The sequence below is a fragment of the Bidens hawaiensis genome, unplaced genomic scaffold, assembly GCF_021521415.1.
Source record: "Bidens hawaiensis isolate Kalapana, Puna unplaced genomic scaffold, B.hawaiensis_p1.1 tig00000237_1, whole genome shotgun sequence".
NCBI classification, from domain to species: domain Eukaryota; kingdom Viridiplantae; phylum Streptophyta; class Magnoliopsida; order Asterales; family Asteraceae; genus Bidens; species Bidens hawaiensis.
Genome location: NW_027491021.1, coordinates 7757374 through 7829462, shown reverse-complemented (window position 1 = coordinate 7829462; position 72089 = coordinate 7757374). Strand labels below are relative to the sequence as shown.

Here is a 72089-nt window from a genome sequence, read left to right as displayed (position 1 = left end):
TATTTAAAGATGACGGAGAAAACGACGCAAGACTCGTTAGAGAATTTTTTCATCGGTAAAATTTAAATTGTTTAAATTAATTATTTTTTTAACTTACTTGTTTTAATTAATTGTTTTAAATTGTTTAAATTAATTATTTTTTTAGCCTACTTGTTTTTAATTTAAATTGTTTTAATTATCTATTTATATAGGAATAATACAATTGTACGGTGGTCATTGTCTGAGGATTCCAACAACGAACGACCTAACTTGCATATACGATGTACACGAAAGTAAACGTACTTTTCTCGGCATGATCGGAGTAAGAATTGCATGCATTGGAAATGGGGCAACTGGCCAACAGCACACGAAAGTAAATATTCTTTTCCCGACGAGGTCGGGAGTAAGAATTGCATGCATTGGAAATGGGGCAACTGTCCAACAACACACGAAAGTAAACATTCTTTTCCTGGCGAGGTCAATACACTTGTGGTGACCATGGAGTACAAGCCATTTGTTTATAGGACCTTTGGGTTTGGTTGGCCTACTTTGGCTCTTTCGGGTCCAACAACACGACATAAACGTTCTCAACTCATCGCCCGCGCTAGAGTATTACATCAGTCGTAGTATACCGGTCTTACCGTTTTATGCCAACGGTACCTACTACCGTCACAGATACTATCTGGAAGATGGGATATATCTGGGGTACTCGATCATCGTCAAAACATTTCAAGACCCGTTCGAATAAAAAAGAGAATATTTTAATAAGAAATGGTCCGCTCGAAAGGATATTGAGAGGTGTTTCGAGGTTCTAAAAAATATTGGCATTGTGCGAAAAACTCCTATCGTATATGGTCGTTGGCAAAAATGAGTGATGCCATGTATACATGTATCATATTGCATAACATGCTTTTAGAAGACAAAAGCAAAGCAATATGCCAACACCATATACCAGGTAGCGTTCCAGAACAATTTCCTGAACTAACCGAAGAACAAGAAACACGAAACAATCACGAGCTCACATCAAGTGAGAGACATAGGCAACTTAAGGCGGATTTGGTTCAACACATTTGGGGTAGTCGTCCCGTTGAAGAAGAATACGAAGACGGGGACCAAGGCGAACACGATCAACAATACGGCGAAAGCGAAGACGAGTATTAAATTATAATAGAATCTGTATATTTAGGAAGATTATTTGTTTATTTTGAACGATATATTATCTTCAAAATAGGAGATTTGATTGTAACCATTTATAAAAGTTTAATGCAATGGACAACAATTATCACATTCCTTCATGGTATCATATGCCCTAACCTAAACTACCGCCTACCTTCTTCCCTTCAGGCGACGGTTTTTCTATTCGATCCTACAACATATTTCATTCTTTCTTCTTCAAATGGACAGCAAAATACATCCCGCAGTCACCGTATCAAATATCAAAACTTTATACCCATAACCCTCGACAACGAGTCTGCTCAATATGTAACCTGGTCTGAACTCTTTCATATCCACTGCATTGCCTTCTAAGTCAGCCACCACCTACAACCCAAACCTGCTGCCGCCATCGAAAAACCCGCTGCTGCCACCGATATATCTGCTGCCACCACTGATGAAGTATGGAAACGCCTAGATGCCATTGTGTTACAATGGATATACGGCACCACCTCCACGGACCTTCTCCAAACCATAATCAAACCAAAAACCACTCCTTTGAAGCCTGGAACGCGCTTGAATCTTTGTTCCAAGACAACAACCAACCCGTGCCCTAACCCTTCAACAAAAACTCACAAACACATGACTTGAAAACTATAGGAATTATCATTCATTGTCCTCCTTATTCATGTATGAAATATATTTATACAAATACAATAGAATCCCCTATTCTAGGAATTGATTTACATCGATACATGCTAATAATGTGAGAATATAATATAAATATATAAGATATACTATTACACCCCCGTAGCCGAAGCCGGAGGTTCATGGAGGCTCAGACTGGACCGAAAGTCATCAAACAGCGTACGTGGTAAACCTTTAGTAAAGATATCAGCGATTTGGTACCGTGAGGGAACATGTAAAACCCGAATGTGACCCTGATGAACTTGCTCTCGAACAAAGTGGATATCTGACTCAATATGCTTGGTGCGTTGATGTTGAACTGGATTGCCCGAAATGTAAATTGCACTTACATTGTCACAATAGACAAGAGTTGCTCGAGTGAGTGGGCGACGAAGTTCAAGGAGAAGATTTCGAAGCCAACATATTTCAGCGACAACGTTAGCTATGCCACGGTATTCAGCTTCAGCACTTGACCGAGCAATAGTAGTTTGATGTTTCGAGTACCATGAAATGAGGTTATTGCAAAAGTATACACAGTATCCAGATGTCGAGCGACGAGTATCCGGACACCCGGCTCAGTCGGCATCGGTGTAGGCTAGCAAAGACTGAGTGGGCATAGGACCGAGTGTAAGACCAATATTAGAGGTGCCTTGTAGATACCAGATTATGCATTTTAAACTATGCCAACGAGCTATCCGTGGTGAGTGCATGTGCATGCAAACCTATTGCACGACATAGGAGATGTCGGGCTTTGTGAAGGTAAGATATTAAAGTGCACCCGCTAAACTTCGATATAGGGAGGGGTCCTCAAATTCAGGGCCAGAGGAGCTAAGCTTACCTTTGGTGTCAACGGGGGTGGCCACGGGCTTGCATGAGGTCATACCAGCACGGTGAATAATGTCGCAAGCATAAGCTTGCTGCGATTGGAACATAGTATTACCCGTGCGGGTAACTAAGATACCCAAGAAGTAACTGATGGGACCAAGATCTTTCATGTCAAATTCAGAAGCAAGTCGGGCCATGAAGGTAAGACGAAGGTCTTCAGAAGAAGCAGCTAATAAGATGTCATCCACGTAAAGAAGAAGGTACGCGGTGTCGGGCCCTCGGTGATATATAAACAAAGAGTTATCACTACGGCTTTGTGTAAATCCTAAGGAAGTCACAAAATCAATGAAACGTTGGTACCATGCCCTCGGTGCTTGTTTAAGGCCATATAGAGATTTCTTTAAGAGGCAAACATGATCCGGATAATCCCGATTTCAAAATCCCATTGGCTGGTACATGTATACTATTTCGTTTATATTTCCCATGTAAGAAGGCATTTGTCACGTCCAACTGATGAACCGACCATGACTGAGATAATGCAAGAGATAAGACCGTACGGATTGTTGCCGGTTTAACAACTGGACTAAATGTTTCACCACAATCGATACCAACCTGTTGACTTCTCCCATCACATACCAAACGCGCTTTATAGCGCTCCAACATTCCATCCGACCTGAACTTGTGTCGGAAAAGCCACATGCTATGAAGTATATTCATATGAGGTTGGCAAGGGACTAACTCCCAAGTCTTATTTTTAATAAGAGCATTAAACTCAGCTGTCATAGCATTGTGCCATTCCGTAGTAGACAAGGCAATTTTAGGTGTTTTAGGGAGGGGTACGACAGAGGAGGTGTGCAAGTTAAATAGTTGTTTAGGTTGGTGATGTCTTCTATGGCACGAGTGCGAATGGTACGTGCCGGAGGCTGAGGTGTGGGATTTGGTTGGGCAGGAGGAAGAGTGGTGAATGGGAGATATGGTGTTTTGGGGCGATGAGAGTAGGTGTTTAGTAGAGGAGGAGGAGGAATTGTGGTTGTGGAGGATGAATTATTTGGTATTGGAGTATGTGGAGTTTGTAACACATTATTGTTTGGATTGTTTTGATTGATGGTAGTGAAAATGGTGGGTGGGGCTGGATGGGTGGAGGAGGAGAGTGGTGTTTGGGCTTGGTCTATGATAGGGGAAGAAGTAGTTATAAGGGGTGAAGTAGGAATTGGATAGTGGTTTGGGTTGTTTATGTGGGCAGAACTTGGCTGGAGAGGACCCGCAGGTGGGGTTTGGTGAACTGAAGTAGGTTGAAGGTGATCCCAAATATGAGGGTGGGGTGGTTCAGTGAGGAATTTATAGCATGTGGTGTTGGGTGAGGGAGTGGATGAATATGGGAAGACCGATTCGTCAAATGTGACATGACGAGAGATTATTATCTGACGAGTCATTAAGTCAAAACATTTGTACCCACGATGGTTTGCAGGGTATTCGAGAAAAACACATGCATTAGAGCGGTATTGAAGTTTGTGAATGTAGTCGATGGTTTTAGTGGGTAGCAAAGGCATCCAAATACACGAAGATGGTCATAGGAGGGTGACCGGTTATATAGTAGTTTGGTTGGACTATGAAAGTTGTGGTTTTTATTTGGAAGAATGTTGAGGAGGTATGTGGCGGTTTCAAGAGCATAATGCCAATAAGTGTTGGGTAGATTAGCTTGAGCAAGTAAGGTACGAACCATGTTATTAATGGTGCGGATTTTGCGTTCCGCTTTACCATTTTGAGAAGAGGTGTAGGGGCAAGAAAGACGGAGAAATATACCATTTTGGGTGCAAATTTGGTGAAAAGAGTTGTTCACATATTCTTTTCCATTGTCACATTGCAATTGTTTAATTTTTCTTTCAAATTGCGTGTGTATTAAATTATAAAAGTGACAAAAGATGGAATAAACTTGAGATTTCCTACTAAGTGGAAAGGTCCATAAAAATCAGAACAATCATCAAGAAATAATATATAATACCGATGACCCCCAGAACTCAAAACCGGAGAGGTCCAAAGGTCACTGTGAACAATGTCAAAAGGTAAATAAGTACGAGTACTAGAATCAAGAAAAGGAAGTTTAACACTCTTCCCAAAAACACAAGGTTGACAAATGTTTTTGTTTATTTTTGCATAATTAATAAAAGTAGACTTCTTCAGAGATTGTAAAGGACTGGGGCCGGATGACCAAGACGTTGATGCCACAACTTTTGTGAAAGTGCCACATTTGCTGAGTGGGATTGGACTTTGGATAGCATTTGTGGCGTAAGGAGATATAGATCACCGGTACTATTGCATTTGAGGATACGAGTCCGCGTCTTGAGATCCTTCACAGAAAAACCGAATGGATCAAATTTAATAGAAATTAAATTGTCAGTTGTAAGGCAACGAACAAATAAAAGATTTTGAATAAGATTTGGGGCATATAGAACGTTATTTAGTTTTAAGGGTGGAAAAGGTGGGGGTAGGTTTTGATTGCCTTGTCCGTGTACGGGAATGGTCATGCCATTTCCAACAATTATGTTTCATTTGATGCTATTATTAAAAAAAAGGCGAGAAGTTACCCGCGTGATTTGTCTGCTCGATGTCCGTTGGTGCATAACCGGTTGCATAGGCATGGTTGGGTCGTGGGCCGAGGATACCAGAAGCATTATGTGAGGTTTGGCCTGTGGCACGGTTTGATGTTGGGTATGGGCAAGGGGGTTAGTGGGCCACTGTGGATTTGAAGATAGCATTGCATGAGTTTGGCCAGCCCACTATGGTTGGAATATCCATTATCCAGGCACAAAGGAATAGTGAGGGGCAGTTGGGTTTTGACCACGACTGTAAGTACTTGGATGAGCACGGAAAGGATCTAGACCTTATGATTACGACGATACATGATGTTTAGGCATATGATTAAAGTTGATATACGTTATGATCGATATGAATGATATGAGAGAATTAATTGGCAGAGTAACAAGTGAGGATTAATAAACAAAATAGAAACTTACATTAATGAATAATTTACAGACTATATATAGGGGATGACCACATTCGTTAACTTAACAGTTAACGAATGTGTCATTCGTTACATTAAACCACACGAATGAACTCTTCATTCGTTAATACATTTAACATATAACGAATAGCCCTCATTCGTTATCTCATTCGTTAATCTGGGTTAACGATTGAGCTTACAGATTAGATGAATGTGTTACATTCATTACGGGGTAACGAATGTAACATTACATTAGAGCGAATGGCCCATTTAGCCATATTTACATTAAGATCCCTATACTTTAAACTAATTACATTAATGCCCTGATAAAGACTAAGACGTACAAAACGTGTATCAACAAACCCCCCTCATCTCGAGCTCTTTATCATACTTTAACGTTGAAACATTTTTGTCTTCCAATCAACGCAGCTATGAATCTTGTATGCATAGCAGACACGAACAACCCTCTGAAACTGCATTGCAAGATCATAATCCTTTACATTAGCGAACCTGATCTGACTTGTGAATAATGCGTCGTTGTCAGACTCAGATAGATTGACCGGCCACATCGGATCAATTACACGTAACGTCTTCGTGCGTGAACCCTGGCCATAAACAATAACCGCTTCACCTGTACGATTATCATAATTCCAATAATTAAATGAGGTGAAGAGACTCTGAGGGAATATCTTCATCGGAACCCTCTTCATCGTCTTCGGCGGCTTCACTATTAAGATTAACTTCCTCCATCCCGTGCGAGCATCTATCTCGTCAATATATTTGTGTGTCGGCACCTGAGGCTGGAAGAATTTGAACCCAAAGCGGGTTTCATGCAATAACTGCCAGTAGAACCAGCTAGCCCATTTATCATCTCCACGATTAACAAACGGACGATTAGCTAAGGTTCGTACATCCCATCGAGGCATAGATAAAATATCGTGTGGGCGTTTGAAATAATAAATATCGTGCTCCCACTTAACGATATATACCTTAAGATCTGAATCGTACTGCCAGGCCACCATATCACCTTTAACGTCTTTAGCAGGCTTGTACTTCTTCATCTGGTATGCAGATTCCCGAGCTTTCTCAACTTTCACATCTTTTCGGTCATAATATCTGAAAGTCTTGATCATCTTATTCATCTTTTCAACGTTATGCTCAAACATACCATCAAAAGCACGTTTCCGCTTCTTCTCTGTAGTGGACACATGGCTCGATTCTGCAGCTTTTAACTTATCTTTTTCTTCCTGTAATCGATGCTCTGCTGCATTGAAATGCTCAGTTGTAAAGAACGGAATACCCCATCCATTCCTATAAACAGAAGCATGTTAGCCGGAATAACATATATTGGCTTGGCTCTCGTGTAATCTTTATTTGGAACAATCTGTAGATTACTAGCTTTAGACCCACCTCCAACACTCGCATCAGTCTTATTACCCGCCGACGGTGTGGAACTTCCGCCCGGTTGCTGATCTACCCCATCCCCTGCACCATCCTGATCGTCTTCATTATTCTTCAACTTCTTTAATTCATCTTCTTTGCATGTCAGTTGAAGAATAATCTCATCCTGTTTGTCTAACCTCTCCCCCTGAGCATCAACTAGGGCTCGAAGTTCCTTATTATCACGCTGAGCCGATAGAAGATGCCTCAGCAAATTCCGTTGCGCTAGCTCATTTGCAGCTCTGTCTGCTTGCATTTGAGTGTGTTGTAAATGTAACATATTCATCATGTGAAACCATTGAGCATGAGGAGCCATGTGATAGAAATTAGGATGCACAGGTTGCATAGGACCCTGAGGACGACTGAATGACATAAAAGAGTGCTTAGGCCTCGGCAACGGTGTTGGAGTAACAGGAGTAACAGATGTCGTTGGCTGTGGTGTAGGCATCTGTGCCAATACAGTATGTAATATGTCTCCAAAATGAGGATCAGGCCTCACAGTAGTAGCCAAAGTCAGAGTTAGAGGCATTGGAGACGTAGGCATCTGCACAGGTGTTGGAGAACGAGGAAAATCTGTCATTGTAGTAGGAGTAGGAGATCGTGGAATCTGTGAACTGGAACTGGAGAAGCAGTAGAAGAAATAATAGGAGTAGAAACAGCAGTAGAAGGCACAAACGTCTAACTCGGTATCTCAATACCCGAACCCTTTCTAACTCGTTGTTTCTTGAGTTTCTCCCCTTTTTCCGTCATCAGTTCTTTACCTTTACGCTTACGCTTCTGTTCATAACTTAAATCGGCTTGTGGTCCTGGACCACCATCACCACCATCATCACCATCACCACCTTCACGTTTTGAATCGGAATCGTCATGAGCCCAACGATCATTAGGTGGCGCGACATAATCAATATTCGCTAGATGACCAATCAAACGTTTATACCTTGGTCGATCTGCCAAACTCTGACCTCTATACGATCTCAAACGTCGCATTGTCTCTTCATTCATATGATCTAGCTTCATCACGTCTGCTTGATCTTTTTCCAAGTCAGGCACCAGATCATTTATCATCATTTGTAAAAATCTGGGATACATTAAGAACTTATGTCTGCTGGTGATGTTTTCTTTCAGATGATAAAAAACCAATTCGGAGAAATTGAATGGTTTATTCAGCACTAGAGCCACGAATGCAGATTGTAGCATCACCCTGAACTCGTCGAAACCTCCTTTCCGACCACCCAGGCAATGAATAAGAACATGAAGCAGATACTTGTATTATTCACACAAGTTCGCTTTGTTGTACATTGATTTGCCTAAATCTCCATTATACTTTACTCGGCTGAATAATCCTCTGATCAACGCTCGATCGAACTCACACCTATCATCAATAGTATCGTTAAAACCCAGTGAGTCTCGTATAACCCCAACATCTATCACTACCCGCTTGTTCTGAACAACCGCTTCAATCTGAGTTTCTGCTTCATTAATTCTGGCTGTATTCCAGAATTCCCTGATTATTTTCGGATAAACGATTGTTCGGGTAGAGATGGCCTTGTAGATTCTTGAGCGGATCAGAAAACTGATCATACCCCCAAAGATAGGAGTATCTTCAAAGTTCGGCTCTAAAAACGCACATGTGTTGTGGCTCTTATTCCAAGACAGTGCCATTTCTGTTAAGAACAAACATACGTTAGTAAAATATTCCAAAATAATCAAACTATTTAACAAATGAAAATCACATTCGTTAAAAACTGTAAACGAATGGGACATTCGTTATACATTAAAAGGTTCATTCGTTATCTTTAACGAATTATCCTTAATCGTTAACCCATTCGTTATAAGTAACGAATCAATTTTAACGAATCACTCTGATTCATTATACTTTAACGAATCCAATCTGATTCATTATGAATTTAAACAATCCATTCGTTACCTTAACGAATCAGATAGTCATTCGTTAATTGTCTTAACGAATCAAGCTACATTCGTTATAAAGATAACGAATCATGCTTCATTCGTTATAAAAATAACGAATCAGTCTAGAATGTCTGTTCGACTAATCTGAGAGTCAAAATACAAACAATTTTGACTATTTATAGTCAAAATCGTCGTGTTCATATCAGACTCTGTTAAAATTCCAAACAATCTGTACGGTTAACCATTGAGTTTGTGTTCGGAAACCAAGTGCATGTAATAATCCATCAATTATCGATTCAAATGTAATCTCATATACGAATATTATCGATTTCTAATTATTCAATTAAGGTTCACGTCTTTAATGAATCAGTTTGACACTTAAACCACCGATAAATCTTCTTGAAACACATATGACGATTATCGTATTTACCTGCTGATCACAAAGATAACAATCAATTAGGCAAATATGCAAGTAATGGATTCTGATGAAATTTTGGCGGAGTTTCGTTTAGAGAAGGCAATGGAATAGGAATTAGGCGAATGAACCGTCATTCGTCTAACCATGGGATTATATCCAATAATTTCACGCGAATCGAGGTCATTCGTTCAAAATTTGAACTAACTAATGGCCTCATTCGTTAACTGTTGAATCTCATTCGTTAAAATTTTTAACGAATCTTCTCTCATTCGTTAAATTGTTAACGAATAACTAAGTCATTCGTTAATCTTTAACGAATAAATAATTCATTCGTTAATCTTTAACGAATAATACATTAACCATTCTCATTCGTTAAATGTTTAAACGAATGTCTTCCATTCGTTATGCACAACGGAAACGAATGTCTATATAGCGAATGAGATAACTCATTCGTTATATTTAAATAACGAATGGCATTTCATACGTTAAGCACGCTAGCTTGGCAAATCGAAACTAAAGCAGAAAAATAAAAAGAATATAAAATCTTTTTGTATATTTTGAAAATTTTCAAGTAGCAAAGAATTAAACACAGTAAATGAAAAGCAGTACATATTTTTGTGAGTTGAGCAGGAAATCATATTGACTAATAACGTCCTAGACTACACTTCAATTTTGACATTATTATGCACGTAACCCAAAGATGATTGCAGATATAATTGTCCACTTTAAACTTTAGACAGATCCGTTCGTAACTTTACGATACATTTTAAGGTTCAATTAAGCACAAATCTTATGTGGAACCCACCTATCAGACACAATTTTTATATCTCTTATACAGTGAATTTCACATGTACGTGTTTCATTTTTCTTAAAATTGATTAGCTGTGACTCATGCAAAAATAATAAAAAGAAAATAAAGCAGAAAGTTAAAATTTTCCCTTAAGATCGGTATTACTACACACAGATAAGGTTCCATTTTAACAAATAAAAAGATAAAAATAAGCATAAGTTGCATAAAATCTTAACTCTCAATTCGGATAATCCCGTATTATCGCGCGGAGAAAGTCCAAGATTTTATACGAAACACCAAGAAAATAAAGCAGAATATCTAATTCTTAACCCTCAGGTCGGATAATCTTATCGCGCAGGAGAGGATCCAAGATTTGAATAAAAATAAAGAAAAAAAATGAAGTTGAATTTCTTTGCAGAATTAAAGATAAAACAAAGCAGAATTTTCTTCAAAAAATGAACGCATGCACACACAGCAATCTTAGAACTTTTTGATACTTAATACAGATATTAACTATGCATCAAGATGTAACACCACTAGATTTGGCAAGCATTTAGGTTTATATCTTTTCAGCACTTATACGATCTGTTAAGCCTATCATACACATCATGCAATTGATCTTACGGCACTTTTTAGTCTAGTTTATTCATGTGTTAGGTCTGCTAAGTCAATGTACTATCATTTTCCCTTTTTGCTTCAAAACTCATTTTTGAGAAGCATTTTTTTTCAATGTTTTTGGATTTTTCAATATTTGAATGTTTTTGTAGTTTATAGAATTTTTCTATAAAAAGAAAACACAATATTTTTGTATTTTTCAATTTTCTCCCCCTAAAAACAGTAAAAATTGAAATAACATAAAAAAATGATCTAACCAAGCTTTTGAATTTATGTGAAAGATTTTAAATCGTTTATACCAAGCAAGTATTGAAAACACGTTTTGTCAAAAGCTTTGGTATAAAGGTCAGCCTTTTGAAAATCCGTATGAATTTTATCAATTGATATTAATTTATTTTCATAGCAATCACGTATAAAGTGATAACGGATTTCAATATGTTTTGTTTTTGAATGTTGAACCGGATTTTTGGTGATAGAGATTGCAGCAGAATTATCAATAAAAATAGGAGTAGTAAGAAACTTCAAACCATAATCCCGCAAATGTTGCTGGATCCAGAGAACCTGTGAACAGCAACTCGAGGCCGCCACATACTCCGCTTCGGATGTTGAAGTTGAGACCGTTGTCTGCTTCTTACACTGCCAGGAAACAAGCCGGTTTCCTAAGAATTAACATACCGCCGTTGTCGATTTGAAATTGATCTTGCAACCTCCATAGTCCGAGTCAGTAAATGCGGTGAGATCGAACTTATCGTCTTTGGGGTACCATAACCCGATGTCTGGAGTTCCCCTCAGATAATGTAAGATTCTCCTTACTGCCGCCAGGTGAGTCACTCGGAGACTCGATTGATACCTAGCGCACAAACAGACAGCAAACATAATGTCCGGTCGAGAAGCAGTCAAACACATGAGTGATCCAATCATAGCTTGATATAGGGTCGGATCTACGATATCCTCCAATTCATCCGGTGATAAATTGTGACCCACGGGAAGAGGAGTAGAGGGAATTTTGCCATCAGATATCTTGAATCGGCTCAAGACATCGTTCACATATTTTGTCTGATGGATAAAGATCCCGGCGTCAGACTGGTGAACTGGCAAACCCAGAAAGAAACTCATTTCTCCCATCGAACTCATCTCGAATTTTGTCTGCATCGTTTTCTCGAATTCTTTGCATAAACTATCATTTGTCAAACCAAAAATAATATCTTCCACGTAAATTTGGACGAGGAGCAGATCATCACCCATATTCTTGTAAAATAACGTACAATCCACTGTTCCCCTCTTGAAACACTTTCAATCAGATGGTCAGTCAACGTGCTGTACCAGACTCTCGGGGCCTGATGCAAACCATACAGAGCTTTGTTTAAACGGTAAACACGCTCAGAAAAGTCTGGATCCTCGAAGCCAGGAGGCTGTTTCACGTACACTTCTTCATGAATTGCTCCATTCAAGAATGCCGATTTCACATCCATTTGATAAATTTTGAAGTTTTTGTAGGCTGCATAGGCAAGAAAGATTCGTATAGCCTCCAGTCGTGCCACCGGAGCATGCACTTCTGTATAATCTATGCCTTCCTGTTGATTATAACCAAGAACGACCAATCACGCCTTATTTCGCACGATAATCCCACTGTCGTCCTTCTTGCACTTAAAACCCCATTTTGTAGGAATCGCCTTTTAACGCGATCGGGTTTGTCGATTAAGTCCCATACACCCAGTCTAACAAACTGTTGCAACTCCTCTTGCATAGCTTCAACCCATGATGGTTCCTTGAGTGCCATTGCGACACTTGTCGGTTCTATCTGTGATAGAGAGCAGGTGTATTGTGCGATACTAAGGATACCCGAAGAGTGCAAATCCGCATAAGCACAAACAATCGAATCCTCAGTTGGAGATATATTATGATCAGATTGATCTTCACATATGTTAGCCAATTGGTGCCTTGTGCGAACCCCGTCGTTCACATCACCAATTATCTGATCCTGTTGATGTTGCGAATGAATCCGTAAAGTAGGATTCGCAGGAACAGATACATTATCACCCAAATTGGTGATATTCTCCTCCGTAGTGTCTAAAGAGACAGATGATGAATCATCACTGATTAGAATAGGCTCGGTAGTCTCTTGAGCTTCATCTACCATTACAGATAATGAATCAACAAACTCAACATCATCGGAAAATTCAGAAACATCGTTTGACGTTTCAGATACATTAGGAGAGTCACTTACTTCAACTGAGGAAAACCTTGGAACTTGGAAGACATTGGTCCTCCAGATACGATCTAACGAGATCTTAAGGTATGTCATTAACTGTTGATGAAAATGAATTAAATAATCGATCGTAGTCGAACATCCAATCGGGTCCTGTACCAGTTGGTGGAGTCGTATAACTTTGACAATCAACGTGATACCATTCCTCCACACAACCAGAAAAAAGATTAAAAATCCGCTTCTTCGGAGAGTTATAACCCAAGAAATAACCCTCAAAAGCTTTCTCATCGAACTTTCCAACGTCTTTCTTCAACACAGTACATGGACACCCAAATGGTTCCAAATACTTTAAGTTCGGCTTACAATTATGTAGAAGCTCGTAACTAGTCTTCTTGAGCTTCTTTACCGTTAGTACGCGATTCAATGTGTAGCAAGCGGTATTCACAGCTTCGTTCCAGAATTGAACAGGTAGCTTTGAATCAGCCAGCATTGTACGTGCAGCTTCAATCAGCGTACGGTTATTTCGTTCAGACACCCCATTCTGTTGAGGAACATAAGGTGCACTGAATTCCCGATGAATTCCTTTTTGTATACAGAAGAAATCCAATACATTATTCCTGAACTCAGTTCCATTGTCACTACGAATTCGATCTTTGTAATAAGTTTCTGAATTAGCATAGGAGTTTGATCTTTTGATCCCATAAATAACACCCACGAGTAACGAGAGAAATCATCCGTCAGAACCAAACAATAAAAATCTCCAGCAATGCTAGCACGGTTCACTGGACCAAAGAGATCCATATGAAGTCGTTCCAGAGGAGTAACGATATCGTTTAGTGATTTGGTCGGGTGTGATTTCTTCTTTTGTTTCCCCTTCTTGCATGCGACGCAATGATCATTAAATTTGAAGTTCTTGAAGGACACTCCATTCACTAAATCATTTGTCATCAAAAAGTTCATTTTTCTTAAGTGAATGTGTCCCATGCGTCTATGCCAAAGAATAGAATCTTTCTCCGTTGCTTTAGACACGAAGCAAGTAGATGAGGGCGAAACTTTGACATCGTAACTCATGTCAAGTACATAAATATCATTTAATCGAGATGATCGCATGATAACCCTGTCTTCTGGAATTGTGTATCCCGGTTCAAGAATAACACATTCCTTGTCGGTGAATATGGTGGTGAACTTATTATCGCAAATCTGTGAAACACTCAACAGATTGTGATCCACCTTTTCACAATAATTAACCTTTTCAAACGTTATTCTACCGTTTGAAACTTCCCCTTCTTTTGTAATCATTCCTCCTTGTTTACCAGCAAACGCTACATAACCCCCTTGAATATCTTTAATGTTGTTCAGAAGGTCTAGGTTGCCGGTTATATGCCGAGAACATCCACTATCCAATATCCATTTTTGACTTGATACGGACCTAGATGTACCCTGCATAAACAAGTAAAATGATTAATCCAAAAAGGCAAGCCCAAGCCTCAGTCTTGGGCTCTCCCTTTGAAACTTTTGGAGAACTTAATAATTTAACACACGTATTCGGTACTTGAGAATAAGTGGCAGTTTTCTTAGTTTTCTTCTTAAGATAACCATCACGGATTCTTTCCGAATCTGTGTTTGAACAGATGGGTTGAGCACGATCAACACATGTGTTCAATACATTAAGTGCATCAACCCGAATTACTATCCTCTGATTGATGTTTGAATACATTATCATAGAATCATCAACTTGATTTTCCTTTGTTTTTGGAAAAGATTTAGTCTTGCAAGTTGAATAATCTTTGATATTGTCGATCTTTGCTTTGCATCGTCTTGAAACGTGACCCGGTTCACCACACTTGAAACACAGTCGAGAATCTAAACTTTTTTGTGATGATGTACCGGTCGGTTGTGATATCAAAGTTTTAAGATCATCATATTTAGGTGTCTCAAAAGTGGCCTTCTTCGATGACTCATGTTTTAAACCCTTCTTCGTTTTGTAAAATTCAAGATTTATCAAATTTGATGAATTTTTCAAACCTGATGATTTTATGAATTTTATAGGTTTGAAAACATTTGTTTTTTGTTTTTGAACATTACTAGTTTTTGATTGAAAGAATTTCTTCTCAAGTTCAGTCATTTTAGTAGTTTCATCTTGAAATACACTTTCAATCAATTCTGGTTTAAGAAGATTCAATGGAACTTCTTTGTCTGAGAACACTTTTGAGAGACCTTTTAATTTAAATACTTTTCCAGTTGAAGTTTTCAGTGGAGGATTAATGAATCGCATTAATTCCTCATCAGACACTGAAAGCTTGTCTGTGGAACTTACATTAACATGTTCCTTTGGAATTACTTTAGGAATATCCTTAGGAACACGTAAATTGTTTGAAGAAACACTTGAGGATTTTGAACCATAAACAGCTTTTTCAAAATCTTCTGGTTCACACAGAATGTGATTGTCAATTGGAATGTCCTTATTTTTAACAATCACATCTGTTTCAGTCAGCTCCTCGATTGAACCGTCCATTTCATTTTTGGTAAACACCTTTTTGCTTTCAATATTAACTGGTTCACGAGTCGGTTCAAATGAATCAACATTTTCAGGTTTATCAGTAGGCATATTTAAAGAATTTTCTGCCTTAGGAATGCTACTGTAATCCTGATTAAATGGAGGAGGAATTTCGACGTATCCCAAACCTGCTTTTCCGTTCCTTTTATGTGAATGATTAACCTCGATTATTTCATTCAACAGAAAAGAAGAATCTCTGAATTTACTAAGTTTATGATTTAATTCCATTTTTTCTTGTTCGAGATTGGAAATGCAAGTTCGGAGACGAAGAATCTCCTTTAAATGTTGATCCACTTCAATAACTTTACAATGAACCTTTGCTTTAAGATCATGATTACTATCTGATAATTTCTGAATTTTCAGATTAGCTTGCTCAAGCAATTTTGTCTTTTGCTTATAGCATTCCTTGATCGTAAAGTAATCATTAGTTGTAAGTACTTGGATGAGCACGGAAAGGATCTAGACCTTATGATTACGACGATACATGATGTTTTGGTATGTGATTAAAGTTGATATACGTTATGATCGATATGAATGATATGAGAGAATTAATTGGCAGAGTAACAAGAGAGGATTAATAAACAAACTAGAAACTTACATTAATGAATAATTTACAGACTATATATAGGGGATGACCACATTCGTTAACTTAATAGTTAACGAATATGTCATTCGTTACATTAAACCATACGAATGAACTCTTCATTCGTTAATACATTTAACATATAACGAATAGCCCTCATTCGTTATCTCATTCGTTAATCTGGGTTAACGAATGAGCTTACAGATTAGACGAATGTGTTACATTCGTTACGGGGTAACGAATGTAACATTACATTAGAGCGAATGGCCCATTTAGCCATATTTACATTAAGATCCCTATACTTTAAACTAATTACATTAATGCCCTGATAAAGACTGAGACGTACAAAACGTGTATCAACAACGACCAGAGAAGTTTCTGCCCCCTCTGTCTTGCCCACGGCCACGACTACGGCCCCGACCCCGTCCACGATCTGATGGAGTGTCCGCTACCCGATAATCAGTATGGTTTCCTGAGGAGGAATCAGATCTGTTAGTAGTGGCATGAAGAGCAGTACCCGCGGAGTTGGCAGCGTGTAATGTTAAGTTTGCCTTGCGATTGGATTCGTGCATAAGTTTTGAACGAGCCTCATGAAACGAGGGAAGAGGTTTAAGATTGGATAGAAGCATTGAAATACCCTCGTATTGCTCATTCAACCCGTTAATTAAATGTTGCACATTTTTTGATCGGAGAGAGGTGCGTCAACATTGGCTAACTAATCGGAGAGAACTTTCACCGCCTGACAGTAGGCGACCATGCTGTCAAAATTGTCCAGCCTTGTGTTGCTGAGTTTTTGAGTAAGATAGGTGCTTCGGGATACTTTATTGTCTTGGAATAGGGTTGCAAGTGTGGTCCAAGCTACGTGTGCGGTAGTGTTAGGTTTTAGTATGGTTTGGAGAAGATCGCTTGAGATGGTGCCATAAATCCATTGAAGAACTATAGCATCAAGATGATCCCATAGTTCATCAGCAGCCGATGGTTTCGGTGGGTCAGAAGAGGTAGCAGCAGGTGTGGGTTTGGGGAGGAGATGGTCATAGACCTGGTATGCGCGGCAATGAATTTTAAACAATTCAGACCAAGAGGTATACTGGGCGGCATCTGTGTCAAGAGTAATGGGTATAAGGTTAATTGATATTAGAAACGGTGACTGCTGGATGCAACTTGGAATCCATGGAGGAAGCGTAGATATGGTAGGTTGTGGAAGAGAAAAGGATCGGAGGGGTGAGGTAGCCTTCACAAAGATGATGCGGCTGCTAGATTAAAAGGTGTGATGCCATATAGGAATTTTCATTCATTGTTCTCCTCATTCATGTATGAAATATATTTAATACAAATAAAATAGAATCCCTTATTCTAGGAATTGGTTTACATCGATACATGCTAATAATGTGATAATATAATATAAATATATAAGATATACTATTAAAAACTTCAGTACATGTAAGCATACTGCCGCGAGGTTAAAGTTTTGTCTGATCAGTTAACAAATGTCGATGCTCCTTTCTCCAATCAACAGCTAGTCCTTCAATTGCTTGGTGGGTTGACTGAACAATATGAAACCACAGCCACCATACTTCAACAACCCATACCATTCCCTGATTTTAACGCTGCACGATCTCGTCTCTGTCATGCTGAAGCACAAAAGAATACACAAGCTCTCCATGCTGCCCAAACTGCAGGTACAGCCCTGCAAGCCTCGGCCTCAAAAAACGACACTACCACTCTCGAGGCTCACACATATTCAAGATCGGAATATGCTTCTAGCGATCGCGGCCGCTGACGAACTCATGGCAGGGAACGGGGTCGCGGTCGGCAAAGTTTTGGTCGTGGTCGAAGTCGAACCGGCTACCCCTTGCAATCTACTGCTTATGCCCCCTGGGGTTCTTCTTCCCACCATACCCCACTACAACAGTGGTCTCCTTGGCAACAATGGTCAAATAACCCCCCTTGCCCCTACCCTACCACTAACAGACCGCATACACCAGGTTCTAGTATTCTTGGCTCGAGACCAACCCAGTCGTATAATGCGGGATATACCCCGACCGACATTGATCAAGCACTATATACGATGTCGCTCTATCCACCAGAACGCCCGTGGTTCATGGACACCGGGGCTACCAATCACATGACCAAAAATCCAGGTAACTTCTCGTCTTTTTTTAATTCGGGCATTTTACGAAATATCATAGTCGGAAATGGTGACACCATTCCCATCAGTGGACAAGGCAATCAAATATTACCCCACCCTTACCCACCTCTTAAATTAAACAATGTCCTTTTTGCACCGGATATAATTAAAAATCTTTTATCAGTACGTCGATTAACTACTGATAATCAAGTATCTATTAACTTTGACCCTTATGGTTTTCTTGTGAAGGACCTCAAGACCAAGGCCCATATCCTATGCAGCAATAGCTCTGGGGATCTCTACCCTCTCACACCAAACATACTATCCAAGATCAGTTCTCCCTCAACGTTTACAGCCGTTTCTCAAGACACTTGGCATCAAAGATTGGGACACCCGGGCCCCCAATTATTGAATTCTCTTAAAAAGTCTTGTTTAATTAATTATGGTAAATAGCATAATAAACTTTGTCAATCGTGTGTTTTTGGAAAATTTACTAGATTACCATTCGTTTCTTCATCTACATCTACTTGTATGCCTTTTGATATTGTTTACAGTGACTTATGGACCTCCCCTGTCCTTAGTACCAAGGGTCACCGATACTATGTCCTTTTTATAGATGATCATACAATTTTTTTATGGACATATCCCCTCAGTCATAAATCACAAGTATATACCGTATTTATTCACTTCTCAAATTTAATTAATACTCAATTTGATCGAAGAATAAAACAATTCCAATGCGACAACGGGAAAGAATATGCAAATTCCACTTTTCATACATTTTGTCGCAATAACAGTATGATTTTTCGGTTTTCTTGCCAACACACTTCATCTCAAAACGGCAAAGCCGAACGGACTATTCGTTCCATAAACAACGTCATCCGCACCCTACTATCCTAATCTCACCTTCCCAATAACCTTTGGCACCATGCCTTAGAAATGGCCACCTACATTCTCAACATCTTACCTAGCAAAAGCCACAAATTCAAAACCCCTACACACATGCTCTATAACCGTACCCCATCCTATGAACATCTTCACGTGTTCGGGTGTCTCTGCTATCCTCTAATCCCACCTACCACCATACACAAACTTGCTAAAAGCTCCACACCGTGTGTATTTCTTGGATACCCATCACAAGATCGCGGGTATAAATGTCTAGACCTCTCATCACACAATATAATAACATGCCGTCATGTTCAGTCTGATGAAACCAAATTTCCCTTTGCCAACCTTTACAATCCAACCATCCAATCCTATGACTTTCTCACACATAATTTCCACCCTCTCTATTGGCCTACTGTTCAATCCCTAACTAAATCACAAACACCCATCACTCCTTCCAATACACCAAATATTCAATCCAATGCCACTTCCTTTGACACGTTGGAAACCTCCTCTAATCCGAAAATCAACACCCACCAGGCCATTAACCAAACCCAACCATCCTCCCCTCTCCAAATGTATTCCAGTAGGCCTAAACCTCCTACGACCCATACCCCTCACCCTCCACCACCAAACAATACTTTTACCACTACATAGCCCACAGCCCAAGTTGCTAACCCGCTAGACCAGTCCGTCCCACAAACCAACATGCCATCTTTTACCAACTCTACTTCCATGCAACAACAATCTCAACCAACACCTGCACCACGCACTATTCAAACTCGATCTATGGATGGCATCACCAAACCTAAACAAACTTTCAACCTCAGTGTGTCCACTCTCATTCCCATTCCTAACAACCCTATGATTGCATTGTCTACACCAGAATGTCATTTCGCTATGAAAGTTGAGTTTGATGCCCTTATTAAAAATCAGACGTGGGAATTGGTTCCACGCCAACCACTTATGAATGTTATTAGAATCATGTGGTTATTTCGCCACAAGTTTAGGTCTGACGGTACGTTAGAACGGTATAAAACGCGGTTGGTCTGCGATGGTAGAAACCAACAAATCGGCGTGGATTGTGGGGAAACATTTAGTCCGGTAGTTAAACCGGTGACCATTCGGACGGTATTATCATTAGCCTTGGCTCAGTCGTGGCCTATTCACCAACTCGATGTCACAAACGCCTTCTTACATGGCACGTTAAATGAGACAGTCTTCATACACCAACCCATGGGATTTCGACATTGAGATTTTCTGGACCATGTTTGTCGTTTAAAGAAATCTTTATATGGTTTGAAACAGGCCCCGCGCGCATTGTACCAACGTTTCACCGACTTCATTACATCTATGGGCTTTTCCCAAAGTCGGTGTGACAACTCCTTATTCATATACCAAAATGGACGTGATATGGCATACCTACTTATTTATGTAGATGACATTATTCTAACCACATCCACAGATCAATTGCGCGTCCACCTCATGGCCAGTCTTGCAAATGAATTTGCAATAAAAGATTTGGGTCCCTTGAGTTATTTTCTCGGCATCGCGGTTACTCGGTGAGGTAATGAAATGTTCTTGTCGCAACAAACATACGCTAATGACATTATTCATTGGGCCGGCATGGACTCTTGTCGGACCGTCCCTACACTTGTCGAGACCCAACCAAAAATAAGCGCTTAGGATGGGGCTCCGTTTAATGATCCCACACTCTATCGTAGTCTCGCCGGGGCACTACAATATTTGACGTTCACCCGTCCGGACATATCGTATGCCGTTCAACATATATGTATTCATATGCATGCCCCCACTGTCACTCATTGGGATGCTCTTCGCCGTATTATCCGATATATACATGGTACTTAATCATACGGACTCACTCTTGGACCGCTTTGATATTTAACCCTTCGTGCCTACACTGATGCTGATTGGGCGGGTTGTCCGGACACCCGTCGTTCCACCTCGGGTTACTGTGTATACCTTGGAGACAACCTCCTGTCTTGGTCGTCTAAACTTCAGTCTACCGTTTCTCGCTCCGGTGCCGAAGCCGAATACCGAGGTGTAGCCAACGTCGTGGCAGAAATTTGCTGGCTCCGAAATCTTTTGCTCGAACTTCGTCGTCCGCTATCACAAGCCACTCTCATATATTGTGATAATATAAGTGCGATCTGTCTATCTGGTAATCCGGTCCAGCATCAACGCACAAAACACATCGAATTGGACATTCATTTTGTCTGTGAACAGGTACACCGGGGCAACATTCGAATTTTACATGTGCCCTCTCGATACCAGATAGCTGACATATTTACCAAAGGCCTCTCGTGAATATTATTTGATGACTTTCGGTCCAGTCTCAGCATCCGGCCACCTCCCTCTTTGACTGCAGGGGTGTAATAGAATCTGTATATTTAGGAAGGTTATTTGTTTATTTTAAACGATATATTATCTCCAAAATAGGAGATTTAATTGTAACTATATATATAGGAAAAGTTTAATGCAATAGACAGCAATTATCACATTCCTTCAAATTAGTATTTTTATATGTACTTTTTTATTCTTTTGTTATTCTTCTATTTAATCAATTTTTACTTACTTAATTTAATGAGTTTTTATTTGTTTAATTTAATTTTAAAAAGAAAAATAAAAAAAAGATGACATAGTGATGTGATGAGGTTACAAAATCATTATACCCCTACAATAAAAATCTTCTCTTTACTAGCCGAACGCTATATGTCATCTACCTCTCAAATTTGTAGCCCCCATTATACACAAGGTGAACATACTTAACCCGCAAACTCCCATGGTAGGTGAATTTAATTTGTAAATTTTTACGGGTTTTATTATTTTTTTCTTGTTAGTCGGTTCATTGTTCGGTGACATTAAAATTTAAAATTAAAAATTTCCAACCTATTTAATAATACTCCCCCACCCAATAAACGGTGGTGATTTTTTTGTCACGAAATTCAATTTTCACCTCCTGTAATATATAACCCTCATGCCAGACCATTTATTAGTTAATATGTCATTGATGGAAAAAGTAAAAAAAACATAAAGAATCTTGTTCAACAAATCCACATAATAGCCTTATCCTTTTCATAAACTTTGTGCTAATTGCTGATGGAAAATTCTCCACCATGATGAATTTTGATAGAAAATAGCTCTGGATGAAGGCCCGGACCAAAAAATAAAAATAAAAAAAACACGATTTTCAATTCATCTCATTGTCGAGAACAGGGGGTCTAAAGAGCATATCATTACCAAAATTACGTACCGTAAGCCATGTCGAATTTAAAGTTTTGAAACTCTGTCTTGATTGCCCATTTTCCCATTGTTCTTCGTTCGCCCTAATCGTGTCTTGGTGTCTTCTCTGTATTACAAACTGAGTGAAGAAGAAGCAGTTGATACGTTAGTATGGGTTAAAGTTGTAATGACTAGATTACCCTTAGTTTTTTTCACATGACTCCTATTTTGTTAAATTTTTAACGGATGTTAGACTTAGTACCCAACTTTGTTACAAAATTGAAAGTTAAATACCTAAACAAGTGACTTTTAAATGCTAATATCCAATGTTGTTATTTCTATCAAACGTTAGGCACCAGTTGTGTAGTTAAGTCTTAATATTATTATTTGTTTTAACGTTTAGTCATCGGTTACATATTCTAACTTTTTAGTTGGTATTTTAACTAGTGTTTTATCCGGCGCGTTGCGTTGAGACAGATTGGATTTGTTTATTATCTATCAAGTTCATCGGTGCATTAATGTGGGTTTGGTTGGTATGGATTGAATTCATTAAGATGTGAACACCAAATTTTAAAAAATAAGCTATCAATATAGGGAAAAGTAGCAATGCACCTATAACTTATAATTAAAAAATTAACATATTAAAAGGTCAACATTGATTCTCCATCACATGTTCCACGAAGAATTCAGTTGGTAAAACATGGGCGTTGCAGTGACAAACAAACGTGAATTCAATCAGTGGTGAAGCTTGGAATAAGACACCGAGGGAGTCGAACTCAAAATGTATACAAAATTTCACAAACGAAGGGGGCCGTGCTCAAGTTTTCGGCCGAAAACGGCTAAATTTACACTACGTATAAAAAATTTCGGCCGAAAAAGGCTAAATTTTACACTACGTATAAAAAATTTCGACCGAAAAAGACTAAATTTTACACTATGTAAAAAAATTTCTGCCGAAAAAGGCTAAATTTTACGCTACGTATAAAAAAATCGGCCGAAAACGGTTGAATTTACACTACGTATAAAAAGTTTCGGCCGAAAATTGCTAAATTTTACACCACGTATAAAAAACTTCGACCGAAAAAGGCTAAATTTTACACTAAGTAAAAAAATTGCGGCCCAAAAGGCTAAATATTACACCACGTATAAAAAATTTCGGCCGAAAATGGCTAAATTTACACTACGTATAAAAATTTTCAGACGAAAACGGGTAAATTTACACTATTGCGTAAAAAGGGGGGTGCGGTCGGGGCCACCCCGGGCCCTAAGCAACCTTCGCCATTGAATTCAATTGGTATTGACTACATTTGTTATTGTACAAACTAAGCCTAAATTCGTCAAATTAACATATTTAAATTAAGAAACCCAAAAAATTAGCAGCACTTGTATAAAATATTATAGAAAAATCAACATTTTTAAAAGAATGTTTATCCGTTCGGAAAAACCTGGTTGTTGTTAAAACCTGAGAGTCGTTGGTCCTGAGCGTTACGTGGTGAGTCGGTAAAATACAGGGGTTGGTAAAACCCAAGCATTGTCAGTCTTGGGCATTGCGGCGGTGAGTTGAAGCAAAATTTTCTGGTTTTAGTACGTTCATTGTGGTACCGAAAGTAAAACAAAAGGCCGGTAAGGCTTATGCGTTCAGCAATGAGTCAGTAAAACCAAACGATGTCGATCTAGGATGTTGCATCAATGAGTTGGAATGAATTCGGTCAACTTCAATTACGTTTGTTGGAGTACCTTAACCGAAACAAAAAAAGAGAAAAAAATGACATGGCCAAAATTCAGTTTTAGTATATAGTATTAAATAATACTAATAATGTTGATGGCCATTAACTTTTTAAATAATAAACTACTGTTTCACACGTGTAAAAAATCCCATGTTATGTTGTAAGAGCTTGTATACTAAGCTTGATTATTTGTAACTTTTATGAATAGTAGAGTTTGATGAGTATTATCTAGTTTGCCTTTTAGTATATATATAATTAAAAGAAAGAATATGCGAGACACGAAATAAAACGGTAATTTACTTGTAGAACTCTTTTAATTAGTTGAGATCGAAGCTAAAAAATGAATCATCATTTGCTGTTTACTGTTTCTTCAGTTTAAATTCAGTTAAACTAATTTTTTGAAACTCATATGTGTTTTATACACGTAACTTTTTTTTTTAAATTATACTATAAATTTAAGAGTTTTATTATTTTTAATTTTACTATAAAATTAAAAAAACACCTTTTGCTAGAAAAGTCACATTTTTCCGGAAAAATGTGACTTTTCTAGCAAAAGGTGTTTTTCCGGCGATCTGCAACTAACGGCGTCAAGATCTCATTAGTCACGGATCGTTGGGAACAAATACGTTAAAAGATAGGGCCGTGAGCAGTTAATTCGTTAGTTGGGACCTGCATTGACCAAAAGGTGATAGTTGAGATTAATAAAACCAATACACCTTTTTATTATTACTATTATTATTATTACTATATATTATTATTATTATGAAAGTCAGTAATTACAAGATAAAAAAATGATATTGGACAGAGTCTCTGATCTTATGACACACTTATAGCATGGTGTGCTTTAATGCAGTCGGTTGCATATATTTCAAACACACGTACTGGTCACCTAACCAGTATATTAACCCACCCACCGTACTACATCTAGACACTTCTCAAGAACAAGACTCACACTTTGAGGTTGCACTTGCACCCATCATGGATCAAGAAACCTCAACAAGTATTCTTGAAGCTCCTCTTATTCTTAAGAAACCAAGCATTGGCTCATCAGAACCTATACTAGAACTGAAACATCAGTTGAAGTTAGCCGGACCTCTTTGTTTGGTCAGTGTTTTGCAGTATAGTTTGGAGATCATTTCTGTCATGTTTGTGGGTCGTCTTGGGGAACTCTCGTTGTCAGTTGCGTCTATGGCGACATCGTTCGCATCGGTCACTGGCTTTAGCTTCATGGTATATATTACACTTTCTGTTTTTGGATTATGGGTCTCACTTTCATGTGTGAAAAAACCTGTCTTCGATCATTGGTTTATTGTAATTATTTTTTATTTTCTTTCTGTATTATTGAGATTTGAGCTTGTTCATTAAATGCTAAACATGGTCATGGGTTGTTGCAACTTGTGTGTGTGTGTGGGGTGGGGGAGGGGGGGGGGGTGGGGGGACCATGATTTTAGCATATAACTTTTTTTTAAATGCGTCCAACCAATCATCTTCATGTCTCGAGTGCCTAACCATGTGGTGTTAGGCTAAGGGGTGTGGGGGGCTCTAATGGGGGCTCCAGTGGGGGCTCCAACCAATAATATTATGACGTGTGGCAGAGAGAGAAACTGGATAAGGGGGGTGTTGGAGCCCCCGTTGGAGCCCCTGGCCCTGGTGTGGAGGGGCTCCAGCAGGGGCTCCAGCGGATTTTTTTTTAAGGTTTTTTTTTTTATTAATTCTGAGCTCAACGGCTCTTTTGGGCATCCACACCAGCTTTTTCTCTCTCTTCTCCCGCGACCACACTCACGCTTGCCTGGGGGCTCGCGCCCCGCTCGCGCCCCGGTGGTGTGGGGTTAGCGCCTGGGGGCGCGAGCGGAGGGGCTCTCGCGCCCAGGTTAGCGCCCCACACCCCTCAGCCTTAAGCTGACCACAATTTTATCATAATGATTTTCTTCGGTTTAACCAAATTTTAACTTTTTTTACTGCGCCCACCCAATCATCTTTATATCCCGGGTACAGAACCATGTGGGGCTAAGCTGGTGCATCCCCGAAGGGAAGCTTGCACATTACTCCCGATCCATAGTCAATTCTTAGAAGAAAATCCCATGACCCAACCTGAAACACCTATTTTATCACAGGTGGGATTTGAACCACTTGGCCCGGAGATCATTGGCATTTAACCATTTTAATTGACTGCCTTTACTTGTAAATGCATATATATTTTCCCTATAAAAGAGGCATTAATGGATATATCATTTAGAAATTTATTACCTCTACTTTTAAAAAGCATTCTATTTTATCTTTTGTGTTTTCGCTTTGCGTCGTAAAAACAAGTCAGGTAAAAGAAGTAGTAAAATGCAGAAACGATAACAAAATGATTTGGTTATAAATATCTCCAATGCTTAAAAACTTACTAATGGTTTCAAATTATGTTTAATGATTAGCTTGGAATGGGAAGTGCACTGGAAACATTATGTGGACAAGCTTATGGTGCAGAACAACACCGTGTGCTAGGCGTACACACGCAAAGAGCAATGCTTGTACTCATGCTCATGGCTATTCCTGTATCCATTATATGGACCTTCACGGGCACTATCTTTACATGGTTCGGTCAAGATTTGGAAATCTCAACTTTAGCCGAATCATACACTCGTTGGCTCATTCCAAGTATTTTCCCTTACGGGATTCTCCAATGTCAGTTCCGATTCTTACAAACTCAAAGCAAAACAAAAGTGTTGATGATAAGCACCGGATTCACAAGCTTGGTTCACATTCTAGTTTGCTGGATTTTGGTGTTTAAGATCGGGTTAGGGTGTCAAGGGGCTGCACTTGCGTGCGCTGTTTCATATTGGACTAATGTGTTGGCTTTGTCTATTTATATCAAGTTTTCATCTGATTTTGAGAAAACATGGACGGGTTTTTGTAAAGAAGGCGTGACTAATCTTGGCGAGTTTCTTGTGTTGAGCATACCATCTGCACTTATGGTCTGGTTAGTAGGTTACACAGTCGTATTTGATATCACATAATCACTTATAATAATTGTTTTTAGTTATAAAAACTAACATGATTATTTTTGTATGTGATTTAGCTTGGAATATTGGTCCTACGAGTTCCTAGTTTTCATGTCCGGTCTTCTACCAAATCCAAAACTTGAAACCTCAATGATGTCTGTCAGGTACGTTACTAACAGTGACGGATCCAGAATATTTTGTGAGTAGGGGCTAAAAATGGGTCGGGCAAAAACAATCGGTACTAATTTGCTTCACAATATTGTAAAAATATTTTACACTTATTTACTTAACGAAATGATATTTTTCGCAACTTCTTTTGATCGAACTCTAATGTGTATTGATAATAAATAAATATATATATTTTTGTTCTAAAAATGTTTTGTTGTCTAAAAATGTTTTCTTATGCAGTCTTACTACAAGTGCAGTCATCTTCAGAATCCCTTATGGTTTAGGGAGTGCGGTAAGGTACACATAATACAATACTTTTCTCGAAATGTGTCTTTATATCACATAATCTTTTGTTATTTGATTATCTTATATACGCGAAGCTCAAGAGTTTCAAACGAACTAGGAGCAGGGAAACCACGGGCTGCACGGCTTGCAGCACAAGTTGTGTTGTTTCTGGCTGTTACAGAAGGCGTTTTAGTAAGCATGTTTTTAGTATCCATTCGACATATTTGGGGATATTTGTTCACAGATGAAGAAGAAGTTGTGAGTTATATGTCTAAAGTCATGCCGGTTCTTGCGTTATCCAACTTCATGGATGGAATCCAGGGTGTTTTATCAGGTAAAGCTTCGACTTTCTTATACGTTATCGGCTAAAACATGTAAAGTTAATATCAAGGTTATACTTATTGATGCATTGTGATTAATTTAGGTACCGTTAGAGGATGCGGGTGGCAAAAGATCGGTGCAGCCGTAAATCTTGGAGCTTATTACATTATTGGTCTTCCTTGTTCGGCCCTCTTGACTTTCGTGCTGCATTATGGAGGAATGGTAACAAGAAATGTCACATTTTGTTACAAGTTACAATTTTTTTGGTGAAATGTTGTTGTTAGTTAAGTTCTTGTTTTTATGCAGGGACTGTGGATGGGGATCATAGGCGGAAGCGGGCTTCAAGCGATACTTCTTTTGGTTATTACTATGCGCATGAACTGGGAACAACAGGTGAATGTAAACTCTATATAGATTATATATTTATGTAATGATTTGTTGGTTTTTATAACGCCGAATTCTCCTTTCACTTTTGTTTCAGGCTATAAATGCACGACATAGGGTGTTCGGTACGAGTTTATGTATACCCAAGTGATTCATGGGTTTTGTAGATATAATGTTATTGTGCCTATGGATTATGGTTATGCTGATCTTTTTATTCTTGAAATGGAGCAGAACCTAATAATGAAAAAATGTAAAATTAGGAACATTTTGTTTGCGATGTTCTTAAGGATTGGCTTGTTGCCATACCTTGGAGCGGAATTAGAAGGGGGGGGGGGGGGGTCAAGAGGGTATGCTGGCCCTTGGCCACGAGAACTTGCTGATCTTTTTAAGTAAAAAGGTTTAGATTTGTCTTGAAAGAAACATTAATTGGACCCTCTTAACTAATTGTAGGGGGTAGAGAAAAGACTCTTATTATTGATTATCATTTTTTTAAAGTTAATTATGATTGCCCTTTGGTGCAAGACACCCATACCGCCATAAGTTACTAAACAGGATTGCATAATTGCTTGTTTCCAACCATTTCTCCACAATAAATTGAGGTTAGATTATGGGTGGGTATAGCAAGGAAGTAAACTAGTAAAGCTTGTTAAATGAAGCCTCTTATATTATCAAGGAATTATTATACAAAGACAGCTATTTTAAAATAAAAAAAAGGCAATTCATAAATAAATTACTATTTTGTTTAACTGATATAAAGCACTATTTAGTATTTAGTCATTTTTTTTTTGTGAAGCTCAAAAAAAAAAGAAGCTTCCATCTCAAGTATGCAAATAATTTAGGAAGAATTAATGCCTAGAATCTTTCATAAGTGGATGATTCTTTTCTTCCTTTAACTTTAATAATGCAATATATATGGAAAAAGTTATAAAAGCCTAGTCATTTGATCACAAATCAGTAAAAGATTATGGGATCCGTACAGCCTAATGGCAATCAACCAAGTGCTTAACACACATGTCAAAAGCAATTGTTCTTGGACATCTTTCTTAAAATCATTTGCCATTGTTCACAAAAGTTTCACAGCTGGTGTGTACTCTCAGCCGAAACATACACGCGTTATACATAAGCAATCTTTTGTAGCCAATCAAACGACTTGCGTGTGTTTATAAATATCATATTTTCTATTTTAGTTCAAAATCCAGGAGAGAAACCCAAAGTAAATTAATGGATCAAGAACACTACTCCAAACCACTTCTTAAGTCTAGTTCCAAACATATATCGGAGTTTGATGCGCGCGAAATTTTTGTGGAATTGAAGCTCCAGCTGATGCTAGCAGGACCTTTTATTGTGGTTAGTTTTCTTCAATATAGTTTTCTACTAACGTCGATCATGTTCGTAGGCCATCTTGGAGAGCTCGCTCTTTCTAGCGCGTCTTTGGCCACTTCTTTTGCCAATGTCACCGGTTTCTGCTTCATGGTAACTTAAAAAATGTTGTTGTGCAAATTGCATGTGCATTTCTTGGTGCCCATTTAGTGTGCATGGTTCTTTAGTAATCATTCTTTTGAATCTTTTTTACCATCAAAGTTTCGAAATGTCGGTTTAAAGTACCTAACTTCCAAGAACATGTTTTTTAACGGCTTTTATTATTAAAATCTAGCGAGAAAGTGCAGTTTTTTTATCCACTCGTTCCAACTAATAGTCTATTTATTATTCTATGTGAGAATTATACCATGAATTAATTTTCTTTTCTTACCATTGACCAATAGCGTATCGATCCAATAAATTAGCTTTTTAATTTCTCTTGGGTGTGATGAGTTGGCTACCCAAAAGCAGTTTTTCGAGTAAAGTTGGTTGCTTTTTGATCAGATGGGCGTTGGTGGTGCAATAGAAACATTATGCGGCAAGCATACGGTGCAAAACAGTATCAAATGCTTGGTGTACACTTGCAGAGAGCTATGGTTGTACTAATGCTAATATGCATTCTAATTTCCATCATTTGGGCATTCACAGGACAAATCTTGACAATATTAGGACAGGATTCCGAAATCTCAAAAGAAGCTGGAAACTATGCACGCTGGCTGATCCCAAGCATCTTTCCTTACGGTCTACTACAATGCCAGACCAGATTCTTGCAGACCCAAAATAACCTCAAGCCAATGATGTTAAGTACAGGTTTTGCAAGCTTGTTTCATGTTGCGTGTTGTTGGATCTTGGTTTCGAAACTTGGGTTTGGTAGCTCGGGTGCTGCTCTCTCGGTTGCCATCTCTTACACGGTTAATATGGCTGTTCTATGTGTGTATATCAAGATGTCACGTACGTGTGAAAGAACATGGGTCGGGTTTTCTAAAGAGGGTGTTGATGATCTCGGGGGGCTTCTTGGTTTAGGCGTGCCTTCGGCTCTCCTGGTTTGGTCAGTTTAATTAATTCTTTCTTCCATGTGTTTTTAGCTTATTAATTATTTGTAGCTTAAGTATTTTCAATGTTTAATTAAGCTTGGAGTATTGGGCATATGAGGTTATAGTTTTACTGTCTGGACTTCTTCCAAATCCAAAGCTAGAAACATCCATGATGTCTATCAGGTGCTTAATTTAATAGTTTAAGTCTTCATGCTAGTTAGTACATTGTTGTTCTTCCATTGACATACTTATAACTTCAAATCTACTTTCTTCAGCCTAAGTACGATTTCGTTGGCCTACAGAATTCCCTTTGGTTTCGGGAGCACTGTGAGGTACAGTTAAAGTTAACGAATTTATCTCTCTATCACGTACATGATACAATTTTCGCACCTGTTAGCAACCCAAACCAAACCAAAATTTTTTATTAAATAAATATAATTTGTGATGATTTTTTTGGGATTAGCCACTAGCGGAGTAGTCTTGCATCGGTAGCGAACCGTCTAGAAGTACAACAAGTTAAAAATAAAAAAGAAAACTTATAAGTACTAGTCTAGTTCCTAAAGCACCTAGTGATACGAAAAAGTCTTAACACAACTACATCTCATTTTACCACATGTGACATATTCAATAATCAATTCACAGCACGAGAGTTTCAAACGAACTCGGGGCAGGAAAACACGAATCTGCAAAACTAGCGGTATGGGTGGCCTTGTCACTAGTCATCACAGAAGTACTTGTTGTTGGCATGGCTCTAGTGGCAGCGCGTGGGGTTTGGGCCAAGTTGTACACCGATGAAGCTGAAGTCATTAGTTATGTATCGTTAGTTATACCAATTCTCGCTATATCTAACGTCATGGATGGGGTTCAAGGTGTGTTATCAGGTAATTAGAGCTCATCAATCTCATTGAACCATAACATTGTAAATAATATTCGTGTGGCACGTAATTAACTAATAACACGTTAAGGTGTTGCAAGAGGATGCGGTTGGCAGAAGATGGGCACGTTGGTGAATCTTGGAGCTTACTACCTCGTTGGTCTTCCTTGTGCCATCACTTTAACATTCGTGTACAATCTTGGAGGGAAGGTACTAATGCTTGATTGCTCGGTTTTAATTCTTGTTCGTTTTTGTATTTGTGAAGTTGAATTTGTTATATGTCTTGACTGCAGGGTTTGTGGATTGGGATCATTTTTGGGAGTGGGCTTCAGGCATTGCTGCTTTTAATAATCACAACTTGTACAAATTGGGGACTAGAAGTAGGGCATCGAGCTAGTCATTCGTTTTGTTTGCGTGTTTTTAACTCTATCATCCTAAACAAGTCTTATGCTGGCTAATGTCTTTGCGGGCGAAAAAGGCGATGAATAGGGTGCATTTTAGCATTATTCCAACGACTACCACGGTGTCATGAAGCCAGCATTGCCACTCCGAATGTTAGCTGCTCGAGGATCTTGATTAATTGTATATTGCCGGTTATGGCTTGACTCATTTACTAGTATCCTAATTTCGTTTCTTGTGTTTTCCTATATTATATAGAGTGGATATAAAGAGTAATATGATGTAAATCATGTCTTTTAGATGCCGGTGTGTGTGAAGTTTATAGTTCATATCTTTTAATCATATTCTTCTAGATGTTAAGGTGTGTGAACTGTGAACTGTGAACTGTGAAGTACATGTATCTACATCTTATAATCATGTATTTTAGATGTTAGGCTGTGTGAAGTTTGTAGTTCACATCTTATAATCATATTGTTGTTAGGGGATGTGAAATCATGTCTTTTAGAAGTTAGGATGTGTGCATACTAAATAAATTAACTGGTCCAAATAAAAGAAAATCAACAAATTTGGTAATTCAAATTCATATGATACTTAGCTTTTGTTTAGGTTACTGTATTGAGATTGAGTTGGCATCATTCTTTTTCACCTTTTTCCGGAATCGAACTTTAGACCTCATTAAAAATGCTGAATTAAGCAAGGTTGGAGAATTTAAGAGTTGTCGTTAAAAGAAAAATCTAATCTTAATTAACCACAAAATATGAATATTACTAATAATAGTTATATCATTTATTATACGTTGTATTAAATGTGAAGATCGGTTGCTACATTAACCACATGATCTTGCGGTTAGGGCAAAGACACATTAAAGAGGGCACGCCGGTTTGAATTGGGAATAAGTCCGTTGATTTATACAAATTTGCTCATTTGGCAATTTCAAACTTTATGTCTTTTAAGGTAGTGTTTGGTATGAAAGAATGGATGGTGAAAAAGAAGGAATTATTCCAATGGAATGAATTAAAACATGTTTGTTTATCATGTGGTAATCGAATGGGTTGTTCCTTAAAGAATGAAACTCCTTCTAATTATAGGATTTTCGTTCCTTTAAAAAGAGGGTGTTTTTCTTTTCATTCCTTCACCGAATGAAAAATACCTAATAACAATAATAATAACAATAAGACCATCACCAATAGAGGTGATCCTTTATGTGAAGAATATGTCCAATATGGCACATGACCCATCATTTTCTTCTTTTTTCTCTCCTCACGTAGCCCATTGGCCCATCATTCTCCTCACATAATGTTTCTAGTACATTCTTTGTGACAAATCTTAGAGAAAATTCCCAAAATAAGTATTTATGAAAACAAATTTCTAGTTATAGGTATCATTTGCAAAAAATTCCAGAAATAGGTTGTTGGTGCATGTTTTGTAACAGATGATCTTTTGTGTTTGTTAGAATTGAGAGCAACGGTCAAAGGGGAGTCTGTTGGTTCATGTTTTGTGACCGTCGCTATGCAATTCTGTTCAGCGTTGTGGAAGTACGAAGTTAGAGCAACTTCGCCATAGGCGAAGTTAGAGCAACTTCGCCATAGGCGACGTTGTAACAACTTCTGCCATAGGCGAAGTTAGAACAACTTCGCCATAGGCGAAGTTGTAACAACTTCGCCTACAGGCCCAAGCCCACGAAGTTTATATATATATGTGTGTCGTGTTTAGGGTTTGTAATCCAGAAATTGAGAGTGTTTTGTGTTCAGTTTATTTTGTCTAGAGAGAAACCGAGAGGGAGAGCCGTGTGGGACGGCCCAAGGTAGAGCTCACCTCGGGTCGGACGTGTTTCTGTTTATGTTTCGGTTATTATATAAAAGATCTGCAGATTTGTTTATCCCATTCGTGAGTTTGTTCGTGTGTTTATTTATGTGTAATCGTGTTCTTCGTCTTCTACACCATAAACGAGTCTAGGAGGATTCCGCACTCCTAGACCTCGTGCGGATCTCGTATCGATCGGCGACGCCCCGAGGGGACTAACAAGTGGTATCAGAGCCTTAGGCTCTTATGCTATGGTTCGAGATCTGCGTTTTGGTGTTTCTGGCACGTTTCTGATGCGTTTCTGGCCGATCAGCGCCGCAGGCGAAGTTATTGGGTTCAGGTGAAGTTGTCGCTTAAATTTTAGGGTTTAGGCGAAGATATAAGGTTAAGCGAAGTTATCCACAACTTCGCCTACCTCACAAGTTCGCTTATCAGTCAGGCGATGTTATGGACAGGCGAAGTTATAGCCAGGCGAAGTTATGGACTGGCGAAGTTGACTTTAGGCGAAGTTAACGAGAAAAAAAAAAAGTGTTTTGGAGTTTTCATCTGTATGGCCAGGTGTACACGATTATTGTGAGACCGGAGATGTTGTTCCGTCAACGAGTGAAACTTGTTATCTCTGGGTCTTACGTGTGAACAAATACGTGTCAACTCTGGATATGGAGTTGAGTTTGTGAATGGGATATTGATTGAAACTGGATATTGACACATATTTGGGTATTTGTGGGCAATGAAATTGTTGTTGTTCGAGGTTGACCAACTGAAGAAAGTCAAATTGAACTGAAGATTTTCGTCATTACTGGATTGCGGTCAAAGCATATTATTTATGTTATTTTCAAGGCGTTCGAGAATTGGATCCTGAAACGTGATGCTTATTTATTAAAGTGAAAATTCTGGAACAAGTTGGATTTAATCGGAAATTAAAGTGTTTATGTTCTTGATCGTTATCCCTGGTGATTGAAGATGCTTCGGATTAATTAATGGTCATGTGTGTTAGATTCTGTCAAGGTGGTTTTGTGATGAAATTGATCACTTGATGTTGAGTAGTTGAAGATTAAACCTTATCGTATGCCGACGTGTTGGTGAAGTTAGAAGAACTTCACGTGTTGTGAAGTCAGAAGGACTCACGTGATTGGTTGAGATGATCAATTAGGCACGGGGATGCATGCATTTCAAAGACCTCAATCTATTTAGTCGGAGAAGCTTACACTGAAGGGGAGATCGGATATGGAAGACGCTGGGTGATTGGTAGATTTGTGAAGCTACAAGACAGTTTCAGGCACGGCTGGTTGAAGGGCAAACAGAAGATCATCAGTTAAGAGGGAGTCTGTTGGTGCATGTTTTGTAACAGATGATCTTTTGTGTTTGTTAGAATTGAGAGCAACGGTCAAAGGGGAGTCTGTTGGTGCATGTTTTGTGACCGTCGCTATGCAATTCTGTTCAGCGTTGTGGAAGTACGAAGTTAGAGCAATTTCGCCATAAGCGAAGTTGTAACAACTTCGCCATAGGCGAAGTTGTAACAACTTCTGCCATAGGCGAAGTTAGAACAACTTCGCCATAGGCGAAGTTGTAACAACTTCGCCTACAGGCCCAAGCCCACGAAGTTTATATATATATGTGTGTCGTGTTTAGGGTTTGTAATCCAGAAATTAAGAGTTTTGTGTGTTAAGTTCAAGTAGCTAGAGAGAAACCGAGAGAGAGAGTCGTGTGGGACGACCCGAGGTAGAGCTCACCTCGGGTCGGCCGTGTATTTGTTTTCATGTTTGGTATGTAAGTGTTTCGGTTATTATATAAAAGATCTGCAGATGTGTTTATCCTGTTCGTGTGTTTGTTCGTGTGTTTTTGTATGTGTAATCGTGTTCTTCGTCTTCTACACCAATAAACGAGTCTAGGAGGATTCCGCACTCCTAGACATCGTGCGGATCTCGTATCGATCGGCGACGCCCAGGCGCGGGGGGATCTTACATAGGTATTATAAACTAGCAGTGACGAGTAGTTTGTAGAACCAATTAAAAGTTGCCGCGTGTCCGTAAACTAACCGTAACGAGCACGTTCGCTAATCATTTACTCGTCACGACTAAATAAGTTTCATGCCTCGTAATCAACGCCCGTGAGTAATTCATAAGTCCTTTAGTCGCGGCAACTAGTTTAACGGTTTACATTCCCTACGCGAGTAGTTTATTAGTGGTTAACTCGTCGCGACTAGTTTAACCTTATAATCTACTCGTCGTGACTAAAGGACTTATGAATTACTCGTGGTCGTTGATTTCGAAGCATGAAACTTATTTAGTCGTGACGAGTAATTGATTAGTGAACGTGCTCTTTACAGTTAGTTTAAGGAGACGTGGCAAGTTCTAATTGGTATCTACAAACTACTCGTCACGACTAGTTTATAATACCTATTTCTGGAATTTTTTCAAATGATACCTAAAACTATAAATTTGTTTTCATAAATGCTTATTTTAGGAATCTTCCCAAAATCTTTTTAACCATCTCTCCTTCAAATCATCATCTCACTCGTCTTCTCTATCTTCTAAAAATCTCTAAAATCTCTCATTGAAGATAATCTACTACTGCTGCTAATAATAATAATAACAACAATAACAATAATATTAATAAATAATTGTTATTATTATTATATTAAAATTATTGTTATATTGTCAATATTGTTATACTATATTATTATTACTAATATCTTATTGATTTGTATGTTATAATATAACTATTATTATATTACAATTATTATTATATTTAAATTTGATGAATTAACATTTTACAACGCACATATGTGCTCAACAATATGATTATTTTTATTCAATTAAATAATCTCGTTGTAACGTGCAGGTTTTAAAAACTAGTTATTATGAATATTCATATTATTAATTATTAGTATTATTATTTTCTACTAATAATAATAGTTAGTAAATAATAATAATAAATACTGTCAGTTTAATTATTAGTAATTAATAATATTATTATTATTAACAATAATAATATTTACTAGTAATAATAATAAAGTGAAGAATGATTTCATTCCTACATGATAACCAAACTTAACAATTGAATGTTGATCCATTTCATTCCTTTATCCGTTTCATTACCGTATCCATTTTATTCCGTTATTCATTCCATTGTCTCGTACCAAACAGACCCTAAGTCTAATAAAATTAGCTAAATTTCTCACAAAGTTGAATTAAGTAAATAATAAGAATAGTAATTAACTTTCCGGATGTAACCTTCAAACAATTGTTAACTCAATAAACATTGTATAATCACCAATACCAAAAGCATGGGCAAAGTCTATTCTTTACTTTTCTCAAATCCTTAACTCGATTGGTGGTTTTTTTCCCGTCTTTCAATGTAATCATGTCACTCTGTGGCATTAATAAAACCAATCAAATTATTCGTGAATCAATTTTCCCTTGCAAGTTTTAGAAACCATTATAATTATTGAATCATATCCTAACGAGGCAAAAGATCAGAATAACTGAGATCCAGATTTGTTCATGAATTGCATCACATCGGGCTTTCACTAGGCAGTTCAGCAACAAAACATTGGTCTAATTGTGACATGTTGCTTGATTTGTGAAGAAATGTTGTAGGCCGATGCTTCTTTGAGGAAGTAGCAAATGTGAAACCATAATAATCTAAGAATAACATGAAGTATTGGAGATAACTTTTTTTTACGAGCTAAATCTTACATTCTATAGGGAGTCAGAGATTGAACTATTGACATTATATCCTATTTCGTAACCACCTTACCAAAATAGGAATGATAGTAATGGAAATAACTAGTTGCCTATTATAAAATAAGACATATATCGAAGCCTAGCGCTGCAATTGTATTTTTGATAATTTTAATGTTCTTTTTTCTTGCTTTAAATATGTAACTTTTTTGTTTTAGCTCTGTTACAGTAACGTACGTAACAAACACCGTACGACTTCATCTCAACTCGCCGTCGTAGCACTAGGATTTACCACCGGAGTACTATAACAAGCGTGACCGGCATCGAAAGAATTCACATGCACACTTCACCGCAACATTCAAATTAATCCACTTTATGGTTGAACTTGGGCAACAAGAAAGTCAACTAAATAATTAATTCTCATCCAATTATTATATAGAAAAAAAATGAAAAATTGGTTTTCTTAGTGCACTAGTTTTCCTAGCTTTCTTTGGAAGAAAGATAAGCCAAGCCAAGCCAAGCCAAGCCAAGATATTATTATTATTATTATTATTATTAGTACAAAAGAAGACAAATTCTTTATTATTATATAATACCTACCACTAGTCTTCACCTCATTTCATTTCATAACCTCATAACTTGACTCGCTAATCGCTTCGCGGCTTACGGCTACGCGTAACGATTCGTTTTCTAATTGACTCTTGATATTGAATAATCGTTAACGAATTGCTGTTGTTCACTATGGCGTCTTCGTCAATTGTCATCAAGGTTCGTTCGTTTGTTTGTTTTCACGCTTTTTATTGTTTTCATTTTTGTACGATCGTGTTATATTCGGTGTGTTAGGGTTTACTGTTACGTTATATTTTGTAGCGTAATCTGTTGATTAATTATGATTCATTGTTATTACTGAAGCTAGGGTTAGGGCTTTTGTTGATTTACTTTTGATAAGCACCGTTTTTGCTGTAATTAATGTTTTTATACTGCTAAAACCTAATTTCTGCTTTTGATTTTGTATTATTATTATTTTTGTTTGTGTAATAAATAAGTTTTCATTTTATGCGTTAGTGTAACTTTTTTGTTAGGATTATAATCTATTGATACGTGAGTCGAAGAATTGATAAGTGTTTTCTTGCTTCTGCGACTCGAAACGAGTAAAATTGGAATGTAAATTTTGTTTATTAGCTGATTTTAAGTGTATTTTTGTGTAAACGAGCCCATCTGAGCTTGGCTTGCTTATTATTTATTTATTATTTTTGTATATTTATAATTATTTTATTATATATAAGATACAAATTAAATTAACGTACTAATTGTGAGAATCAAGAAGTGTAATTATGCATACAACATAGTGTAATTATAGTGTAATGTAATTACAGCATAGTGTAATTACACTACGATGTAATTACATAATTGCACTATTTGATTCTCATAGTTAGCATGTTAATTTAATTTGTACGTTAACTTTCCCCTATTCTATATATGTAATTTTATATGTAACATATTATGTATTAGTTAATTATTTTAATTGTTAAAATTTTATATATAATAGTTCTTATTAAGTAAATATATATAATAATAAAATTTATACAAATAATAGGCTTGTTAAGTCTTGCGAGCTGGCTTGCTTATTTTTAGGCTGGAGTTCGTTCAAGGTCGGCTTAAGAAGGCTTTTTTTGCGAGCCGGCTCGAGCTCGATGAGTGAAGCTTGGGCTCAGGCTTTTTTTGTTAACAAGCTTATTTTCAGGCTCGAGATTGTTTAAGCTCGGCTTAATTTGATTTTTTTTTAGCTAATTTTGAGTAGCTTGCGACCGAATTGGCTCATTCACACTTCTTATTTTGTGTGATTTTTTGTTTAAATTCAGCCTTCTGTTGAAGGAATCTGATAAACATGTGGTGATTTTGCAGGTTAAGTTTGGGGAAACACTCCGTCGCTTTAATGCTTCTGTCAGTGACAAGAAACTTGCTCTTGACATTGCTCGGCTGAGGGAGAAGATCCGCATGCTCTTCAGCTTTGGCTCTGATGTTGAATTTACTATGACTTATGTTGATGAAGATGGTGATGTGGTTACTCTTGCTGATGATGATGATCTCCATGATGTTGTTAAACAATCTCTTAATCCAGTGAGGATTACTGTGAACTTGAACGGTAGCGGTTCTAATGGATCAAGTGGGAATTCTACTCCCCTGAGATCCCCAAACCAGCTTCCATTTCAAGCCTTGAACTCTGGTGTATCCGAGATTTTGAAATCTGTTCCTGAGCCGTTTCGTGAAGTTCTTGCGAAGCTACCTCAAGATTTGGCGCCTAAAGCCACATCTTCTGCTCCTCCAGCTGTTGCTGAGCTTGTAGACAAGATGAGGGCTTTGTACTTGAGCCAGCTGGCTAGCCAGAGGGTGAACCCTCCTACTGCTGGTTCACCAGTTGTTAATACTGAACCGTCTACTGTGGATGGTAAGGTTCAGGTGAACCCTGAAGCTGAAAGTTCAAACTTAAAGAAGAAAGAAAAGCAGGTTCAAAAGGCGACTGAAGGCGTCAAGTTCAAAGAGGTCCAGCTTCCACTAGGCGTGGATCTTAATGTTCCTTACATTGAGAATGAATCTTTCCAGGCTCCTGTTAACTCAACAAAGAGCGTTGGTGAAGGGTCTACTAGCAAAAACAAGAACACTGCTGATGGTGTTGAGAAAAAGAAAGATTCTGCCTCTGATAAGAAGGATGGCAACACCAGTGGATCTTCGAAAGAACCTTTGAAGCCTGATGTTTTGTATCCTCCATATGTTGAACAAATCAACAAAAATAATGATTCTGGCAGCACTTCGGCCTGGACTCAGGGGATGTGGAATGAAACTAATAAATGGTCATTTATCGGGTCTCCATTAACAAATGAGACTGTTTCACCGGGGCGTCCTCGTCATTCTCGCAGCCCTCATTGGAGGAGACATGGTCTTGTTAATAATGGCATAGGCACTATTTTTCATATGGGTGTTCGTTGTGACGGCTGTGGAGTTCATCCCATAACTGGACCTCGGTTCAAGTCAAAAGTGTAAGTGAAGTTAACTTTCGATCTTGCAAACATGTACACTAGTCACAAGGATGCTTTTTTTAACTTATATATATATTTGCTGCAGGAAAGACAATTATGACCTCTGCAATGTGTGCTTTGCGGGAATGGGAAGTGTAGCCGACTACATTAGAATTGATCGCCCTACAACTAGTTCTAGGCGTCATCATATGCCCTTTAAGGGATTCTATGATCCTGTATGTAGTTTTGAGATGAGTTGTATTTAACATAACTTATAAGTATCTATGATGTGATTTAATTTGATGATATTAATCTTTTAGCTGATGTTTGTTTTATGCCTTTACAGTCTTTCTTCATACCACCTCCAACGCTACCACATGCCATGCGGGCTCCTGGGTCAAAGCTTCCTCGGTCAAAGCTTGATAGCCGATTCATACTCGATGTTAACGTTCTTGATGGAACCATCATGGCTCCATTCACTGCATTCACCAAAATCTGGAGGATGAGGAACAATGGTACTGTCATCTGGCCCCATGGCTCACAGCTTCAGTGGATTGGAGGAGATCGGTTAAGCGATTCACATTATGTAGATGTTGAGGTTTGTAGCTTTGTTACTCCTGGTTTGAAAAATTTTTCAAATATGGTCCGTTAACTTTCATCTTTTGTCAGATCCCGGTGGATGGTTTGCCTGTGGACAAGGAGCTTGACATTGCAGTTGACTTTACTGCCCCGGAACTTCCAGGCCGATATGTTTCTTACTGGCGTATGGCATCGCCATCAGGACAGAAGTTTGGTCAACGTGTTTGGGTCTTAATCCAGGTAATTAATTTTAATTGAATTATTATATTAATGTTTAGATATTATCATATTAGTTACTGATTTTGTTTATTGTTCTTATGTTTTTGCAGGTTGATGCTTCTATGAAGGATTTGGGTGAAACCCCGATCAATCTGAATCTGCCACCTGTCACGGGGGACCACGAAGTAGTTAATCAGGATCCTTTAATGGATAACATCCTTTCTGGAAACAGTGCCATTGATGTCACTGGTTCTGGAAATATGTTTGGTGATCTGCCTTATGATGATGATACAACTTTCCCAATTAATGACTCATTGATTATTGATAATGGTGGTTTGAACACTGTTTCTACTTCATCTGCTCCGCCAGTGACTGATAGCTCATTGGGTTTTATTCCTACAGTGGGACCTATAGGTTTGTATCCTGCTACAGCAGGATTGGACACTAAGGTGGACTTTTCTGTAATGCCGTCTGCTATCACCAGTGGTGCACCATCATCATCATCATCACCGCCCACAGTGGCGGCGGTGAAGCCATCGGGTTCTGGTAAGCGAGAGGTGAGTATTGAACAGGAGCAGGCTCTTATAAAGGAGCTGGAAGAGATGGGATTCAAGCAGCTGGATTTGAACTCGAAGATCCTGAGGATGAATAACTATGATCTGGAGAAATCGGTTGATGAGCTTTGTGGTGTTTCGGAGTGGGATCCAATGCTTGATGAGCTGCAGGAAATGGTGAGTCATATATATCTATTTATCTAAAACCGAAAAACCTGAAAAATCCAAACTGAAATAACTGTGCCGAAACAAATCCCGGCTGTTTGGTTTTATGTTTTTGTAATGTAATAAAACCGAACCAAACCGAATTTTTAGATTTTTTTTACTTTAAATAAAGTAATTTATAAGAATTTAATAAATATATGTAACCCAAATATTTTTGGGGAAATTTCCTAAAATGGCCCCTTAGTGGTGAGAGATTCCAAATATGGCCTCTCAAAATCGGTTTTCCAGATTTGTCACTCTTCTAATGTATCGCCGATGATATGTTAGGTAGTCCCGCCGACAAGTCAGCTAGCACATAGTCAACGATGTGTTAGGCCTCGAAACACATGGTCAACGATGTGTTAGGCCTCGAAACACATGGTCAACAATGTGGTAGGCCTCGAAACACATGGTCAACAATGTGTTAAGTGTTAATTTATGGTTGACGATGTGTTAAGTATTAATACTTATTATTTTTTTTAGTTTTTTTTACTTGACACATCGTCAACCATAAATTAACATCTAACGCATCGTCAACCATAAGTTAACACCTAACGCATTGTCAACCATGTGTATTCCACCGTCCACTCCCAGGCGTCGCTATCTGATTGATTTACTAACTCATCGGCAGTATTCCTAACACATCGTCCGGTGATGAGATATGTAAGGGACAAAACTGGAAACTTTAATTATGAGGGACAAACTTGGAATCTCTTTCTATTAAGGGGCTATTTTAGAAATCTTCCCATATTTTTTTGGCCCAATGTATAATAATTAATTAGTTAATAGTTAACAAAATTATTTATGCGTGAATTCATTATTTTCAACTTTTTTTATAGCCTAAAATTTTTAAGCTCAAATGGCAATAACCGAAACCGAACGGTTTCAAAAATTCAGGAACCGAAGTTTCTGTTTTAGCTCAAAACCGAACTAAAACCAAACCGTGCACATCCCTATCTGGTTGTATGTAAGTTTTGAAGTTGAATTGCTTGTGATGTTTACTGACTAGTGGTTGTGATTAGGGTTTTACAGATGAGGAAGCCAACAGGAGGCTGCTGAAGAAGAACAACGGGAGTATTAAGCGTGTGGTCATGGATCTGATCAACGGGGAGCACGCTTAATCCGAGAACTCATGTGGATCTGAACAATAAAAGCATAATAGCTAAATATCTAGCATCTAAATAAAGTGTGAGTGGTTCGAGCCTGTGGCGCATGGGTGTAGTCACCTGGTTCGAACTCGTGGTGTGTGTGAGTGTGAGTCAGTGTGAGAATAATGATGCATAACTCTGTTGGGTTGATGCTGTGGCTAATATTAACGTGGTGGTGGTGGTTGTTTTTCGAACTATGTTCTGTGTGATGTAATATAATATTATGGCTTTTTATATTCTCTCTATCCATTTCCTATATTTCTTCAATATTATATCTTGAATTATTGTGTTATATGTGTCAGTTATTGCCTTCTAGGGTTCGTATGTGTCAACTGTCAAATAGTAACGTCTAATTACTTGTTCGACCATCAGCATCAGCATAATCATGCTTAAATTCAGTAGTCGTAGATTGTTTTTGAAAGCCTCGAGTTGTTACTTTGGTTTTAGTTCGTGTTTGTTTCGCAAAATTGGCAGGAATTTGGCGGAATAGGATTTTAAATCCTGCTAGATTGTGTGTTCGTTTCGATAGAAAAGGGACTCGGAATGGAAACTAAATCATATCAAATCCTGCCACTTTTAAAAGGAATCTCGTAAAACAACTCAAGACTGTTTAAAACCCTAATGTCACGCTTCATCCTCTCACTTCGCCTGCACCGCTGTCAAGTCCACCGGCGTCCTGCTCCACCGTCGCACTCGTCCACCGCTAGATCTCTGTTTTTTTTCCTTTTTTTCTTTTCCTAAACTCAAATCTGATTAATTGGTAGCTTCAATTGCTTTATATCATAATCTGTATTTATCTTGACTGATATCTTTTAGTTAATTGTGAGACGAGTAGAATAGAGAAATTTCAATTCCATAAAAAGGTTTACCAACCAAACGTATGATAGGATTTTCAAACATTCCATTCCAATTCTAATCTAATTCAAATCCTCTTGTATGGTGAATCGGAGAAAAGTTGAATTGACTCAATATTAAAGGTTTATAGTTAAAACGAAAATGGGTATTATAAACTTCCCCTAATATGAAACAAAACAATGGAATCATAAGTTCAATTAGCATATAGATGAGTTAATAATAGTCAAATAACTGCCTAGACCAAGTGTTATGGAGGTGGTAGTAGCGTCACCCACTTGCAACCTCAACACAACATTAGTGAGCAAACCAAACACCCTGCAGAGCACCGCTCTAACTTCCACTGTCCCGCCATTCCATTCATGCCCCCAGAGGGCACAAGAATGTGGAGTCCCCTCCACTACACTAGTTTTTTTTGAGTTTGTTAGTTAAAGTTTATTGCCAACGTGACGCTTTAACCAACCATACCATAATGCATAGTCTTATCGGTTCGTGCGTTCGGTGTTGTAAACCTGGTACTCGATTACTTTTGAGCACTGGAAAGCTAAATTGATTCAAGCTCAATAATCACGTAATCACAACTTCTTGTATGTTCACACTTGGAGGGGTTATTGGGTATCACAGAAAGAAAAATGTCCCCTGACATATTCAACTATGGAGTTGCAATTTGTTGTGGCTTAATAATAATAATAATAATAATAATAATAATAATAATAATAATAATAATAATAATAATCGTTTCTATATGGTATGATATTGAAACCTATCAATAGTTGACGTGTTGTTTCTTACGATAAAACAAGAGCTTAACTAGTAACGAAAACATTTAAATTTTAAAAGTAAGAGTATAGTATAGAGTATAAAGCAGGCTTTAAATTTTATACCATTCTCTATAGTTTTCTCTAAGTTTTAGAGATAGAATATAGTATAGAGTCTTTGTTGTGGATGCTCTAAAAGTTTTAAAAAGACATGATTCAAATTTTTAACGACTAAACGTGCTCGTAAATTTACAATATGTTCACCTTAAAACTAGAACTCCCAATTATTTGAAAATAAGCACATTAATACATGTATTGATGTTGTCCATGTCACAAGCCCTTTAGTCGGCTACAAGTTTGCGCCCCCCCCCCCCCCCAACCACCACTACTCATTACCATTACCGTCACCATCATCACCAACCAACTTTTTAAATTTATAAAATAAACATTATTACTTTGTAAAAAAAATCAATCAACTTCATTTCTTTTCTTTTTTTTTTTGGGAATATTTTTTAATTCCAAATACATTTACTTTAAATATCAATTATTTTGAATGGTTAGAATCCTATTAATAAAACTTGTGAACCGAATACCTTTGTAGTCCCTTTACATGTGATTGCATGACGTGACCATTTTTAGCATAGGAAGGGAAATATCAAAATCCAAAATCATGTCTATAATAACAAATTTTTACATCCAACTCAACAAGTAGTTGAAGGAAATCTCATGTTTTGTACAATATGTGATTAGTTAACAACTATAAGGACCACATACTTAAAAAACAATTACAACACCTAAACTAATTTTATCATTCCAATCTTACATAGACCAAACAACTCACAACTTGACCAACACCGTTTGATATCAGAACATGAATTCCACAAATCCAACCAATTCAAAACCGTCTGTGCGCATTTCCATGCACTTTTTGTGTTCCCAATGTTTCACAAACAACTCAACAATTACCTTGACATGTTATGTATCCACTATAGTACTAAAATTAAGAAAACAAAAGATAGTTGTTTGTAACAATGGTGCCCAAAAGAAACCTATCTTGGGGGCATGATCTAAAGTCTCCCATCTCCCCCCACATGTTAAAGGGATCAGTTTCCATGTGCCACTTTTTTATTTTATTCATTTATTGCACTATTTACCCAAAAATAAAATTAAAAAATTTGCCTCTCTCATGCCTTGTTTTGTTGTTTTCTTCCCTCATTAAGACAATCACCCAACCTCATTAATGATTTTGTCTCCTCATCAACAATTCATGTAACCCCCCATCATCACTTGTTTCCAATCTTATTCTCTAATTTCCTCAAAAAAAATCTTGTAAAATTACATATTTTAACACCAAACATCTTTAAAGAAACAAAAAATTATTAAAAAAATGAAAATATTTGCATAAAAAAACAAATTTGGTTGTTTTTTATAATTTTAATTATATTATGTATCCCCAAATGTTGGATCTAATCTTGCTTCATTGGTTGATAATGAGTGATCTTGAATCTTGCCATCTTCTGAGTACAATAAAGTACAATAGTGTCCTTTGGCCTTTGGTTACATCATCCCATGTGGCGTTAATTTAACCCTTTAGAGAGAGAAAAAGTGTCTCCTAAGTGAACATAACTCAAGGCTGCATGATGCCTATATTTATAAGATGCTTCTCAAACTATTGTCTTGGTCTTGACTTTATATTTTGTGTATCAAAGTATGGGAAGTAGGGATAGTTTTTCTTCATTTGATGAGTATAGATTTGATCCCAAATGGTTGATTGATCCTCAACATCTTTTTGTTGGGCCAAGAATTGGTGAAGGAGCCCATGCCAAAGTTTATGAAGGAAAGTAAGTAAAAATTCAATCTTTTTTCTTTTTTTATGAATCTTGATTCTTGATCTACATTACATCTTGCTAAGAAACTTATGAGCAATTGGGTATTTTTTTTTCAAGATATAAAAACCAAAATGTCGCGATTAAAATCGTTCATAGAGGTGACACGCCCGAAGAAATTGTTAAAAGGGAAGCGCGGTTCATGAGAGAAGTTGCAACATGGTCTAGAGTTCAACACAAGAATCTTGCAAAGGTTTGATCTTTATGGTTAACTTGAGATTAATATTAATCAAGACTAAAGAGTATAATCTAACAAATTGGTATGTTTGTTATGTTTATGTAAACAGTTTATTGGGGCATGTAAAGAGCCTATGATGGTTATTGTTACCGAGATTTTAACAGGTGGATCGTTGCGTAAATATATGTTAAATAAACGTCCCGGTAACTTAGATTTGCATGTTGCTATTGGTTTTGCACTCGATATTGCTCGTGCAATGGAATGCTTGCACTCTCATGGGATTATTCACCGAGATCTAAAACCCGGTAACTACAATTACATCTTCCCAAAAGTTAAAAAAAAAAAAAAAAAAAAAATCTTACATAAGTTGAAATTAATTACTAATTTCTTACTTTATCCAGAAAACTTGGTCTTGACTAAAGATCAAAGAACACTTAAACTTGTTGACTTTGGATTAGCTAGAGAAAAGACAGTAACAGAGATGATGACAGCTGAAACCGGAACTTATCGTTGGATGGCTCCTGAGGTAATTACATGATTAATTTTTCTTAATTTTTTTTAGATCAAAGATGAGATTTTGAAAGTGATTTTTGAACTTTTGATTTGTTTTTTGAATAGTTATATAGTACTGTCACACTAAGGCAAGGAGAAAAGAAGCATTACAACCAAAAAGTAGATGCCTATAGTTTTGCCATTGTATTATGGGAACTTTTACACAATAAGTTACCATTTGAGGGCATGTCCAATCTACAAGCAGCATATGCTGCAGCCTTCAAGGTAATATAATAATATCCTCTATCTCATAAGGGCATAATATTAAAGTAAAACAAGTTGTTTATGAATTATGATATATGATGCATAACAACAACAACAACAACAACAACAACAATAATAATAATAATAATAATAATAATAATAATAATTTCTACATGGTACAGAATGTGAGACCAAGTTTGGATAATCTACCAGAAGATCTAGCAATGATATTGAGTTCATGTTGGATGGAGGATCCGGATGCTAGACCGAACTTCAGTCAGATTATACAAATGTTGTTAAACTGTTTATCAAATATAACGCCGTCAAAACCCGTGATTCCTTCTCGGCTTTTCACAGCTGAAAATGCTTCAATGTCTCCTGAATCTCCGGGTACAAGCGCGCTAATGGCGGTTTGTAATTATACAGGGGATACACCAAGAAGTGAAATGGAACACAAGCCAAAAGGCTTCTTTTTCTGCTTTAACCAATGCTATTAATGGACATGTCACAAGGTGAAATTAAAACTTGTATTTTTTTTAAAAAGTGTGTGGTGTTTTTCTAAGAAAAATGCTATATTTATCATCTTGTAAATTGAGATATGTTCATCTGATGTAGATGTTATTAATATTATTACTATTATTATTATTCCCTTATGCAATTTACCATCTTATTCTTTAAAATGCAAGAAACATTAACCGGTGTAACCTTAAACCTTGTCACACTTCACATGTATTTCAAACATGCAATGAAACAAATTAACAAATACTTTTTTTTCTTTCTAAAAAACGACTCGTTTCAACTTAAACAACGCTAATACATTTTCATACGAACCAAGTTCATAATTTTCTAACGCAACTTGTTTTGACTCTGACTTGTAATCGGCCCATTAACCAACCAACTCAACTTGTTCGTTTTACTGCTTAATTGTATCTAGTATTGTATTTATAATATAATAAATAAATATATAAATAAATAAATATGTCAAAGTTTTATGGATTTTTAAATTTAACTAGCAAGTTATAAAAAAAAAGTCTAGCAATTTTAAATATATAGGTATCTTTTATCTCTTACTATACCTAGACCCGCTATGCTACTAAGTACTAAAGGACCTGTAACATGCCGGTACGAAAATATCGAATAAGAATTTATCCTTTTAAACAATGAGAGTTTAAATCAAGTGATTGTTAAAAAAATTGTAGTTTAAAAGCAGAGTTAAAAGAATGTATGAATTTTTATTTAAAAAATAACCAACACTTGTTATGTAAAAAATTGTTACTTAAAAAGTAAAATAAATAATAATAATAATAATAATAATAATAATAATAATAATAATAATAATAATGTTTTAATAGACACCCTCGTGCTATAGATAAAGCAGGCTAAGCAAACATGGGAATGTGGGAGCATGGGTAGATGCCCCCAGCCTTAAATAGATTATTAAAGACATGAAACTTGAAACGTTTACAAATTAAACAAGTATAATAACATGCACGAATCAAATTTTAAACATTGAAATATGGGAAATTTTATAAAATATCTCATTAATGAAAAGAGATTATATTTTTGTCTTTATAAATTAAAACTTTTAGAAATGTCTTGTATAAACATGTCTTTGATGACATGGTTGGTCTTAATTTTCAATGCGTCTTTCATGACATGTTCGGCCTCAACATGTCTTTCACGACATGTTTGAGTGTTTGGCCACCAAATGCGTCTTTCACAGCATGCTAGGTGCTGTTTATTTTTTCAGAGATAAAATATCTGGAGTTTGCGGACCACGTCTGCAAGCATCTATAGCAAAAGAGATGGACTAAAACTCTGCAATTTGCAAGAAGACTGCTTGTTATTTAGTGAAACGTCTTCGAAAAACAAACGGTCTGCAGATGGTAATGTCTGCGCGGCGCAGACAAAAGAGCCTGCGCGGACCTTTTTTAGAAAAACAAACATCACCTGGGCCCTCAGGATATTGTGACTTTATTTTAACAGTCTGTAAACTAAAAAAACTGCAAACTGCAGAGGTTTGATCCACCTTTTCTTGTACATATGTCTACAGATGTGGTTCGCAGATGACAGACATTTTACCTCTGAAAAAACAAACAACACCTTAATTGAGTATCAATTACTTAATTTACTCCATATAAAACTCATTAGAGCACACACAATGGGGTTTGGGTTGAGCATGGGAGAAACCAATACCGGGTGGGAACTCAAGTCCCAAGCCAATCAATAAACGAACAAAGAAATATATCAAACGTCACTTATTATTACATCAAGGAAACTAACTCAAAACCTTAATACAACAAACTTTGAAATATGAATGTGGTGGGTGATATCTAACTCTAACTTGTTAGATCTATTTATACTAGTTAGTCAACTTGCCAACTACATTATTTATGGCAACAACTTCATTAATGTCCAACCACTTGACATTATGTCCAACCACCAACTAGCCTCTTAACTCCATACAACCATAATGGAATACATAGGCCCGAACCTTATAGGTCCGACTCGGTTAATTACCAACATTCACCCCCTTAATTTCCGAGTTGGATTTCGGGAGGTCTTCAACTCTAAGTAACTCGCGCATCTCCTTGAACTTGAGTCTTCCAAGGGCTTTGGTTAGAATATCAGCTCGTTGTTCTTTCCCGTTTATGTGCTCAACCACTACATCCCCTTCTTCAACAGCATCCCGAATAAAATGATATCGGGCCTTGATGTGTTTGGTCCTTCCATGAAAAATAGGATTTTTAATGAGTGCTATGGCTGAAGTATTATCAATAAGCAAAAGTACTCATTCCACTTGTTTCCCGATTACTTTACTTAACAGAGCTCGAAGCCATACGGCTTGACAAGAGGCTGCCGATGCTGCCATATACTCCGCTCCACACAAAGACAAAGCAACCGTGCCTTGTTTCTGTGAGCACCACGGGATAGGTCCTTTGCCAAAATAGAACACATGCCCGGTGTTACTTCGTCCGTCGTCTTCATCAATGTTGTGACTACTGTCACAAAAACCGGTTAACAACTTGGTACCGCCCTGTCGATACCGTATACCCATGCTTGTCGTTCCCCGAACATACCTCGCAATCTGTTGCACCCCCTGCATATGAGATTCCTTCGGGTCTTGCATATACCGACTAACAATGCTAACCCCGTATGCTAGATCGGGTCGGGTATGAAGGAGATACCGAAGATATCCAACACGTCTTCGATACTCAGTTCCATCAACCGAAACCCCACTCTCGTCTCGATCGAACTTAACCTCGTAATCCATCGGATATTGAGCCGAGTTACACGTTTCCATACCGGCTTGCTTTAGAATCTTTAACGCGTAACTTTCTTGCTTAATCGAGATCCCATCATTACCTTGATTCACTTCAATACCAAGATAATACGACAATTTTCCCAAATCACTCATCTCGAACCGTTCCCGCATTTAACCCTTGAACGCCTTTACTTCTTCAATTTTGGAACCTGTTACCAAGAGATCATCGACATATACCACAATAATCAATATGGACTTGGTTGATTTCTTCACGTATACGGCTTGTTCCTCGATACATCTTTTGAAACCCATCTCACCTAGAACTCCATTTATCTTTGAGTTCCAAGCTCTTGGAGCTTGTTTTAACCCGTAAAGAGCCTTTGAGAGTTTATACACTTTATGACTCTCTCCTTCCTTTACGAACCCATCCGGTTGTGTAACACCCCGGCTTAAGCGGAAACGCCCGAGTGTGACGTACAGATTGCTCAAACACACGTGGCACTATTAAGTGACCATAATAACATTAATTCATTTAATAAGCCAAGTAACACAAGTTCGAAAGTAACTATACAAGTTCAAACCAAAACATAACCATAACAATAGTTCTTTTATTGAAATACCCTAAGTAATCTAAGTGTCTTCAATACTTCAACCTCTAATCACGGTACCTGTAACATATGTATAAAATATGGTCAGCTATAAATATAGCTGGTGAGTTTCCACAGTTTAAATACGTACATAAAAACCATACAATTCATAGACATGTGATAAACGAGCAAGTAAGTCCTTTCCAGTTGGTACAACCAACGTACTTGGATAATCGCGCAAGTAAGGTCCTTCCCAATTGGTAAAAACCAACGTACTTGGATAATGAGGCCCTTTTCCACTCGATACAAATGGACCGGAGTGCAAAGGGGGGCGTATGATCATACTTAATGAGGCTTCCCAATCGTGCAAGTAATATTCGTGCAAGTAATACAAGTAACACACAAGTCCGTATACAAATTGTAGTTTTGGTAATAGAAGAAATAATACTTGAATTTTTATAAGGATACATATGCTACCCCAAAACATTAAAACATTAAAAAGGGGTGGTGAAAAATTCACCTTATGAATAAGGTAATAAAAGAAGCTTGAAAACGTTGAAGTATGCAACAACCGAACACATCACGAAAGCCGAAGCGTGTGATCAATAACTAAAATAGATAAAAATAAGACTCAATCGATAACCTTTATTGAATATTTCATGTTATTTTGTATTCTTCAATTATAATATTAACATTTAAGTTTTAAGGGAAATTTGGTTATTAATATGATTTAAGTATTTTAATCGGCGAGAAAACGAAGTTTATATGTTCAAAAAGCTTGAACTATTGGTTATAAGTTATAATTATAATTATTACGTTGACTAAACGATTTCTAGGAATTTAAAGTTTACCTTACGTTTATTAAACGATTTTTAGTTACGGTTTACGAAAACGAAAAACTCGGTTTTTAAGTGTGAAATGGTGAGGTATATTTTATAGTTAATTTACATAATTTTTATTTAATTTAAAAAAGTTTTTATAAATTTATTTTGATTTTTAAATGATTAAAATGATTTAATAATCATTAATAAGCTGAATTAAAAAGAATATATAAAAGTGGGTGTCTGACCCGGGTTTCGAACCTGGGTCTCGATGTTATAAGGTCACTGTGCAGCCAGTTGCTCTAAGCTTCATATTCGTTTGGAAAACAGTTTTGAATACATATCTATATTAACAGGTTTTAATGGTTTTAATTAATAATAATAATATAAACAGGTTAAAAAAATGATGAGACGACGCGTGACCCGGGTTTCGAACCCGAGTCTCTTGGTTACAAACACCACAGACTAACCAATTGAGCTATCATACATTATCAGTTTCATATGAAAATCATTATTTATAAACAAAACAGTGGGTTCATCTTCTCCATTTCAAGAACATAAACCCTAAAAATTCAATTCTCAGTTTCTGTTCATTAATTGTTGAAATTACTTTAGGGTTTTGTTTGTTGGATCAAAACTAATAGAATGTGTATAAAATTTACCTCAAATGATGTTGTTTTGGTCGAAACCCAATTACCGGAAAATAAAGTATAAAAATCTCCCAATTACAGACAAATCCGTGTATTAGAGGGGGGTTGAGAAGTGTGAGCGAGTTGTGACGAAGGTTTGGGTTCTATTTATAAAACTAATCGGAGCGTATAAGCGTCAATGCATTAATGTGATTTACCCGGATTTTCCGGCGTTCATTACGGGATTCATTTAATGATTATGGTATAATTGACTTGTTATTTATCGTATAATATTGACGTCCGATTGTTTTTATATAATTTAATTTGTTTCGAAAACGCGTTTAGGGGTGTACGGCTACCTCCGGTGCCGGATTTCGGCCACCGGAGGTTTGCCGGAAAAACGGGGAAGACAGTGGGGGTGGGTTGGGATTGTTTTATTTATTATATTATATTTTGAACATTTTACACTTTAAACCCTAAAGTTTCATGATCTTTTAAGTTGAAAATTGATATTTAAATTTTCATTTCTAACCTTAAACTTTATAATTTAAATTATATACTTTTCGGTTTTGGATTATTTACGTGTTTTAAGTGGGTTATCGATAAGCCTCGAGTAATAAATGAACGAACGTTTGAACATAAATGTCGGGAATACTTTATTAATAATCAATAATACATCAAAACGACCCATCAGGTCGGGTTTACAAATACAAATACGAATCGAAATTTGACGAATGTCACAGGTTGTTTAATAAACACTTCTTGTCACACCCCGACCAAAGGCGGCGGAACATGCCGAGGTGTAACGATTGTCCATAAGCACATGACACTAATTAAAGTGACAGTATTTAATAAACTCATTTCATTTCACAACATCGAAAATGTCACATAACAATTATCCATAAAATAACCATAAACAAGATATCACAAAATATGACAAATTTGATATTGTTCATTTTTACTAATATCCTAAGGTCTTTGATGTCGTTTTCTTCACAATCATAAATCAACCAAGATGCAAACCTGCAACATTTGATAAAATAAAGTTTGTCAACACAAAGGTTGGTGAGCAATTCATAAGTTTAATCATATTAGTATATAATAAAGATAGCCACAAAACTTGCATACGAAACGATAAATAAAAGTGGTAATTTGGATAAATAGATATCTCTAAACACATTAGCGACACCTAGCTATAAGGGGATGCCAAATAGTCTAGGATTTTATAGTTATCGTTAATTGCATTACGGTAACGACACCTTGCTATAAGGGGATGCCAAATAGTCTAGGATTTTATAGTTCCACCAACCAAAAGCGATAAACACATAGGCATATAAGCATAGAACACCAAATCGAGCAATTATTTAGGTAAAGTATACAACTACGTTTGTGGTTTAAGATTCAAATATAAAGCATTTTGTTGAATAAGTATGAAATGTCACCCCCAAAATAAAAGATGGAAAATGGGGTATGAAGTACTCACCTTCAAGTAGTAAACTTGAAAGATGATAATTTGGAGATTTGTCGGAACAACGAGTTTAACGCACAATGCATAAAAAGAAAAGAAGTATTGAATTTAGAAAGGTTGTCTTGAAGGTCTTTAAACAAAATAAATGTTGAGAAATGTAAATAATTAAAGTTCAAGGTTTAAAATGTAACTATTTAAGAATTTATAATAATAACCCTTTAAAAATGTAAGTTTGCTCGAAACCGGGTTAAAGTATCTAACCTTAATATTTACTCAACCTATGTTAAATAATAAGGTGGGTAAAATGTAAGAATGCAAATCCATTTGGAATAAAGATACTAAAACGGTTTTTTTTTATCGAGTGTTCGGGTTGTCGGTTCGGGTCTTGATAATTGGTCAAACCCAAAGTCAACTTTCCAAAATATTGAATGTTATGAGATAACTCAATAAAATTTAATAAGACTTGACCAAGTATGTAGTTCCATTGTTTTATAACTAACAACGCACGTTAAGCGAGTGTTCGGTTTTGTCGGTCCAAACTTTGTTATGAGATCAAGTTGGATCCAACATTTCCAAGTACTTAAGAATATATTTAAAAATCAATTTGTAACTATTTTTAAAGAAATATACAAGTCTTGATGGCTAAAAAAAACACACTTGTGTGTCTTAAGCGAGTAAGAATCGGTTTGGTTTCCACATGTCCAACCACTAAAGAACTTGTATAATAATGTACAAATAAAAAAAATACTTTAAGTTTTACAACCAAAAGTTAACAATAAAGTCTTTAAACAAAAGTTCGGTTTTCGGTTCGGATCGTGTTTCGGGTTAAGACCGAGGTAAGATTCTACAAACCCATAACCATAGAATTTGTAAAAATGATTTTAGAAACTTAGATCTAACAATAAGCATGTTTAAACAATTATTTAACAAAACTAGTAACAAAGTTCGGTTTACGGTTTAGAGCTATTTACGGTTAAACCGAAGCATAGACTCTTAAAAACCCACAACCATGGAACTTGTAAACATGACCAACAAACTAAAATAAGCAAGATTAATATGTATGAACAAGTTATATAGATGTATATATATCAAGGACACGAAATCCTCCATGAAGCCTTGCCTTATGAGGTCCGAAACCTCACCGATCGGAATCGGAGAAGTAACTACCAAAGGTAAACAAGGGGTGTATATTATATATATGTTGCACAACCATAAACAAGTATTAATAAGGCTACATAAACTAATTAAGATGAAAGACTAAAAACCTTCAAGAACACTTAAGAAGATAACCTTGAATCTTTGATGTTTGAGTGAGTTTTTTTTTTTTTTTTTTTGAGTTGTAGCAAGGGAAAATGAAGAGTAAATGTGGTGTATATATAGGGTAATGTTGGTGGTCAAATATGGGTGTGAGACACAAGAGTTTTCATGCAAAATGGATCAAGACAAAAACACAAAACAACAAAACAAATAATAATAAAATAAATAAATAAATAAAAATAAAAGTAGGATGTTTTCAAGACTCAACAAGTGTGAAACAATATTGTAACATAAATCCATCATTTTGATTATAACATAAGCTTCGGTTTACAAATCGGGTCGGTTTACATAATAAACAAATACAAAAAACGAATACAAACAAGACCCGAAATTGACTAATGTCACAGTATCCCCTACTTTAAGAAATTTGACTAACCGAATACGGCTACGCTTGGTTCTCTTCTCGTTGCGATCCATGATCTCAACGGGTCGTTCAACCAAGACCATCGACTCATCGACATGTACTTCGTCGAGAGGTATATGGAGATTACCCTCGGCTAAGCACTTTCTAATATTTGAAACATGAAATGTCGGATGAACACCGGTAAGTTCTTCCGGTAGTTCGAGTCGATAAGCTACTTTTCCAACACGCTCAAGGATTTTAAAAGGACCAACGAAACGAGGAGCTAGTTTACCCTTCTTTTCGAAACGGGCAACCCCCTTCCAAGGAGATACTTTTAGAAGGACAAGATTGCCAACATTAAATTCGATCGGTTTTCGCCGTTTGTCGGCGTAACTCTTTTGACACCTTCTAGCGGTTAGGAGGTTCTTACGGATTCGATCAATAACGTCGGTGGCTTCTTGAACCATTTCGGGTCCCGTGATTTGAGTTTCACCGACTTCGTTCCAACTAATCGGAGAACGACATTTACGACCGTAAAGAGCTTCGAAAGGAGCCATCTCAATGCTCGAATAGTAGCTATTGTTATAAGAAAACTCAATGAGCGGAATGTAGGAATCCCAATTCCCACCGAAATCAAGAACACATGCTCGTAGCATATCCTCGAGAGTTTGTATTGTAAGTTCGGATTGACAGTCCGTTTGAGGATGTGCTAAGATCGAGACGTGTTCCCAAAGCTTCTTGAAGTGAACGCCAAAAATGAGAGGTATAGCGAGTATCACGGTCAGAGATAATAGTCAATGGTAAACCGTGTCGGCACACGATTTCTCGAACATAGATTTGAGCAAGCTACTCGACAAAATACTTCTCGCGGATCGGAATGAAATGAACAGATTTGGTCAAACGATCAATGATCACCCAAATGCTATCGTTGCCCTTTTGGGTGTTGGGTAATTTAGTGATGAAGTCCATAGCAATGTCTTCCCATTTCCAAACGGGAATCGGTGGTTGCTCGAGTAGACCAAAAGGTCTTTGATGTTCGGCTTTAACTTTTGAGCAAGTAAGACATTTAGATACGAATAACGCTATGTCCTTTTTCACAACCGGCCACCAAAAGGTAGCACGAAGATCGAAATACATCTTATCCGCACCGGGATGAACGGAATACCGCGAATTGTGAGCTACGTCGAGTATACGAGTACGAAGGTCATTGCGATTTGGAACCCACAAACGATTGAGAAAGTACAAAAGACCATCGGGTTTGGTTTCGAGTTGAAGTTCGGCTCCACACGACATTTCGTAGTACATGTTACCTTCTTCAACGGAGGTACGTTGAGCTTGGAAGATTCGAATTTGAAGATCGGTTTGAACGACAACGCTTAGAAGCAGAACGGATTTAACATTAACCTTTCGACTTAGGGCGTCGGCGACAACATTCGCTTTACCGGGATGGTAACGAATTTCGCAATCGTTATCACTAAGTAATTCGGCCCATCGTCGTTGTCTCATATTGAGATTTTTTGGTCAAAAATGTGTTGAAGGCTTTTATGATCGGTAAAAACCACACATTTCGTACCATAAAGGTAATGTCTCTAGATTTTGAGAGCGAAAACAATGGCACCAAGTTCGAGATCATGAGTCGTGTAGTTCTTCTCGTTGACCTTAAGTTGCCTTGATGCGTAAGCGATGACTTGACCTCGTTGCATGAGGACACAACCAAGACCTTGATGAGAGGCATCGCAAAATACCACGAAGTCGTCGTTTCCATCGGAAAGGGTTAAAATGGGAGAATTGCAAAGCATGTCCTTGAGAGTACAAAAGGCTTTTTCTTGCTTCGAACCCCAATCAAATGGTTTTCCTTTAAGAGTGAGGGAGGTAAGAGGCAAAGAGATCTTGGAAAAGTTTCGAATGAAACGTCGATAATATCCGGCTAAACCGAGGAAGGATCGAATTTCCGTGGGAGTCGTTGGAGTATTCCAATCCTTAACGGCCTCAATTTTAGCGGGATCAACATGAATACCTTTGTTGTTTACGATATGTCCCAAAAATTGAACTTGCTCGAGCCAAAATTCGCATTTGGAGAACTTGGCATAAATTCGTTCGTTTCTAAGAAGTTCAAGAATGGAACGCAAATGATGCTCATGTTCGGCTTTGGATATGGAAAAGATGAGAATGTCATCAATAAAGACAATAACGAATTTATCGAGGAATGGTTTGCAAACGTGGTTCATGAGGTTCATAAACACCGCGGGTGCATTTGTTAACTCGAAGGGCATAACCAAAAATTCGAAATGTCCATATCGAGTACGGAAAGCGGTATTTGGAATGTCTTCTTCGCGAACACGCAATTGATGATAACCTGATCGAAGATCGATTTTGGAGAAACAAGTTGCGCCTTGAAGTTGGTCAAATAGGTCGTCGATTCGTGGCAAGGGATAACGATTTTTGATGGTGAGTTTGTTAAGTTCCCTATAATCGATGCACATACGAAACGAACCATCCTTCTTTTTCACGAAGAGAACAGGAGCGCCCCAAGGAGAAGAGCTAGGACGAATGAAACCTTTATTGGAAAGTTCTTCGAGTTGGTTCGATAATTCTTGCATTTCTGACGGGGCTAAATGGTAAGGAGCCTTGGCCACGGGCATCGCGCCGAGTACAAGATCGATTCAAAATTCAATCAGACGAACGGGTGGAAGACCGGTGACATCGTCAGGAAAGACATCGAGGAAATCACGAACAATAGAAATATCTTGGATTTTCCTTTCCTTTTTGTCTTTTGTTGCCAAGAGAGCTAGAAGCGGAACATACTTTTGGCGTAAGTATTTTTGCGATTGAGAGCACGACATGAGATTAAGCCTTCTCGAAGTAGCTTTTCCGAAGACCTTAAGGATTTTACCGTTGACAAGCGGAATGCGAATGAATTTATCGAAGCAAACAACTTCGGCACGGTGCAAAGATAACCAATCCATGCCTATTATGACATCGAAACTTCCCATTTGCATCGGGATGAGATCGATGGAGAATTTATGGTTAGCAAGAACGAGAGTACAATCGCGGACGACGGAATTTATGGTGATGGAGTTCCCATTGGCGACTTCAACAGAAAACGACCGGGAAAGCTTGGTTCAAGACACGGCAATTTTCGACTCAAATTTCAAAGAAATGAAACTTCTATCGGCACCCGTATCAAATAAAATAGAAGCCAAATATTGGTTCACTAAAAACATATCGTTCACAACATCGTTTGCGCTTGAGCTTGATTAACATTCATCATGAAAGCTCGTCCTTGATTGCCTTGGTTGACTTGAGGTGCTTGCGGTGGTGGAGGAGGTGGTGCTTGTATGGCTTGGATGGGTTGGATTGGTGCATTGTGTTGGGAAAGTTGAGGTTGGTAGGTTTGAACTTGGTAAGCTTGAGTTTGTAGTAAGGTGCGGTCATGGTTTGGTTAGTAAGGATGAGGCAAGGACAATTGTTGCGGAAATGGTTAGGGTCACCGCAATTATAGCAAGCTCGGGGTTGTTGAGGTTGGTTTGGTGGGTAAGGTGCATATCGGTGTTGAGTATTTTGGGGAAAAGTTCTTGGTTGGTTTGGTTGGTTAGGTTGGGTTCGTTGTGCGGATCGACATTGTGGCAACTGCCCAAATCCGACCCGACCCAGGTACCCGTTTTCGGATCCGATTTTTAAGATTTAAAATTTGATTATAATCTTTATAAATTTATAATATATATATATATATATTACTAATAATAATAATAATTCCTTTCCGCCGTCCCGCCCCTTTTTCTCTCTTGTCGCCGTCCCGCCCCTTTTTCTCTCTTGTCGCCGTCCCGCCCCTCTGCTTAACCCTTAAGCCTTGAACCCCTTTTTCTCTTAACTCTTTGCTTGTCTTTTGGTTCTTCCCGCCTAAGGATGTCTACGCAGCTCCACGCGCCAGACTCCTTATAAGGAAGCCTGCGTGAAGACCAGCTGTTCGTGCGATACGCGAGACGAACTGTTCCCGCGGCGCGCTAAGGATTGTAGTTCTTCCCGCGGCGCGTTAAGGATTGTAGTTCTTCCCGCGGCGCGCTAAGGATTGTTCTGTCTGCCTTCGCCCTCGCGCTCTCAAGCCTTCTCGCGCTAGACACTTAAGTCTTTTCTCCAGTTTAAGCCTGCCTGTATGCTTTTGAAATATCTTATCTTCTGTGCTATACCTGCCAAGGTATGGGCACAGTAGGCCAGATCTGACATCTGTCCGAAAAGTCACTTTCGGCGCAGCTTGCTTACTAACCCTCTTGGTTGTCAGAAAAAGTAACTGACTTAATCTTTTAAAATCTTCTTTTCCATGTCTTGAACAGTACTTTGACTGACCCCTCCCATGCTATGAACAGTAACCTGTCAGCCTTCCCCATCCCCTGCAGCTGCCACCATATCTCTTGCTTTTGATATCTTTTGCTTTGATTTGATAAGATCTTTTTCCCCAATTCAAGGGATGTGTTCCCTAGGGTTTTCCTATAAATAAAACTAATTTCTTGGATATTAAACACTACACTCAAACACTTAAACACTCCCCAAAATCTTTCTCCCTTACTCTCAGCCGAAGATCCTCAGCGACGCCTCCACTCCCCTCTTTGCAATCCGGCCTCTTCTTTTCTGCCCAGAAATCTCGGTAAATATATAATATATAATTTTCTTTCTTTTAAATAATTTGTTTAAGTGACTTGCATATATTCAAGACATAAAAACCAATCGTTAAACCAATAACCTCTTATTTATAGGTTAACTTTCGCTTGTTTAAAAGTTGGTTCTTACGTTATCTTTCAACGCACCTTTTACAGGTGAGTAATCTCGTACCTAATCCCCTTTTATTTTAAACGTTTTGGGATGTTCATGTGTTCGTACAACTTGAGTCTTAAACTTGTTTATGAAATTATGTGCGCAAAACCCATGTGTTATGGACGTTTACTAGTGTTGTATATTTGTATGTGTGGATCATTAACCGCTTTGATCGGCCTATTCCGAAGTTTTCATGGATCCATTAGATGAACACGGGAGACCTATTGTTACGATTTTCTTGGTTTGTTTGCACATACACGAATGACTATTTGTTTTTGCTCGATTTGGAGCACACTATGAACTATGAGCTATGATCTATTTAGGCTTGATCACAATCTGTTTACACACTATGTTGAACACCAGTTATACACATGTTGCGCGCAGTGCTTTGTTATTATCTATTTATATCTATTAAACTTGATTTCTCACCGACACGCAAGTGTTGACGTTTTATTTTAACACATGTTCAGGTTTGCTGTAGCTGCTTTTGGAAACTCGAGGACACGTAGGATGTTTTCTTTTACTTTGGACCTAGTTTAAAATATAACAAGACAAATTTATGTATTTGAATATTATGAGTTATATGTGATTTATGTTACTTTATGGTGTGTTATGCGCATGCGCAATGAAATGTATTTATTAAATATTGACACCCAAATAGTGTCACGAGTAATGAAACAATACGTAGCGCCCCGATGTATAATCCGCCATCGGTCGGGGTGTTACAGATTGGTATCAGAGCTCCGTGACTTTAGGATTAGGTGGTTAGACGTAACGACCTAGAATACCTAAGAGTCCCTTCTCGCGCATGAGAAAAATCTCATGATTGCGCGCTGATTGTTAATTACTCGATATTTATAAAATATGCTTGCGCATACGCAGCACATGATTTCATGTTTTATCCGCGATCTTTCGATTTTTATTGTTAAATTTCAATTCGTTTCTTTACTTTTCTTTTGTTGTTGGGACTAAACATTGAAAATCCGAAAAGTCATGGTGATACATGAATAGTTGATTTTCAATCCCCATTAACTTTATGTTCTAAAATTGAATATCCGAAAAGTCATGGTGATACATGAATAGTTGATTTTCAATCCCCATTAACTTTATGTTCTAAAATTGAAGATTTGAAAAGTCATGGTGATACATGAATGGTCAACCTCCAATACTCATTTACTCGTATATTTTAAATTGAAGATTTGAAAAGTCATGGTGATGCATGAATTGTCGATTTTCAATTCGAATTCATTACCTGTATTAAGTTTGCATTTAAATTCATATTTTACTTCAAAATTTGATAGCATTTAACTCCGCAAAACAAGCTTTACAATGATATACTTTGCGCTAAAACGATTTCCCATACCAAAATATTAACAAAAACTAAAACTTTTATAGAATGCCTCCGCTATCAGCTCGCCGTCATCAGAGGAGAGAAGCCTCGCGCAGACGTATGCAGCGTCGTTCCCAGGAAATGGCCGCCGCAAAAGGCCAAGCCTTAAATCAAAATAATACCAACCCCTCCGGATACAATATTAAGTCCTTTAATGCGGGTAACCCTCCGAAATTCACAGGGCTCGAAGGAGCCACCGTAATGCTCCAATGGCTCGAGAAAATTGAGAACACCTTCCTCCATACCCATTGCCCTCCAGACCGACGAACCTTATACGCCTCAAGTGTCCTGGAATCAAGGGCGCTTACATGGTGGAACGGAGTAGCTCACGCGCGTGGCGCAGAGGCTGCTTCCAGCATGCTCTGGGAGGAATTCAAAGATCTTTTGACTCGAGAATTCTGCCCTCCCAACGAAGTAAAGCGCCTTGAGGAGGAATTTTAGAACTTGAAACAGTACAGTGGCGAAGCGCGCGAGTACGCTACGCGCTTTCACGAACTAAGTTTGCTTGTCCCGCACCTAGTTACCCCTTCCCGCCGCGCCATCGAAAAGTTTCTTGGGGGTCTCCCCATGGAAATTCAAGATTCTGTATGGGCCAGGAACCCAGTAACCCTCTCTGACGCCATCGAGTTGGCCGCTGTGCTCAGCGACAACCATGTCAGGGCAGGAACCATGTTCCTGCGGGGAGCCGAGAAGACCAAACTCACCAAGACTGTCCCAGAACCAACGGAAACCAAGCCAGAACCCTCAAACCGTAACAACCTCAAACGCAGGCGCAAACCCAATCATCAAGCCTACGCGCTTACCAACCCGCTCATTGTCCAGCAACCCGCCTACCAACCTCCAGTACACGCTCCTAACCCACTGTCAACCTACCCAACACCCCCTGTAGTCCATAACTATGCCTTAACCAATTCCGCGCTCCCTGCCCCGTCAACTAAGAAACTTTACACAGGAAACCAACCCTTTTGCCCAACCTGTAAACTTTATCACCCAACTCAAACCCCGTGTCGACAATGCAACCAATGTGGCCGTATTGGTCACACTGCTGAGTACTGTAGAGTCCTTCCCGCCAACTCAATCGCGCAAACACCACCAACCTACCCGCAAAACCCACAATCAACATACCATAATCCACGACCCAGGTCGTGCTATAACTGCGGTGACCCCAGTCATTTCCGGAACGCGTGCCCGAGACTGCAGGTACAAATTACACAAGCTAATCCGGTTAACCAAATTTCAAACCAAGTGGCGCGCGGACGAGCTTTTAATATAACCGCGCACCAAGCGCAAGCGAATAATGACGTGGTTAATGGTACATTTTTACTTAACGGACAATATGCGTCTATACTTTTTGATACTGGCGCCGATAGGAGTTTTATTTCTCGCGCATTTGAAAAAAAACTTGCGCGACCGCGAATAAACTTAAACGAAAACTTTACAGTTGAAATGGCTAACGGTGAAACGATTATAATAAACTCTGTGATCAAAGATTGTACGCTTAACCTTAATGAACACGATTTTCTAATCGACCTCATTCCCATGCCTCTTGGAAGTTTTGATGTTATTATTGGTATGGACTGGCTCTCGCAAAATCGCGCCGAAGTAATCTGCGCCAAGAAATTGATTCGCATTCCTCGGGAAAATGGTCAAGATCTTCATATCTACGGCGAGAAACCATCTAACGGTCTTAAACTTATGTCATGCACTGAAGCCCGAAGACTTTTACGAAAGAAATGTGTCGCGTTCTTAGCTCATGTGGTCAAACCCGATAAAGGAAAGAAGAAACTTCATGAAATCCCCATCGTGCGTGACTTCCCTGAAGTCTTTCCCGAAGATCTTTCTGGTTTACCTCCTGCTCGGGAAGTCGAGTTTCGTGTTGATCTTGTTCCTGGTGCATCCCCCGTAGCCAAATCTCCTTATCGACTTGCACCCGCTGAAATGCAAGAATTAGCAAGTCAACTTCAAGAGTTGACCAATAAAGGATTCATTCGCCCTAGCTCTTCGCCGTGGGGTGCTCCGGTTTTGTTCGTTAAAAAGAAAGACGGTTCGTTTCGCATGTGTATCGATTACCGCGAGCTGAACAAGCTCACCATTAAGAACCGGTACCCCTTACCGCGTATTGACGACCTCTTTGACCAACTCCAAGGTGCCTCTTGTTTCTCCAAAATTGATCTCCGTTCTGGCTATCACCAGTTGCGTATCCGCGAAGAAGATATTCCCAAAACTGCCTTTCGAACCCGCTACGGTCATTTTGAATTCTTGGTCATGCCCTTCGGTTTAACCAACGCACCCGCTGTCTTCATGGATCTAATGAACCGGGTGTGTAGGCCTTTCTTGGACCAATTCGTGATCGTGTTTATCGATGACGTTCTGGTATATTCCAAAACCAAGGCCGAGCATGAACAACATCTTCTGTTGGTGTTGCAAAAGCTTCGAACCGAACAACTCTATGCCAAACTCTCCAAGTGTGAGTTTTGGTCTGACGAAGTACAGTTTCTTGGTCATGTTGTAAACAAGATGGGTATTCATGTCGACCCATCCAAAATTGAAGCAATCAAGCACTGGATTACACCGACCACTCCTACCGAAATCCGTTCCTTTTTGGGCTTAGCTGGTTACTACCGGCGATTCATTTCGAACTTCTCAAAAATCGCCTTGCCTTTAACAGCATTAACGCACAAAGGCAAACCGTATATTTGGGGCTCGAAGCAAGAAGAAGCCTTTCAAACGCTCAAGCGAAAGTTGTGCGAAGCTCCTGTTCTAACGTTACCAGAGGGTACTGACGACCTTGTCGTTTATTGTGATGCCTCCAACCAAGGTCTCGGTTGTGTACTTATGCAACGAGGCAAGGTTATCGCTTACGCGTCAAGGCAACTCAAAATTCATGAAAAGAATTATACGACTCACGACCTCGAACTTGGCGCAGTTGTATTTGCCTTAAAAATCTGGAGACACTACCTCTATGGTACTAAGTGCATCATTTACACCGACCATAAAAACCTTCAGCACATTTTTGATCAAAAGGAACTTAACATAAGACAACGCCGATGGAACGAACTCATCAGCGATTACGATTGTGAGATCCGATATCACCCTGGTAAGGCTAATGTGGTAGCCGATGCGCTCAGCCGCAAACCCAGTCAACTCAACTGTATTTTGCCGCGCACGCAGCTTCACTTCGCGCCGATCCAAAGCAATCTTGAATCGCGCATTCGCGACGCGCAGCGCGCATCGATCAGCAAAGGCAACCTACGCGCCGAGTTAGCGTGTGGTGCGGAAGCGCATCTAGTCCCTAACCTGAATGGAACTCTCTATTATCTCAATCGCATCTGGATTCCCAATGATGAGATTCTTCGCACTGTCATACTGAGTGAAGCGCACAAAACTCGGTATTCCATTCATCCTGGCGCTGACAAAATGTACAAAGATTTGCGCCTTACTTATTGGTGGCCCGGTATGAAAAAGGATATTGCTGTGTTCGTAGCTAAATGCCTAACTTGTTCTAAGGTAAAAGCTGAACATCAACGCCCATCTGGTTTGCTCGAACAACCAGAAATTCCTACGTGGAAATGGGAAAGTATAGCAATGGACTTTATCACCAAGTTACCCTCGACCGCAAGCAATCATGATAGCATTTGGGTAATAGTGGATCGATTGACCAAGTCTGCCCACTTTCTGCCCATTCGTGAAACCTACCGTGTTGAACAACTTGCGCATCTATATGTCAAGGAAATTGTCTGCCGTCATGGTACTCCCTTGAGCATAATATCCGATCGCGATGGCCGTTTTATATCTCGCTTTTGGAAATCTCTCCAATCTGCGTTAGGAACTCGTTTGGACATGAGTACTGCATATCATCCTCAGACTGACGGACAGTCTGAGCGAACCATCCAAACCCTTGAGGATATGCTTCGATCTTGTGTTCTTGATTTTGGAGGTAATTGGGATTCACACCTACCTCTGATCGAGTTCTCTTATAATAACAGCTATCATTCCAGCATCGGTATGGCCCCATTTGAAGCACTTTACGGTCGAAAGTGCCGCTCACCGATTTGTTGGAACGAAGTGGGTGAAGTTCAAATCACAGGACCCGAACTAGTTCAAGAGACAACCGATAAAATCGCCAAGATCCGTGATCATCTGCTGACTGCCAGAAGCCGACAGAAGAGTTACGCAGATCGCAGGCGGAAGCCTCTCGAATTTCTAGTTGGTGATCTTGTTCTCCTCAAAGTGTCGCCCTGGAAGGGTGTCGTCCGCTTTGGGAAGAAATGTAAGCTTGCACCTCGTTATGTTGGTCCGTTCAAGATTCTTGTGAGAGTGGGAAAGGTTGCCTACAAACTGGACCTGCCGCCCGCGCTCAGCAATGTGCATCCAACGTTCCATGTATCCAATCTCAAGAAATGTTTAGCTGACGAGAACCTCCACATACCACTTGATGAAGTTCAAGTTGATGAGTCTATGCATTTCGTTGAGAAGCCTGTTGAGATTATGGATCGCGAGGTGAAGCAAACCAAGCGCAGTCGCATCCCTATTGTCAAAGTTCGCTGGGAGTCCAAGCGCGGAGCCGAGTTCACTTGGGAAAGGGAAGATCAAATGAAGATCAAATACCCGCACCTTTTCTCTACGCATCCTACTTCGAGATAAATTTCGGGACGAAATTTCTTAAAGTATGGGAGACTGTGGCAACTGCCCAAATCCGACCCGACCCAAGTACCCGTTTTCGGATCCGATTTTTAAGATTTAAAATTTGATTATAATCTTTATAAATTTATAATGTATATATATATATATATATATATTACTAATAATAATAATAATTCATTTCCGCCGTCCCGCCCCTTTTTCTCTCTTGTCGCCGTCGCGCCCCTTTTTCTCTCTTGTCGCCGTCCCGCCCCTCTGCTTAACCCTTAAGCCTTGAACCCCTTTTTCTCTTAACTCTTTGCTTGTCTTTTGGTTCTTTCCGCCTAAGGATGTCTGCGCAGCTCCACGCGCCAGACTCCTTACAAGGAAGCCTGCGTGAAGACCAGCTGTTCGTGCGATACGCGAGACGAACTGTTCCCGCGGCGCGCTAAGGATTGTAGTTCTTCCCGCGGCGCGTTAAGGATTGTAGTTCTTCCCGCGGCGCGCTAAGGATTGTTCTGTCTGCCTTCGCCCTCGCGCTCTCAAGCCTTCTCGCGCTAGACACTTAAGTCTTTTCTCCAGTTTAAGCCTGCCTGTATGCTTTTGAAATATCTTATCTTCTGTGCTATACCTGCCAAGGTATGGGCACAGTAGGCCAGATCTGACATCTGTCCGAAAAGTCACTTTCGGCGCAGCTTGCTTACTAACCCTCTTGGTTGTCAGAAAAAGTAACTGACTTAATCTTTTAAAATCTTCTTTTCCATGTCTTGAACAGTACTTTGACTGACCCCTCCCATGCTATGAACAGTAACCTGTCAGCCTTCCCCATCCCCTGCAGCTGCCACCATATCTCTTGCTTTTGATATCTTTTGCTTTGATTTGATAAGATCTTTTTCCCCAATTCAAGGGATGTGTTCCCTAGGGTTTTCCTATAAATAAAACTAATTTCTTGGATATTAAACACTACACTCAAACACTTAAACACTCCCCAAAATCTTTCTCCCTTACTCTCAGCCGAAGATCCTCAGCGACGCCTCCACTCCCCTCTTTGCAATCCGGCCTCTTCTTTTCTGCCCAGAAATCTCGGTAAATATATAATATATAATTTTCTTTCTTTTAAATAATTTGTTTAAGTGACTTGCATATATTCAAGACATAAAAACCAATCGTTAAACCAATAACCTCTTATTTATAGGTTAACTTTCGCTTGTTTAAAAGTTGGTTCTTACGTTATCTTTCAACGCACCTTTTACAGGTGAGTAATCTCGTACCTAATCCCCTTTTATTTTAAACGTTTTGGGATGTTCATGTGTTCGTACAACTTGAGTCTTAAACTTGTTTATGAAATTATGTGCGCAAAACCCATGTGTTATGGACGTTTACTAGTGTTGTATATTTGTATGTGTGGATCATTAACCGCTTTGATCGGCCTATTCCGAAGTTTTCATGGATCCATTAGATGAACACGGGAGACCTATTGTTACGATTTTCTTGGTTTGTTTGCACATACACGAATGACTATTTGTTTTTGCTCGATTTGGAGCACACTATGAACTATGAGCTATGATCTATTTAGGCTTGATCACAATCTGTTTACACACTATGTTGAACACCAGTTATACACATGTTGCGCGCAGTGCTTTGTTATTATCTATTTATATCTATTAAACTTGATTTCTCACCGACACGCAAGTGTTGACGTTTTATTTTAACACATGTTCAGGTTTGCTGTAGCTGCTTTTGGAAACTCGAGGACACGTAGGATGTTTTCTTTTACTTTGGACCTAGTTTAAAATATAACAAGACAAATTTATGTATTTGAATATTATGAGTTATATGTGATTTATGTTACTTTATGGTGTGTTATGCGCATGCACAATGAAATGTATTTATTAAATATTGACACCCAAATAGTGTCACGAGTAATGAAACAATACGTAGCGCCCCGATGTATAATCCGCCATCGGTCGGGGTGTTACAGACATGTGGTGTTGAGATGACCAAGTCGATTACAAATGGTACAATGGCGACAAGGCATGTTTGGTGGGTAATGGAGTAGGCAAATGTTGCATAGTGGGGCGGGGTACCGGTATATGGTTTTCGGGTTTGGGGTGGAATTTGGGTTTGTTGTTGAGGTTGGGGTTGGGTAACGGCATAGTTTCGGTAGTTGGTTTTGGGTTTCTTGTTGTTGTTGTTATTGTTGTGACGGGAAGAGTTGGAGTAGTTAATGGCTTGTGGTGCGGGTTCAACCTTGGCTTGTGGTGCGGGCTCGGGTTTGGCTTTTTCGTTTGGTTTCTTGAGGGTTAGGGTACCCACTTTCACATGATTCTCCGATAGCGCACCGGCTAGAGTAGTGGCATCCTCAAGATTCACGGGTTTGCTACTCATGACTGAGTCCCGGATTTGCATAGGTAAACCCCCAATGTATTTGTCAAGCTCACGCTCAGCCGGGGTAACCAAATGAGGGACGAGAATGCTCAACTCGTGGAAACGGAGTGAGTAAGCGGCGTTATCACCACTATCTTGCTTGAGGTTCCAAAATTTCTCCTCAAGCTTTTGAAGTTCGTGTTTGGGACAAAACTTCTTCATCATGAGTGCCTTGAGGTCGGACCATGGAAGAGCCATAGTCGTTTCCGACCCTTGGAGATGCATAACACCACCCCACCATTTTAGAGCGGTTTTTCTAAACATGCTTGAAGCGAAATTTATCTTTTTCTCTTCGGGCACTCGCTATATCTAAACACATTCTCCATAGACTCGAACCATTGCAACAAGGTAGTCGCGCAGTTCTTACCCCAGAATTCGGTTGGGTTGGCACTAGTAAATTGCTTATATGGGTAGGATACGGGTTTGGGTTCAATGGGTGCAACAACGGGTGGAGGAGGTTGGATAGCTTGGATTTGAGTTACAAGTTCGGGAATCACAGCGGCCATTTGCTTGACGATAAAAGCAGCCATACGTCGGTTGGTGCTCTTGCGCGGTCTTAGTGGAGGCATGCTAAAAGATTATAAAGAAATGGAATAAGTTTTAGGTAAAAAGAAATGAATATGAGAGTGTATAAAATAAGAATAAGGTGAAGTTAAATTTTCTTTTTGATTGTGAATCCTAAAGTTAGTGAGGAGTAGATGTTAGTGTTAGATAAAATATAAATCTTTGTATATAAACAATAAACCGGAAACAATCGTAAATGATTTTGAGATTTTTTAGGGGTTAAAGCTTAAAATTTTGAGATTTTGAGGTTTATAGAGTCGGAAAATCGTACATGAACCATCATGATTTGATATTCCAACTCAAAAAAAAAATTATAAAACACAACGTTGGAGTCTAAACATGTGCACGAATCACCGCAACTTTTTCATGTTTTCGACTCAAATAACGATAATAACACCATAAATCGGGATACAACGTCATATCAAAGCACTAGTCCACGAATCACCGTAGTTCTATTGTTTTGACACCGAAAAATTAGGATGGCGACCGAAACGCTCGCATTCGACTACTTAAAGTATTGACATGTATAACATGGTTTGTGGCCTAGAAAACGAGCACTATAATCCCACCATTCCAGGTAAGTAAATCACCTTCGATTCTTGGAATCTTTTTGTCAAATGGTCGTTTTATAATGTCTCGCTTCCTATGAGGGCTACGAACCCGATATAAATGCAACGTTTAAGGGATTATAAACAACGGGATCCAAGTTAATCTTATAATCCATAAAACACAATGAAAATCTACTTTTTGCGTTTTAAGGTAAGGATACCTTGGAAATACTATGAAAGTGTGTGTATGTGAACATCTGTGATAATGGTGAATTTAAAACAAGTTTATAAATAATATGCGATATGAACAATCAAAATAGAGTAAACACGTATGAGCACACGTACAGGATCCTAAGCATAACAATACTAGGTCGTTACGTCTAACCACCTATCCTATTGTCATGGCTCTGATACCAATCTGTCACACCCAGACCAAAGGCGGCGGAACATGCCGAGGTGTAACGATTGTCCATAAGCACATGACACTAATTAAAGTGACAATATTTAATAAACTCATTTCATTTCACAACATCGAAAATGTCACATAACAATTATCCATAAAATAACCATAAACAAGATATCACAAAATATGACAAATTTGATATTGTTCATTTTTACTAATATCCTAAGGTCTTTGATGTCGTTTTCTTCACAATCATAAATCAACCAAGATACAAACCTGCAACATTTGATAAAATAAAGTTTGTCAACACAAAGGTTGGTGAGCAATTCATAAGTTTAATCATATTAGTATATAATAAAGATAGCCACAAAACTTGTATACGAAACGATAAATAAAAGTGGTAATTTGGATAAATAGATATCGCTAAACACATTAGCGACACCTAGCTATAAGGGGATGCCAAATAGTCTAGGATTTTATAGTTATCGTTAATTGCATTACGTTAACGACACCTTGCTATAAGGGGATGCCAAATAGTCTAGGATTTTATAGTTCCACCAACCAAAAGCGATAAACACATAGGCATATAAGCATAGAACACCAAATCGAGCAATTATTTAGGTAAAGTATACAACTACGTTTGTGGTTTAAGATTCAAATATAAAGCATTTTTTGAATAAGTATGAAATGTCACCCCCAAAATAAAAGATGGAAAATGGGGTATGAAGTACTCACCTTCAAGTAGTAAACTTGAAAGATGATAATTTGGAGATTTGTCGGAACGACGAGTTTAACGCACAATGCCTAAAAAGAAAAGAAGTCTTGAATTTAGAAAGGTTGTCTTGAAGGTTTTTAAACAAAATAAATGTTGAGAAATGTAAATAATAAAAGTTCAAGGTTTAAAATGTAACTATTTAAGAATTTATAATAATAACCCTTTAAAAAGGTAAGTTTGCTCGAAACCGGGTTAAAGTATCTAACCTTAATATTTACTCAACCTATGTTAAGTAATAAGGTGGGTAAAATGCAAGAATGCAAATCCCTTTGGAATAAAGATACTAAAACGGTTTTTTTTTATCGAGTGTTCGGGTTGTCGGTTCGGGTCTTGATAATTGGTCAAACCCAAAGTCAACTTTCCAAAATATTGAATGTTATGAGATAACTCAATAAAATTTAATAAGACTTAACCAAGTATGTAGTTCCATTGTTTTAGAACTAACAACGCACGTTAAGCGAGTGTTCGGTTTTTGTCGGTCCAAACTTTGTTATGAGATCAAGTTGGATCCAACATTTCCAA

At 38.3% G+C, this 72089-nt stretch overlaps 4 protein-coding genes and 1 pseudogene across 6 annotated transcripts; 4 read left to right on the top strand and 1 right to left on the bottom strand.

The window, feature by feature from the left end:
- The first annotated feature begins 25128 nt into the window (after window positions 1–25128).
- Window positions 25129–28446, top strand: LOC143600774 (protein DETOXIFICATION 16-like). The gene is made up of 8 exons (XM_077078380.1): window positions 25129–25380; window positions 26571–27115; window positions 27215–27301; window positions 27546–27602; window positions 27686–27924; window positions 28015–28133; window positions 28218–28304; window positions 28393–28446. Exons 1-8 carry the CDS (start codon window positions 25129–25131, stop codon window positions 28444–28446), a joined length of 1440 nt encoding a protein of 479 aa, XP_076934495.1.
- Window positions 28447–30187: 1741 nt separating this feature from the next.
- LOC143600673 (protein DETOXIFICATION 16-like) lies at window positions 30188–32020 on the top strand. The gene is made up of 6 exons (XM_077078322.1): window positions 30188–30702; window positions 30785–30871; window positions 30964–31020; window positions 31331–31569; window positions 31654–31772; window positions 31856–32020. The coding sequence occupies exons 1-6, from the start codon at window positions 30188–30190 to the stop codon at window positions 32018–32020; spliced, it is 1182 nt and encodes a 393-aa protein (XP_076934437.1).
- A 6146-nt stretch (window positions 32021–38166) lies between these two features.
- LOC143617239 (protein JOKA2-like) lies at window positions 38167–43216 on the top strand. Of its 3 annotated transcripts, XM_077089917.1 has the most exons (8): window positions 38167–38218; window positions 39356–39994; window positions 40055–40488; window positions 40574–40703; window positions 40814–41065; window positions 41137–41286; window positions 41376–41996; window positions 43046–43216. In XM_077089917.1, exons 1-8 carry the CDS (start codon window positions 38192–38194, stop codon window positions 43142–43144), a joined length of 2352 nt encoding a protein of 783 aa, XP_076946032.1. In that variant the 5' UTR covers window positions 38167–38191; the 3' UTR covers window positions 43145–43216. The 3 variants fall into 3 exon arrangements, with proteins under 3 accessions (XP_076946032.1, XP_076946000.1, XP_076946078.1); XM_077089885.1 differs by having other exon boundaries at window positions 39356–40488; XM_077089963.1 differs by having other exon boundaries at window positions 39356–40488; window positions 43056–43178.
- Window positions 43217–46491: 3275 nt separating this feature from the next.
- LOC143608071 (serine/threonine-protein kinase STY13-like) lies at window positions 46492–48136 on the top strand. Its single transcript, XM_077083291.1, has 6 exons — window positions 46492–46622; window positions 46728–46860; window positions 46955–47150; window positions 47247–47371; window positions 47464–47622; window positions 47784–48136. Exons 1-6 carry the CDS (start codon window positions 46492–46494, stop codon window positions 48096–48098), a joined length of 1059 nt encoding a protein of 352 aa, XP_076939406.1. The 3' UTR covers window positions 48099–48136.
- A 2256-nt stretch (window positions 48137–50392) lies between these two features.
- On the bottom strand, window positions 50393–51037 carry LOC143600577 (secreted RxLR effector protein 161 pseudogene; annotated as a pseudogene).
- Window positions 51038–72089: the final 21052 nt, after the last annotated feature.

Coding starts and splice junctions, on each gene's coding strand:
- LOC143608071 (XM_077083291.1), top strand. CDS start 46,492: ATGGGAAGTAGGGATAGTTTTTCTTCATTTGATGAGTATAGATTTGAT. Junction 46,861..46,954: donor AACACAAGAATCTTGCAAAG/GTTTGATCTTTA, acceptor TTATGTAAACAG/TTTATTGGGGCATGTAAAGA. Junction 47,372..47,463: donor ATCGTTGGATGGCTCCTGAG/GTAATTACATGA, acceptor TTTTTTGAATAG/TTATATAGTACTGTCACACT.
- LOC143617239 (XM_077089885.1), top strand. CDS start 38,192: ATGGCGTCTTCGTCAATTGTCATCAAG. Junction 38,219..39,355: donor CTTCGTCAATTGTCATCAAG/GTTCGTTCGTTT, acceptor GTGATTTTGCAG/GTTAAGTTTGGGGAAACACT. Junction 40,704..40,813: donor TTAAGGGATTCTATGATCCT/GTATGTAGTTTT, acceptor ATGCCTTTACAG/TCTTTCTTCATACCACCTCC.
- LOC143600774 (XM_077078380.1), top strand. CDS start 25,129: ATGGATCAAGAAACCTCAACAAGTATTCTTGAAGCTCCTCTTATTCTT. Junction 25,381..26,570: donor TCACTGGCTTTAGCTTCATG/GTATATATTACA, acceptor TTTAATGATTAG/CTTGGAATGGGAAGTGCACT. Junction 28,305..28,392: donor GCATGAACTGGGAACAACAG/GTGAATGTAAAC, acceptor CTTTTGTTTCAG/GCTATAAATGCACGACATAG.
- LOC143600673 (XM_077078322.1), top strand. CDS start 30,188: ATGCGGCAAGCATACGGTGCAAAACAGTATCAAATGCTTGGTGTACAC. Junction 31,021..31,330: donor GGTTTCGGGAGCACTGTGAG/GTACAGTTAAAG, acceptor ATCAATTCACAG/CACGAGAGTTTCAAACGAAC. Junction 31,570..31,653: donor GGTTCAAGGTGTGTTATCAG/GTAATTAGAGCT, acceptor TAACACGTTAAG/GTGTTGCAAGAGGATGCGGT.